This window comes from Amblyomma mixtum, chromosome 6 (assembly GCF_055824585.1).
Source record: "Amblyomma mixtum isolate Tamu chromosome 6, ASM5582458v1, whole genome shotgun sequence".
Classification (NCBI taxonomy): domain Eukaryota; kingdom Metazoa; phylum Arthropoda; class Arachnida; order Ixodida; family Ixodidae; genus Amblyomma; species Amblyomma mixtum.
In genome coordinates, this window is record NC_143017.1 from 153,226,890 (window position 1) to 153,288,528 (window position 61,639).

Below are 61,639 nucleotides of genomic sequence, written 5' to 3' on the forward strand. Positions count from 1 at the left end.
TTGTACCCATGGCTGTGCCATTAATTTGTAAGTAGTGTTGATTGTTGAATTCAAAGTTGTTGTATTCGAGTACGATTTTCGCAAGTATTTCTAGAACACGTGTGGCAGGAGACTCCTCTTTTCTATCTTGTCTGTACGCTTCGGTCAGAGATCTGATGCCATCGGAATGAGGGATATTAGTGTAGAGTGAGATTACATCTAATGTTACCAGAAAGGCACCTTCCGGAAGTTTAAGGCCCTCTATTTCGCGAAGGAAATGGTTTGTGTCTCGTATGTAGGATGGGTGTGTTGTTGGAATATGCCTGATTAGTGTGTCAATGCAACTGGAAATTGGTTCTGTAATCGTGCCAATGCCAGATACTATAGGGCGGCCAGGATTATCCTTTTTGTGGATTTTCGGTAGTAAGTAAAATCGACCTGGCGACGGGTGTGGTGCGAGGAGGGCTTTAGATAACCTTAGGGTTATGTCCCCTTTTTGCGCAAGCTGATCCAGAGTCTCTGCTATATATTGTTGGTATTACAATATACCAACAATATATAGCAGAGACTCTGGAAAAAGGTTCAGGAACACTCCTACTTATTGCGTGATGACACTCTGGATCTCTACCAGCCAACGCTGACAGAGAACTTCAGACGTTTCGCTACGCAGCGGTAGCACCGATCGGTGGAAGAGAGAGATTGATTAAAGCCAGCCCCGAAGCAGTAATCGCGCGTATTTACTGGTGCAGGCGGCAGTTCTTTACTGCATCCCTAGAATACTTTCAAGGGAACACGAGGACAACTGCGTAAAATTATATTTCCTAATAAAAACTGATTCTCTGCCACTGCGTGCTTACGTTGGCTTCGTCCGGTAGCACAAGAAACATTTATGTTCGAGGAAACTAGTGTTAAAAATCTTCCCGCGAATTGACTCGAACTACGGAGAGGAAGGGTTGCCACTGTTTCGAAGTGAATGGCGGTGTTGCGTAGCCTTTGAGATGCGCTCGAAAAATGGGTGTCGCGCAACAGTTTTACTTGCGAAATTGGTCGCTGTTGACAAAACGTGTATTCCGTTTTAGTGCAAAAGCACTGTACTTCAACAGCAATCCTTAAAAGGCGACATTTGTCTGAAGCCTCTCGGATACCCGCAGAAATAAAATAAATGTTGCCGCGACTGGGATCCAAACCCACGCTGGGGCGAACAGATCAGCTTCGCTGGCCACTGTACGTGAGCACTATGCTATCGCCGCAGCCAATCACGTCTCGTGTCAAACTGCCACACTTCGATTACAGCACCTCTTTCTTTTCGTCTACCGAGCCGGAGTACCCGGGTTCGAACCCGACCGCGGCGGCAGCGTTTCGATGGAGGCGAAACAGAAGAGGCGCCCGTCTGCTGTGCGATGTCAGTGCACGTTAATGATCCTCAGGTGGTCGAAATTATTCCGGAGACCTCCACTACACCACCTCTTTCTCTCTTTCTTCTTTCACTCTCACCTTCCTCCCTTTCCTTACGGCGTGGTTCAGGTGTCCGCCGAGATATGTGAGACAGATACTGCGCCATTTCCTTTCTCAAAAACCAATTTACCTCTTTCTTCCTTTCTTCTTTCACTTCCTCCTTTATCCTTTTCCTTTCGGCGTGGTTCGCCTGTCCACCGATGTACGTAGACAGTTACTGAGCCATATCCTTTCCTCAAAACCAAAACTGCCACACATTCGACATTGCACGTCGTCGTCGTCTTCAACTTCCACGCGTGCGCAGAAAGCATTATAAGCGTCCCGCAAAATTCGCACGTGGACGTGAAGCCTATGAGACAGTCACGAACGGAAAGGAAGCGCGCATAACTGGCTACCTGGGTCAGTGAACACCTCATTCGCGCTTTGAGCTAGGTGGCGGTAGATGGGAGCTGCATGCGTTGGTAGTAACGCGGCAGTGCAGCAAAACTGTCCCGCTCCACCTTGGGCGGCGATTTTACCCGCCGCGGTGGCTCAGTGGTTAGGGCGCTCTGCTACTGATCCAGAGTGCGCGGATTCGAACCCGACCGCGGCGGCCGCGTCTCGATGGAGGCAGAACGCAAAAGGCGCCCGTGCGCTGTGCGATGTCAGATGGATGGATGAATGGAAAAATTTATTATGCAGGAGAGTTTGGACCGTGCAAGGTTTCAGGGCCACCGCACAGTTCTCACATCACGCGCATGTGTCCAGGCCACCTAGGGCCATGGCACTGGAACCCCGGTTCACACAGCGAAGTTGCGTGCCCGGGTCCTGCGACGCAAGGAGGGCCTCCCATTCCTCCCATGTACCGATGGCGGGCTGTGTCCCGGCGGGGGAGGATCGGCAGGGCAGCCGAAGAGGATGTGGTACAGGGTGGCGTGCGATGCTCCGCAGAGAGTGCACAGACTTCCTCAACAAACATTGGGAAGCTGAAACTGTCCCCGAGGAGTGGAAACATGCTGAAGTGGTGATGATACCCAAGCCAGGCAAGAAACTGCAGATAGAAAACCTCAGGCCGATCTCGCTTACGTCATGCCTGGGAAAACTATACGAGCGAGTGGTAACGCAGAGACTTCAAAACTACATGGAAGACAACGAACTGATCCCTCACAGCATGTTCGGCTTTAGAGCAAAATTATCAGCTCAAGACGTACTCCTCCAATTATATGAAGGTGTACTTCGGAACGTTCCTCGGGACGGAGAAAACGTGATAATGGCCCTAGACATCAAAGGGGCTTTTGACAATGTGAGCCACGCAGCAATCCTTACGGGCCTGGACAACCTGAACTGCGGGCGCAGGATTCACAGCTTCGTCAAATCATTTCTATCCAACAGAACTGCAACCATCGGTATAGGAGAACTTCGGTCCGAGAAGTTTCGAACGCCTAACAAGGGAACACCTCAAGGGTCGGTCATTTCACCCACGCTATTCAACGTGGCCATGATCGGACTGGCGAAGCAACTAAAAAAAATTGACGACATCCACCATGCCATTTATGCCGACGACATCACAATATGGACTAACACTGGCTCACTCGGCGAGAAAGAGGATAGGCTACAAGAAGCGGCCACCTGCGTTGAAAAGTATGTCAAAGCAAGAGGGCTAGCATGCTCGACCGAAAAATCTGAGCTCTTACGGGTTTGGAGAGGAAAACGGAACCGAACAGTCCCTACCAGTAAAGAACTTCGACTACAAGTTTACCTCGAAGGAGAACCAATACCAGAGAAGACACTCATACGGGTACTAGGGATGTGGATACAGTCAAATCAACGCTGTACAACACCCTTGCGCTATTAAAGGCATCTACACTTCAAGTGGCCCGCATGATTACGCGCATCTCACACAGACGTCATGGCATGCGCGAAGAAGACACACTCAAGCTGGTCAGGAGCCTAGTGGTCAGCCGGGCGACATACAGTCTCCCGTACTACAATCATATCAAAAGTGAAATACAACAGGCGGACGCGATTTTACGCAAAGCGTATAAAACCGCGCTTCGGCTACCCCATAACACCTCAACTGAAAAGCTCTTAGCCTTGGGACTGCACAACACGTTCGAGGAATTACGGGAAGCGCAGCATGTTGCCCAAATGCGCAGACTACAGCAGACCTCCACAGGCAGAGTTCTTTTAAAGAAACTGGGCTACACCGAACAAATTCGAGAAATATTGAGAACTAAAACGATCCCCGATGAGTACCGCAGCACGCTCAGGGTGGCACCAATACCAAGAAACATGGACCCGAACCTCCACAAAGACCGAAGAGAGGCAAGGGCCGACCGCTTACAGAAAACACACGCATCCCAGGATACAACAGTGTATGTCGACGCTGCCACATATGCCATGACTAGGGGACAAGGCACCAACAACGCAGTGGCAACTGTAGTCAACTCGGAATTACACGAGATTACCAGCGCCTCCCTGCAAGACTGCACGATAGCTGAGGCTGAAGAAGCGGCCGTCGCTCTAGCGGCAGCGGAGGGCTATCGGACTGGGCGGTCACTGACAATTCTTACTGATTCACAAGCAGCCTGCCGCAACTATCTTTGCGGCAGAGTAGGTCACAGAGCGCTCCGCATACTCCGCTCTGTAGACTGCAAGACGCAACAAACACATGCAAAACCACACAAGCCGATCAAACATAAGATCATCTGGGTACCGGGGCACACGGGGGTGGCAGGAAACCAAGAGGCAGACAGGATAGCTCAAGGATATACTAACTACCGAGCATCCAACGTCAACGACCTTGAGGAATCCCTGCCAGTACCTCAGGAATACTCGGCCATACTCAACAACTACAAAGGCAGCAGGATGCGGTACCCACCACCGCACAAATCTTTAAACAAAGAAGAGGCTGTCACATGGAGACAACTGCAAACGGGGTCATATCCAAATCTAAACACACTAAGTAAAATTCACCCCACACTTTACGCACACAATTGTCCGTGGTGCCATGAAAAACCTACACTGTATCACATCACATGGGCATGTCAGAAAGTCTACATCGTCCCAGTTATACAAAACCCCAGTGTGGAGCAATGGGAGGGTCTGCTCTCCAGCGACTGCCGCGATGACCAGATCGGTTTGATACGGCGAGCTCAGCTGACGGCAGCATCCAGCGGAGCCCTGGAATAGGGGCAACCGACCGTTGCGGATGGACTCATCTGACCACATAAAAAAAAAGCACTTGTGCTAGAGCCAAATAAAGTTATCCTATCTATCTACTCTGGGGAACCGGGCGGGAGTAGGATAGAAGCTGAGGGGTAGGAAGAGATCGGGTCTGGAGTCGCCTCCAGAGGATTTGTTGGGAGTGGGATATGTGGGGGGGGGGGGGAGGATAGAGTCGACGGGCAAGGCGTGCTTGTTGAGTGAGTTCTGAGAACGTGTGTGCCCGCTCCCTCTAGAAATCCCGGCTGGGGTCGCCATTTGCCCGGCAAATAAGTCCTCGGGCTATGTTATCGGCGGCCTCATTTCCGGGATTGCCAGAGTGAGCCGGCACCCACACGAGCTCAATACGCCTATCGGAATTTAGGGTGCACATTCTCAATATTTGCCACGCGGGGGGATGGACGCGTCCGCGGGCGAAGTTAAGAATGGCTGTTTTGGAATCGCTAACTATATAAGCCGCATTGGTTTGGGCAATGGCTATTGCTATAGCTGCTTCCTATGCTTCTTGGGGGGTACACGGGGGGTCTATGAAATGGGAAAGTGGGCGAGCTGCTGGATGGTAAGCCACAGCTACTGAACGGTCTGGACCACACGCGGCGTCCACCCAGCGCACAGCCTCTGAAGTGCCATATTCTTTATGGAGAGCTTTGGCTCGCGCGACTTGGCGGGATTGGTGGTATTCAGGGTGGAAATTCTTAGGAAGAGGTTTGAGGATAAGCGCCGTGTGTATGGCGCGAGGGAGACAAATGAAGTCGGTAGAGTGTGCTGTATGCGAATTCCCAGAGAATACAGTATATATCGTCCGGTTTCCGTGCCAACCAGACGGAGGTACTGTGTGTAGCGATATGCATCTATAAGTTCTTGTATAGTGTTGTGCATTCCTAATTTTAAGAGCCTGTCCGTGCTAGTGCTCTTTAATTGGTTGAGGGCTGCTTTGGTAGCCATGCGGATTAGGAGAGGTTCAGGTAAGGAGTGGCGTAAAGAATGCGACTAAGCACAAAGGCATGCAGCGCCTTGAGATTCTCTGCTTCGTCTAGACCAGCTCGTGAATGTGAAACCCTGAAGCTAAAAAGCAAACTCGGCTTACACTCAAAAAACTTACCCATCAAAATCGACAAAATCATCAAGCACTGTTAGGCCAACTTCAATCAACTTATACCACTGTGCGATGTCAGTGCACGTTAAAGATCCCCAGGTGGTCGAAAAAATTCCGGAGACCTCCACTACAGCACCTCTACCATCCTTTCTTCTTTCACTCCCTCCTTTATTCCTTCCCTTACGGCGCGACTGAGGTGTCCGCCGAGATGTGAGACAGATATTGCGCCATTTCCTTTTCCCAAAAACCAATTCTCAATTTTCAATTTCAAAACCTGTTGGGGTTGACAACATTGTTGCACAAACGTGGTTTTTGCCTAATCCCTTGTGCGTTCGTTGGGTAAATTAGCAATGACAATTTTGGCCTTGGCCCCGGCTGGCGTTGGCAACGTTGCAGATTCCGATGATTTTGATGAAATTAAAGGCGCATAACAGGCCCCCATGCTGAGTGTACACCACAATCGCGCTTTGAGGTACGTGGCTGTAGTGACCACATTGAAAAAAAAGTGTGCTTTCGCACTGAACCACCGGCCAACATTTTTTTTTAACGGGACAGCGTTAAGGTTCCTATGCTGCTGAAAACCTGGTGTAGGCGTCATTGGCCGTGGGCGAAAAGTCCGCGAAAAATTGTGAGCGAAGCAACGCAGGTGAAAAGTGGGCCACATAGGTCACGTGACCTTGTAACGTCATCACAACCTAACTCCTCCCGGATTATGAGCAAACTATCGCGTGAGGTTGCTCAGGAAGAGTAAAGTGGGTCTCACAAACCTCACCGCTGGCAGCACCTGCCACTGCAGGACATAGGCGCATCTACTCACCGGTACACCACTGCGCCAGGAGTGGTATGAGGGCTCCTGGGGAGTCTATGGATGTAAAGTAGAGAATGACTAATTTCGTGTGTATTGGCACTGCCCGTAACGCCAATGCGTCATACTGTTAAGGCGGAGCTTAAGTGTTCCCCTCAATTTCTGTTTTATACTATTGAAGTGGGCTTATACGCCTGCCTTTTTTGTCGAACGTTAACGGCCTACTTGACCGAAGTTTTGCAAACCGTAAAAAGGTTGTTTTTTCATAGTACACCATCGTATTATGCTGCCCACAAAACATTACGTTCCTGTTCCAAGAGTTACGAGGCCAACGGCACACAGAAATCAGAGTTTTCAATACCGAAACTGGAAAAACGGGCGCCATTGCCGCCCCCCGGAAGTGACGCACGTTTGAGACAGGAGCCCGCACAGGTTCGGAGCGTCTGCTCGTTGCGACTCGTGCAAAGCGCTGGTACCGGTAGCGCGTGCAGCACTTTGCGCAATAAATACTGGTTATATATGAAAACACACATCTTAAATCGCATGAAACGCCTCAGAAAAAGTTTTAAACTTGTTTTATTTGCTGTAGAAGACTAGAAAACTCCTCGCTCAACCTCAGCGAAGATGATCGCGCCGCAAGGCTAGTGAGCGTTGTATGCCTGGCAGTATTCGATTAGAGCTTGTGCAAAGTTTGGACATCTCGAAGGAAGGAAGCATATTCAAATAAAGGCCAAATAAAAAAAAATTACATTATCCAGTCGGCTTGTTTGAGCGGGCAAGCGCGTGCCAACAGCACATGTGCGCTGTGTTGTGCGTGCAATATTGGTTGTTGTCTTGATAAAAAAAAAAAATGTCCTGTCTTCTACTTTGCCTTCTTATTTTTCTCCCCTGTCGAAAGGCATTCTTACCTGTGCATATGAATTTGAAACCGGTGCTGTGAACACGAGATAAGTCAACAAAAGAGCTGGATGTCAAAAAAGGGACCTCTACAGAATTAAGCGCTGTGTTAAGCGAAAGAATATGCCAGAAGCAAGATTTTTGTTGCAAAATAAATAAATTTTTCTCTTCGAGGACCGTGGCATCAATGCGGTGCCGATGGTGGGCTGGTTCATTTTTGCGCACCTCGGTCGGGCAAACCACTGCGCGTTGCAAAGTACATGCCGGTTCAAATGAACAAAAACTTATGCGCTGCGTTCATTACTGTATTTATCTAGAACCACTTAAAACTTGTGGACTGCAGGGATAGAAAAGTTTTTCTAATCTTTCAAACCACACAGCTGGACAGAACGACGTGGTTGCAGGACCCCAGTCAACCGTGTACGCCTACCCCGCAGATTGCCAGAACGCAGTGTATCTGTATCGACTGATAATAATGCAGAATATGTAATCAAAATTACGTACGTGTTGTCTGCCTTTGAAAATATATTGCAGGTATCATTCAAATTACATGCGTTCAGGTCTCCGAGGTCTTGGAGAAGCGCCTAGGATGGTAATACTGAAGCTTCCTGTAATCGACCTCAAGTATGAACGGCGTGAGGCAGTAAGAAATTCGACGTTTTCAGTAACACACGTGTGACCTTCAAGGATTCTCAGCCCGGCCTGCGAGTCTTCGCGGCAGCAGTTACACTCGGTGCACGACGGCATTATTGCTCATTGGGCAGAGCTGTACCTTCAATAAGCGCGTGCATGTTGATTCCATTTCAGACGAAGCAGACCTCTCCGTAGACTTCTGCCTGGTGCAAACAACGTGACGTCAAAAGGGCGTTGCTCGATGAGCAAAGCCGTCTACTTTAGCTTCTGAACCGCCTAAGCTAGCTTGTGACGAGCGGTCCCCCGTCCTCTTTATTCTCCCGGTCAGAGACGCCTCGAAGCCTTTCTTCCTCCAATTATAACCCTCTCGGTTCGTGGCATGCTTTGCCGATCGGGCCAGAAACACGTACAGGCGCGGACAAAAGTAAACGGACCACGCAACTGTCTTCGAATATTTTTCACGCGTCACCTAATTGAAATTTCCAGCAGTGGTACGCGCATGCTGGTAGAGGAGGTTTGTGGGCTGTCTTGTAGACAAACACCGCTTCTTCATTACCAATGGAGAAAACGTGATTGCACTTCGAACGCAATAGCGTGCTCCGTTTACTTATGGCCGCGCCTGTACGTGCCCTGCTGCATGATGTAGACCGGGAAAGGCCTATTGGCAAAGCCCAACCCACGAAAGGGGTTAGCGCGAGGGACAAGCGTCAGTTGCCCACCATTATATGTGTTGAAAAAGAAAGAAGAATTCACGTTAAAGCCTGAGCGCCAGAGAGTTGACACCAGCTTTCGAGATCGGGTGTGAAGGGCAGTGGCCGAGAGGTATACATGGTGCTTTCCGCATTCCTCGTATTCCTTTCCGCGTCCACGCACTTCCTCGACATGATGCCAGCAGTTCATTTTACTCGGACACCACTGAGGTTCGCGATGAAAACAGCCAGAAACGCGCCAGAAGAAGGGCTTACAAGGGGTTCGCACTCACTTCAGAAAGCCTGAAACTGGCGAGCAGGCGATGCCGGTGTCTTAAAGATGCGTCATTTCCTGTCCGACTTGTTAGCTGTCCAACACATCGTTAGGGGACTGCGTCGTCTGCTACAGAGGTTTTTGAACGCTTATAACTAAAATACTAGACGCTTCACAGCCCTAATATTAAAAATAAACATTGTTCATAACATGCACACTATATCGAGCTCAATATTAGCCGAAGTAAACTTTCGGTCAAGTAGGCCTTTAATGGGGCCCTTAAGACTTTCTCGCGTAAACTTCGAATTCTGGCGCTTGTTGAAAAATAGTTATTGCTGCCATGAAGGTTGCTTTGCTCGGGCGAAGAAATACCGAGTGACCTGAACACGAGTTTAGGACCAAGAAATAAAAAAACTTTATGAGCGTTTCTGGTGTAACCACAGGCAGAGAATTAAAGTAGTGACAGTTCATTGTACAAGTCGAAAAGCTCCCGTTTGAATGGTGGGAACATGCTTAAATCTATAAGTCGAGGACTTCAATGAATGGGTAACTGCCCAATCAGGCAGTTGGCTTGCAGCATCTTTGTACACTGCTAACATGAGGAAGAGGGCGGGTGGAGGGGTCGTTAGGTATCGCGGTGTCCTTCACGTGAAGATCGAAGCTTTCGACATGCCGCCGAAGAGAAATTACTTCCCGCCACACAGCAGCTAGGCCGAATTAACCCTTTCGTCTTCGTGTTTTGGTTTCTGTTAAAGACAAAAAGGTGTCACTCTGTGTTTGGCGGGGAGGTGTCATTGTGACTCAAGACACTGCGCTACCATCTCAGCCACTGCTGGCGCTGGAGTGAAGGGGAGCTTTGGGCCTTGAATGATAGTAAAGGTTATCGCAGACCATGCTTTAGTCAGTGGCTGGCACATCGCTGCTTCCTCCTGGATGGTTGTTTGTGTTTGATGCGATCCAAAAGCTCTATAGTAGACAGGTACAAGAGTGCTAACGATTCTTAGGTTAAACATTTCAGTACATTTACTAATAGTGCTGCTCTCCCATCCCTAGAACTTTGCCGTAGTTATCTATTGCCTGCTTGTTTTACACCTTCACACTGAAGTCGACCGTCAGTGCACTTCGTGTTTATTTTATTCATGGCTGATTCGAAACCTTAATGCAAGCTATTGCTGATTTCGTCGTAGCGACTGGCTTTCGATGGATATGCCTGCACTACCTTAGAATTGTGCCTGTTACGTCCATCGTGCACTTCGAGAAGGGGAATTTATTGCTCAGTGCAAGGAGTAATAAATATAAAAGAAATCTGACTTCTCGTATTGCCGTATGTTAGGAGAAGTGACAGTTTACCTCACGATACTTACCACTCACATCCGTTGCACTGCTAATTTATTTGATAATTTGTGGAGTTGACATCTTTCTTCGGACACCCTTTTATGTCCATTGTGATGCTTTTGTACAAAGAAAAACTGCCGGATACGATTCCGTATATCCTGCCTTATGATTACGAAGTTAAAACAGTGTTGAACTTCGCTCTTTTTTGCTCTGAGAGCTTACGTTGCGCTCCACTTCCTTGGTCTCCGACAGCTTTCCAGTCATGAGAAATGCGGGCCAACTCCTGTAAACACGAGGGAAACCACGAACTTTACACTGGCGCATAAGGCTTGTTTGAGGAGCTGCATGGCCATGTTACTTCGCTTAGCATTTGGCATAGGTAGGCATTGTTCTCACACAATCGTCCTGAATGATTGCGTAACATTTTAGAGCTTGGAACTCCCATCGACGGTTTGTTGCATCATGTCCGGCCTGATCTGTGAGGAGACAGCGTTCTTAAAAGCTTGAGATGCCCAACGAAATCTCTTCGCGTTTCGAGGTCATCGAGTTCCTCCATGGATTGATTTTTAATGTCATATCGACTTACCACGTGCCGACTGCTTAAAACAGCATGTCCTTTTTTGCCCGAGGCTTCCGTTATCTTAATATCAGCCACGTCACTCCTGCACAATGGGACGCAATTTGCCGGTTCTGTTAGTTTACTCGCGGCGATGCAGCTCATTCGTAGCGCTGCATCGCCAACAATTACGTCACAGAGCTTAGGTCACAGCGAGAGATGCTGGAATGGCTTGCGAATGCTCCTTGGAAAGCTCCGCCTTACGAAATAAAAGAGATGAAAAAGTTGTTTTGTTTGTTTCGTGATCTGTGCCGCTGGTGTTGCGGTACTTTGTGTTCCTGAGACTGTCCGGGAGGGGCTACACGAACGCTAGTGAATGGGAGAGCTTTATGAGGTTTGGTAGGAGAGGGCTTGGTTTCTTGAAACCGATTGATTTGGCTGGCATTGAAATCAGGAAGGTGTTGTCCGAGCATTGATGCCCTGATTTTCTTCTCCCCCGAGCAAGAACCTACCATTAGTACCGAGATAGCAATCCGGCGTCAACCGCAGTAGAACGACGCCGGTAATTTCGTTCTTTGTTTGCTCAACTATGAATCATAACTGACGCCTGACAAAGATATATATTTAATTTTTATTGCGTGCAAACAAAGTAGTCACAGAATATATATATTTATAATAAAGCACTTAGAGTCCACACTGAGTGCAGTACCCGTCACTTAATTTGTGACTGAGGGTACAAGGCGCTCTAAACAAACCAAACCAAACCAAACCAAACCAAACCAAAACAAAACAAAAACACCACCTTAAGTACGCGATGCCCATAGAAGCCAAGTGAAAAAGTGGGTGAAAAGTAGTGTGGCTCTCATTTTTGTTAATTGAAACAGGTGACATGGCTTTATCGATTCGCACCGTGGAATGGAAACAGGCTTTGATATGAAGTAGAGTGTGCCACCTCTCATTATTCTGTTGACTGAATAATATGAGACCTGCAAAACTTCGGGGCAGATACAATGCTCAGTGATGTTACGCAGTGAAAATAACCAAATTTATTTTTAGCGTTGCATTTTTCGCCGCATTCAGGTAAGGTAGCGAACACGGCTATCGCGCATCAAGCGTTTGTCCCCGCGTTTGTTCCCTATGCTTGCTAGAATATTGAAGATGACTTAGTTGTACGTTAAAATGCGCACTTTTGTCGATCAAAAACATCACCTTTGTTTCGCAAACGCCTTTTTAATTATATACAAAAAACAGCTCTTCAATCTTTAATTTTGCATCTAGTGCATTCAGCAAAGTGGTTTGGTTTATGGAGATTTAACGTCCCAAAGCGACTAAGGAAAGTGTATGGCAACATATATCTGTCAGGATGAACCACAATCACTTCACACAAAAGGCACAAAACTCTTCGCAACCTATGGCTTGCTCAGCAAGGCGGCTATTTTTCTGGTGGCGTGGAAACCAGTCCTCTTTCTGAGTGCCAAAGAGCTCGCCTTCTAAATCACAAACGGGATGTTGTTGATGAATCTGGTGATCATTTCGTACGCCGCTTCTGGCTGGTCTGCGGGCAGTATATGACCCCCGTTACGAGCGAGAATCATCGTGAAGTTTTTGGCTTGTTTAGCGTAGCCCTGCACCTCGTCACCGTCGGGCGAACGCCAAATTTGCTTCTTGGCATTGGCGAACTCCTGCGCCCCCGTCCATTGCAGAGTTGACATTAAGGCCTCGGCCATTGGGTACGGGAAGGCGATGTCTAGTTGACCAGTGTAGTGGAGTGCCTTTGGAAATAGAACAAAATATGGGATCCGGATTAGGAGCAGCTTTTCATACTTCAGCGCTTATATATGTTCTATATTGTTGATGCTTTAAAAACTCTGTACGCGAGAGTTCGTGTGCCTGGCTAGGTATCGTCCTGTTCAGGAGTTCGTGGGCTGCCATGTTCGTTGTTAGGCCATAGCTGTAGTAGTGACCTTGGCACTCAGTGTTTAGAGTGATGATGAGAAAAGCTCGCCTCACTCTGAAGCAGTTTTGGTTGGTTGGTTTATGGGGCTTAACGTCCCAAAGCGACTAAGGCTATGAGAGACGCCGTAGTGGAGGGCTCCGGAAATTTCGACCACCTGGGGTTCTTTAACGTGCACTGACATCGCACAGTACACGGGCCTATATAATTTCTCCTCCAAAGAAATTCAGCCGCTGCGGCCGGGATCGAACCCGCGTCTTTCGGGTCAGCAGCCGAGCACCATAATCACTGAGCCACCGCGGCGGCCGTTTTGGTATTGAGGATGCTACACGAGCCTCACTGTATATGCTAGCATAATGCAGTAGCGTGGGAAATATTTAAAGGAACACTGCGCTTGCACTCTCGTATGCAAATCTGCACGTAAACTGGCATGCTTCTTAGCCATATGAAACTGATATCTAGAATTATCATGTACTGCCCACAGGGACACTGTAAAGGTGTGGTTTAATTTATTATTGAAACATGCTACTTAAGTCTCTTCTGCAGGATTCGCAAAGAAATCCAGCTGTTGCTTGACTAGCGTGCTATTCATCAGAGGGGAGTGACTTAAAATTCACTGAGAAAGAAAAAGACTCTCCCATCGATTTCAAATCTGTCCTTACGATGCCGAGAACGGCCGCCATCTTCTAGAAAATATGCTGTCCTTATATTCCTGCGTGACTTTCTGCTGCTATTGGCTATGTTTCACTTGATTTGGTATCCACTCTACTGCCCTAACAGCCAGCCCGTTATCATTCTTTCTGCCTGTAGATGTAGATAATTTGCAGAAACGTCAATGTGGTCAGTTTCACATGGCGGCCCGTAGGCCTAGGCATTTCGGCACCCTTAAGTGCGTTGCTAGTCCGACCACTGCTTTCGTGAGTTTTTACGCAGCCGCGACATATAAGAGCGTAGGAAAAGATTACCTTGTAGTTGTCCAAAAGCAGTGCGAACTGGTCCCTGACCGACTTCATGATGTCCTTCCCAAAATGAAGCGACACGGCCGGATTACTTTTGTTGAACTCAGCTCCTCCCACGTGGATGGCTCGGCGTACCACAGGGGTTTCGACGAAGGTCTCGTAACGCGAGTGCGACTCGGGTTGTTTGGTGAGCAAGTAATTGTATGCATATTCATAGCCGGTGACGTTTCCAAAGTACGTAGGATTTCCTGAGAGGGTGCCGTAAATCGCCTCTACCATGAGCAAGGCGGCCTCCACGTAGCGGTCCTCACGGACCATTTGCGCGGCCTGGTCGCAGTATTCCTGCATGCGAGTTGCTTGGTGCCGGTCCATGAGCCCAATCTGGTACAGGTAGGGCCCATAGCGGAGCAAGGAAATCGGGTCGATCATGCCATTACCAATGGCGATACCTCTGAGATTGATTGGCACTCGCAGCTTGCCTTTTGACTCGTGCAAGGCGGCTCCAATGGCAGGAACGTATTTGCCTGCGGAGAGCATTGCACGTCAAAGCATATAGCATCCTTGCGACTTAAGGAGAGCGCCAATGTCATGCAAGTGTTTCTGCTGCGTGCAAACGGTTCTCAGCGAGCTAGGCATAGATAAATTACCGTTCGTGCAGAAAATAAAACAGATTGGCTGCCTTGTGGTCTACCAGGCATGCTTATATGGCATTTTAACTGCATCTGACACTTCCTATGAATCAATTAACTCGCACACGGCTGAGGAAAGAATACAAATTAAGTGCTTAACCCGAACAAACGAGCGAAAACTTTCCCCGCAGCGGCATTTCTCTTTCTTGAATGTGCGACTACGATGTTTATCCATTGGGATGCGTTTAGTAGGCGAGCGGCCCCTTTGGCGGTCCGACACGACCAAACGAGCAATTAGGCCTGATTCGATACTCCCGTGCCTGGATTTTGCCGTAACTGATGTTTCTTCTCACCCTCATGAGCACATCGAATTTCGGCCTGCTGACTGCGGCTGATGCCATAGTCACGCATCTGCCATGACGAAGAGCTGCACGCCCCGCGCGACCTCCGCTCTGAGCCGCAAAGACGACGTAGCGGCCACGGGCGAGTGAAGTGCGACCAGCATAGTCGCGGGATCTTGCTGCAACCCTACCGCCAAAACCGACGATTTACCGTGGAACGAAACGCGAAAATCGTTTAGCATAGCGCTACCGCTTATCGCTGCTGCGCGCGACCTCGGGTGCCTAAGTAGAGCTCGTATTACGTTGTAGCTGTGGATTTTCCACAGGCGACGCTGAGTCCTTTTTCGGAGTGGGCTTTTTATAACAGCTTTTCCATGTAAATGAACGGCGCACATGCCCAAGTGGGAGATTGTGATGGACACAGAGAACTTACTGCGGGCCCCTGCGCTTTTGCCTCGTCAGAGAATTATTTGCGATGTTGGTACTTGACAAACCAGCCTGCACGCGGCTGCCTATGGAGCCACTGAGCTAGTGTGATCCCTGGGAGGAAGGCTCAAAAGTACGAATGTATATTGGCCAACGTTGACTTGGTGAAGACGTGTAAAGGAGCCCGCTAAGGAAGTTTTTTAATGCGTACTGATGATTGCTCGTTCTAGTGTCGTGACCCGGGGCTCACGCGGTAGTCGACGAAGGAGGACGCGGGGATGTTTCGTTCGAGCGCTGGTTTCCGAAATTCGCCGCAGCGGCAGCCCGAAGGGACTGTGCCGGGTCTCATGTCACCAGCTATATGTTGCTTCTCAGCGAGGCTACCTTGTTGGTCTGTTTTCTTCGAGGCATAGCAAAGCGAGAGCTCATATCGGCAATGGACTTGTCGCAGATTGCCAAAGCCAAACTTCTTTCACGTCGTCTTGTTTGGAGCGAGAGCTCTACTCCTCGGGGTACAACTTCCGGTTTCCAGGTGGATGACAAAATGACCTTCAAGGCCCCTCAGTCCAAACCTAACTGAACTGCATGGTGGTATGGCCCAAGCTATGGTAGTATGACCACGTGATCATATGTCTGTGACCATTGGGCACCTGACCTCGACCACTGACTTTGACCCTTGACCTTGACATTTGAGCTGAGACAGTGGAGACCATGCTTAACAGAGCTTGCGCTCGTATAACTAGGATGAAGGCACGTTGAATCCCGACCATTTTTTGGGCCGCCGCTGCAGCCGCAGAGACCAATAAGCAAGCGTGAACTTTAGAACACATTCACAATTCCACTGTGAATTTCCTGTTCTCCAGAGAAACTTGAAGATTTCCTCGGGCCTAGACTAATCATATACGAGGAATATGGCTTAGCTTAATTTAAGACGCGGGGCAGAAAACTGGAGTTGCCGGTGATTTCCAGTAACACCATCATCGTCATAATCCTGTCTATGCCCACTGCAAGGCACAGGCCTCTCCCATGTTTCTTCAGTTAACCCTGTCTTTTGTCAGCTGCGGCTACCATATCCCATCAAACTTCTTAATCTCATCCGCTCACACGCCTTGCCTAAATGCCCATGTATTAGAAAAGGAACTTCCGTTTTGTTGCAGCCCTGAAATACGCGTCTTTGAATCACTTTCGTCTGAGAAGAAACGTTATGTCTCCTCTTGAATCTATAAAAAACGGTTCTTTTAGAATTAGCTCTCACCAGCGTAAGACTCCCCGGCCAGGTAGAAATCGTTCGAGGAGTAACTGTCGAAGAGTGTGAAGAATTGCTGCAGAAACTCCAGCATGTCCCTGCTCACGTCGGACATGTTGCGGGCGTAGCCGTCCTCACTACGCGTGAAGCTGAAGCCGGTGCCCACTGGGTTGTCCACGTAGAGAACCGATATAGTGCGTGTCCACGTGACTGGGCGCAGCTCAGCCGCATTGTGCTCGTCCACGTAGTAAGGGCCGTGCTCCACGAACAGGCCAAGAAGTGAGGACGTACCCGGTCCTCCCTGGAGCCACAGCATTACCGGCGCCCATTTGGGGTTTTCCTGTGAAATAGTAATCAGACTGAAAGTTGGGGAGTACACTTCTTGCAGGTTACGTCAGTGCCTGAAAGTTGCAGAAGCCGGAGCTGTGGAGTGAGTGGCGTGCACTAGCAAACTATAGATGAACGTTGTGTGCACCCATGGTACGATGTGTTGCACGCAGGACCAGTTGATAAAAATCATTTTTTTTTTGTGTGGGAAAATAAAGAATCAACATCTACTAACTTCATAGATTTGTTTCGAAGCTGACTGCAATGCATTAGTTTTGAATTAACTGCTCGGGGGTCCGGGTGGGGTTTTGAGAAAGGGTACTGTTTTGTTTTTCTGCAATAATGGGCGTCGCTATCACCGTCACAAGTTGTAACCGAAAACTTTCGCATGCGCCTTCTGGCCAATAGGGGTGTTATGCAGTGGTACCTTCGCCACAACGACAATGTAGACCTGGGAGTGGACGCTTACGGGAATGCGGCCATCCTCTTTTAAGTTTGGCTTGGAAATGAGACTTGTCGTGAGGAGCGCGATGCGGATAATATACTGTATTTTTTTTTAGTCCGATGAAATGAAAGAAATCCGGCAGTTTAGTTTGGCTCATTCCTTTAGTAATACTGGGACACACTGGCGCATTGTCCCCGTGCCGGCTTTTCGAAGTCGACGGGTAGTAGCAGCGTTGATGAATGGCGATTGAGAAAACAAATTTGCCAAGGATACCTTCTCAACAGGATAGCTAAGCGGGCGAGTTGGTGATACATTATGCAAAAAACAGCGCGAACAAACGGGGGCGAAAGGAAGAATACGCAGGAAAAAGCGCTGACTCTCAACTAAAGCTTCATCACAGGAAACACGCTTATAAAAGGAAACAGATAACAAAAAACACCAAAACCAGAACGCACGTGCTACTATGTGATATCCAGATATGCAACCCCACAGTCACGCAGGAGCAGGGATGGTTTGCCGACACACAATCTTGCTTTATTTGCCACATTATACGCCTCGATGATTTCCCTGGTCAACTGGTCGGGGTGTTTGTACAAAATGTCAGCACAATGCAAGGACGGAAAACAGGATTGACACTCTCGGCAATGATCAACTAGATTAGTGGAGCGATTAGAATCTAATGAATTGGGATGTTCCAAAGGGGTAATTTATAAAATTCCCCTGTCCTGTGGTCAGATATACATTGGGCAAACGGGACGTTCTATTAACACATGACTCGGAGAACATCTCAATTCATTAGAATCTAATCGCTCCACTAATCTAGTTTATCATTGCTGAGAGTGTCAATCCTTTTTTCCGTCCTTGCATTGTATTTTGTACAAACACCCAGACCAGTTGACCAGGGAAATCATCGAGGCGTATAATATGGCAAAGAAAGCAAGATTGTGTGTCTGCAAACCATCTTTGCTCCTGCGTGACTTTGAGGTTGCATATCTGGATATCACTTAGTAGCACGTGCGTTCTGGTTTTGGTGTTTTTTGTTATATGTTTCGTTTTATAAGCGTGTTCCCTGTGATTAAACTTTAGTTGAGAGTCAGTGCTTGTTCCTGTGTATTCTTCCTTTCGTCCCCTGTTTGTTCGGGCTGTTTTTTGCATAATACCTTCTCAAGGTAGACGGGAATAAGAGAGAATACAAGGGGCTGGTAAAGGGGCGTAAATGTGACTTCATACTAAACATAAGTTCTTACATACAGAAGAACTGTCAGAGGTGGTGCGTTAAAAGCGTCATTTACCTTAGATTTATTTATGTATTCCCCGTACCCGCAATCGCCGAAGCAAGAAGTGAGCGGGTCGCGACACCAGTCATAAATATGCAACATCAAAGCGGAAAACCGTACAGTACAAAAGATGACACGACAGGAATAAGTAGGGTGAAGTTCTAGAAAAAATAAAACGGAGCAAGAAAAAATGCCATCTTTAAAGGTGACGTTTCACGTACGCTGCGCGGAAAGCCCGAACAACAGCAGGTGTGTCATATCCCACAGATGTTAACCGTCGCCATACTTCGTGGCCGTGTTGGCTTGTCGCTGCTAGAATTTTAGCGTTTTCACGCAGTTGGATTTCAAGACCTTCTAAATGACTGCAGTATTGTTTTCCAGGAATCGTCTCGTAGAACATGTGGCTGAGCAACCGGTCTGTTAAGTCACACTAAGTGTGTCACCACGCTCACAGGTAGCTGGATGGATCTAATGAGCCATAGGTTAAAAGCATGACGCAAGTAAGAGCTTGAGCCACTTTTGAAACCGGAATGGCATCATCACGCAAGTGCATGCTGCCTAGTATGAACGCGACGGGACCAGCTAAAACTGACGCTGCTGACGCCGAAAGCGCCCCCTAGCCTGGTGCATGTTTTTTTCGGTGCTGCAAAAATGCTCACTTGAGCGTTGTTTCTCTCATTAAACTGTACCCAACAACAGTTGCCTTTCAACAGCACTCTCCTGCCTAAATGGTGCAGGAAAACCCGTTACATATGACGAAGGTGAACAATTCAAGCGGATGTGTGCTACGACTCTTTACCGCAAGAAAAAGAGAATAAGAAGTACTTAGGACGTATGAAGGCCAGAAAACCGCAGAGCGTTTTGTTTCTTGTGCAAATTAGAAATAAAGTAGATGCATTTTTTTACTTTGAAGGTCGCAGACCTTAAAGACAGAAAAAAAAAAAACTAGCGCTCATCCTGTTACGTATATTTTTTGCTGTCAAGTTCTTCAGCTTTTCATAGCACATTTTTACCATCTGGCATGGTGTACACCACACCGTACCGCGGGGTTCACACCGGGAGCAGCCGTGCTCTACAGCAGGGTGAAGCCATGCTGCGAGGCCGCAGCGTGGCTCACTGCATGCAGTGTGAACTTGCTCAATGGTATCCAAGAGGTGCTTTGATAGAAGGAAGGGGCTTTGAATAGTTTTAGTTTTATAATTTAATGGACTGCAGACTGTACGATCTTGTCTTTTACGAAACCCCTTAACCTCTCAAGAGCTCCACACCGCGAAGCCTTCCTTGGTGCTGAGCACCTACTTAATGTTGAACTACACTCAACATTTATCCTCTTACCTATTTTAGTGGGTAAGAGGATAGCGGCTGGCCAAGCTAATCCATTGTATAGAAGTGCAGACCATGTGCGTATGTCATGAGCTCGGCTCTCCAGTAGAGTTATGTTCTGTTTTCTGCTGCATCGCATTATCTTCTAACATAACTTTTTTCGATTTCTTTCTCCCCTTAACGAAAATTACAAAAAAGCTAACATATATCCTTCACGTATCCCTTGGTTTCAACCGTTTTTGGCTCCTCTTGCACGTTATTTAACAAAATGTGACACTTCGAAATTATATTTGCGTATTATCCGCCATCCTGATAAAGAAAATGTGATTCTGCGATAAAATGAATCCTTCTTTGTCTAAGTGGGTGCTACACCAGACTAGCAGGACCGCAGCGCTGCTGCCTGGGGCATAAAAGGTTTCGATGGAGGAAGCACGGGTAATCAATTTTCAGCGAATGTTTTTACCATTGCAGGGAAGAACCAGAAGAACAGGTTGCTTCCCAGTTGCTCGTTGACAGTGATGAAGCCCGAGTAGCTGAGCACATAAGGGACATCGCCGAGGCTGCCAACCGTGCTTTTCTGCAAGGCCTCCTCATGCTTGCCGGCGTGGATAAGTGGTGTCAGGAACAGGGGTTCGCCCACGTTGACTTGCGCTCTTGACGTTTCGCCTGGGTTGGTCAGAAAGGTGTGGAGCGGTCACCTCCAGCGCTCATTTTAATGCGACGGCTTTAGAAACCTTATCGGAAAAAGAAAAAATAATGTGCGGTCGGAAGCTAAATTGACTTATTAGCTGCAGGAAAGTGACAACACTACTGATGAAGGCATCAATGGTCTCTAATGCTGTCTCAGTGCCAACACACAATGTAATCTAGCGCCCCTGTGACTTTTATGCGAAGCATATTGCTAGAGCTACCACTCACGCCGTCGCCGTGGGACCCCCACGTGACACCGTGACGTCACACCACGTGACACCGTGGCGTCACACCACGTGACATCGGATGAGAGAGCCGGCCTCCACCTCGCGCCGTCGCCGTGGGACCTCTAGCCGTCACGCCACGTGACACCGTGACGTCACACCACGTGACATCGGATGAGAGAGCCGGCCTCCACCTCGCGCCGTCGCCGTGGGACCCCTAGCCGTCACACCCGCGCATTCCCGCGCATTTCGAACGCGCGTTCACACTCGGTGTAGGTGAAACGCTCGCTCCACCGGGCAGGCAGACGCGGCTTCCGTGGCAATCCAGGCGCTCACCCAACGCGCGTCTCGGGGTTAGTCGGCGTTCAGCTGTAGCCATGCCGTTGTCTTCCCCCACGACGAAGGCTTCTAGTGGTTGTATTAAAACGACCAAGTATTCAACCAAGGAAAGCCATGTATTACCAAGCCTAGCCACTAATATGCTTTGCATTCCCCAGGCTTAGCCAAGCTGATCCTCAGCAATTTTTTATGCTATCTTCGGAAGAAATACGGCTTCTACAATACGATACAACTCAAGAACGGAGCGGCAAATGTCCCACAAAGGAGGCCCTCTAGCCAAAGCCTTCCATCCAGACTCATGACGCCGTGATTAATCTTCTTGTACGTGCTGGCGTGACATCACGGGGGGTTACATTTGATAGGGGATTGACCACGGCTGAACTGGATAACCACGGCGTCAAAAAATACGGTTTACGCCATTGGCTGGAGGGCCTCCTTTGAGGGTCATTGGTCGCTTCACTCTTGCGTTATATATGACTCTCTTACTGACGTGTAAATCCATTTTTGGATTTAAATCCATTTTTGGACGTGGAAAGATGTGGTGTGTGTCAGTAACCTGTTCAGTTTACTGACCTTATCTACTTATGGCTGCCGGGACAGTTCTGTCGGCTCAAGTCAAATAGGTTTAGGTTTATGGGGTTTAACGTCTCAAAGCGACTCAGGCTATGAGAGACGCCGTAGTGGAGGGCTCCGGAAATTTCGACCACCAGGGGCTCTTTAACGTGCACTGACATCGCACAGTACACGGGCCTCTGGAATTTCTCCTCCACAGAAATTCAACCGCCGCGGCCGGGATCGAACCCGCGTCTTTCGGGTCAGTAGCCGAGCACTATTACCACTGAGCCACCGCGGCGGCTGGCTCAAGTCAAATGTTAAGGAGCGTGAAGGGCTAAGAAATAGACAGGCCAGATATTGCGAGCATGTTCCTATTCTTGCATGCTTTTCGATTATAATCTCAAGTACAACAACAAGACTAGCAGCTATATAATACTTAGCTTTTGTTGGATATATTTCGGCTAAAAACCCGTGGAATTTGTCTGGTTTCCAGGGCAAAATATTTTACTATTAAGCATTGAGGCCAACAGGCAGGCAAGTAGCCCACGGTGAGAAACTGTTATAGTAAGAGAACATTAAGTATGAATGTTTATTTAAGAGTTTGTATTAATGGGTGTAGCAACGAGGCAGCTATTGGTACTTTTATGTTCGCATTCTTCACAAGAACGTGTAGCGCTGGCATCACTGTTCCATCTGTATGAAGGGCACGCCGAATAATCGCTCATCAATTGTTACATTGCCGAGGCCAGTGTCTCCATCTCCATCCACACACTTATTGCTTGATTGTGCAGCCCACTCAAAGAGATCGCCTAGTTTGTCGATTTAGCATTCGATAGGCTAACAGTACGGGATAAAATGCTGTTGGTTCAGGCTTGGTTTGGTAAACGCGCCCATATTAACGCATGTAACACAGAGAAGGACTGTTCTCAGTATTGATGATTTTTTAAGGAGTAGCACCATGTTATCATAAATATCAGAAAATAAGAACGATGTTCACTCGGCAGGAGAGAAACACACAGTGAGCCTATATCTTACTCCGCAGCACCTTTTCAAGTCATCATCCAATAAAACGTAACGGCAAGGCGAAAGGTTAAAGCACTAATATTAACCTCCTGCTACTCGTGTTTCTCGCCAGCCGAAGCACACTATCGCATAAATTGCGCAATACCTCGAATGAAACATACTGTAAAGCAAAAGGGTTTCAGCAATCTCTAGAACTTCCTCCCTCCAGATAAGCCAGACTGAAATGAAAAAGCGATGCGCCTCTATTAGGAGTAAAAAACAATCCGAGAGTAACGATATTAAACAAAAAAAAAACACTTCGGCCGTTGAACTACCAAACATGAGCGAGACGCGTTACCTCGCGGACTGTTGCTGTAAGTTTAAATAGGGACACATGCCACATTATGTGAGTCATGGTGAAGGTTTGTGCGATGTACTCTGACAAGTACACTAATTCAGACATTACTGCCAGATTAGAGCTTGTACACATCGATAGATAAAAGCGGAATCTTGGGAAGAGCTGTGAACAGCAGAAAAGGACCTTTAGGAGCAAGTTCGTGGTGCAAGCTTCAGGCTTGCTATTCGTGAACTGGAATCAGTTGCGTGAGGCAGCATAAGTCGCGCAATAAAAAAAGCTATCCTAGTTCCCCATGCGTCACACCAGGCATTGACACCGGAATGGGACTGGAACGTGAAGTATTTCTGGTGATGTTTCGCGGCATGTCGTAAAGTTAAGCAGCTTTTAGTGAAAATGTATTTCACTTGAGCCAAAACATCGGTTGTTAGTACTTTTACCTCACTTTTACAGCTTTTACCTCACAAGTCGCTCTTTCGTAACATGTCTACGAAAACATGTGAGTGAGGCTAGCGACGGAATAAACCATTGCCTAACCTAGGAGTATAGCTACAGCACTCAAAGAAAGCGAAGCTTTCCTGTAATATTCGTAGTATATGCCTCTATTTAAATACACTTCTCTGGGCGTTTGCTGAGGTAGATCACTTTGTTCCTTCAGCTAAAAAGGAGGTCCCATTATTTACAGTTAACCGAATCAGTGACTGATTACTTTCTTCAACTCGGTTCTTCGACACAGTTTGTCCATAAGGAGAATGCGCAGGCTGTTCTACTGCTGGTGACTCAAGAGTGAACGTGACGACTGATTTGGTGGAGAATTTAGGCGCAGTAGTCACCATGTAGAGAGAGTACCCACCACCTTACTCCGGACGTGCACCCTCCCCGTTGTTAGTGGCCGATCCTGCACTCGTTTGGAAGAAGGCGGCTCTGTAGGCGTACGGGGCTAGTTCGGATACCTCGTTCCTACGCCTGCGGTACTCCCGAACACATGATGGTTTCGTCTGGCGACGGTGTTCAGTTTGACCGAAAAGTCTTTCGCCTCACGTCCGGCTGGATTTTGCCGCTTCCGACGCTACTTCTCACGCTAAGGAGTACGCAGCATCTCGGCTGCTGACTGCGGCTGTTCTGACGTCCCGTGTTTTGCATGGCGTGGAAGCTGCCACGGTCACGTGATGGGTGCTCGTGCTGCGTTGCAGCAGGTCGATTGTTGGTGGGTCTACGAAGCCATAGCGGTTGAACTCCTTGCAACAGCTTTTCGTTGGAAAATGTTTGTTCAAACAAAAGTTTGCGCTGTAGACGAGCCACTAACGGCCTAGCCTCGCGGGACCTCCGCTTTGAGGCGCAAATGTAAAGCGGCCAAGCATGCGGCCTTCGCGGCTGAGCTTCCTCTAAAAGTTTTTTGTTGTGAAATGTTCGTAAAAACAAAAGTTCATGCTGTTGTTATCGCATTACACTATTTCAGCGATGAGCAAGGAGGGTCCACCATGTTCAAAACCTGTCTATAACGGCTGCACATAGCCATAAAGGCAAGGCAAAATTGAAGTTCTCTCTGACACACGAAGTTAACAGTTCGGCATTGCTAAGAGTAGACTTTGTGGCCTAGTTCCGGGCCTAACAGAGGGCTTCAGGAATAAGTGCTGTCACTGCTATCAAGGGTACGTTGGATAGGGTTGTTACCTTCACCTGCGGCGTTCCTGGCACCATCATTCGATGTGTCAAGGTTCCTGCGAAAACGCGAAATTGAAAAGGCAGTTTCAGAGCTAAATGTCTGTTGAAGTAGTAGCTTTGTTTTGAAAAAGGGCGTCATTCCGCTGTGTGTTGTGCTAGTGCTGGTTTCATTCAGAACAGGTTTTCTCTTCATGCTCTGAATAATTAGGGAGCCTAACAGTAATAGTTGAAAAGTTAACTATTCAATATTAGTTAACCAGTTAGCACGTCTTAGCTGCACTCTGATGTACTACACAGCTGACAAATGCTATGTCGTAAAAAGCGCTCTTCTAACTCCAAAATCCTATCTTTAAAACTTGAGTAAAGTCATAGGTGAAACACCCTGTATATGTAATACAAAATAGTACAATCCAAAAAACATTTTTTGCAAGCGTTGCCTATTTTTGGTGCAGCCGCCGTTTCTAGCGCATGCACCACGGAGGAAAATTCCATTACAAGCCGGTTACAGTGAGAGTGATCTCTTTGGGGTAAGAACGCAGTATCTTATCGATGCAGACCAACATCAGTTCGCCCTCGCTGTCCCTTCCAAATCCTAACTTGGGAAATTAAAGAGAGAAACCAATTTGTAGATTCTTATTTTTCGAGCATCATCCGAACTACAATAAGGCGATGTCAACTGATATCGTCACTGTGCGCGCTGAACGCTTTTACAAGCACAATCAGCACATCAAGTTGAATAACGAAGCCTTGTAATACAGCGAAGCTCATGTCGTCGCTGTTAATACTGCCAGTCTCACAAGTTTGCGTGCGACCTGACCAGCCCAGTTTTTCGTCAGAGCCTTGTATTTGTGCTCTCGGCAGCTCCTACGTAAAGTACAGGGTTGAATCAAAGAACTAGTTTCCTAAAATAAATGACAAAGACATCAAGTAGAATTATTGAAATTAGTGCTTGGATGTCAGAAGCGTTCATCTAACGGAGTACGGGCGCAGCCTGCTACTTTTGACACTAAGCGCGCTGTAAAAACTAGGGGAACACGAATAAAACAGCAACAAAATTGAACCTCGCTATAACGAAGTTTATGGGACCCAGCAATTACTTCGTTATAGTCGTGGGTTTTCATTATAGCCCGTATTGATCGAGTTTCCAAGGGTAATCGTCATTCCTTCGTCATATTTATTGTTTTGTCATAAACCGTTTCGTAACAACGAGGTTCGAATGTTCAACAATATGTGCACAGAGGCATGCACACGGTTTCGTACATGGTGTGCAATTCTGGGAAGAAATTCATTCTACTCAAAAATATTGAAGAATATTAGTCGCGACAAGAATAAAACACTAATCGGTATACGCGAGGTTAGTGGAATGATTATGGCGATTTACGATACGTTATGCTTTGCATGTTGTTCTGGCATAGCTGCACTAAGGATTACTAAATCTAGGATTTTCATTTAATGCAGTCGAGAAGACAATCTTAGCGATTTGCGGTCAACTCCCAGTAGACCGCATTCCTTCTTCTGTGTCACCTCTACCGAAACGCGGGCGGAGAAGTTAGGCATACAATCCCTGACCTTAGACTCAGCAGTAATTCACACGCACGGTGTCAGTGGCGGCAGGTCTAAGATGCGGTGTGAGGGCTGATCAAGTGCGATTAAATATTTTGGAGAAAATCTTTCTGGAAACTTTGTATTGTATTCGGAGGTGAATTCAAACAAATACTGATAGACATTGTGCCACGGCTGTAGACTTCGAGATAGAAAAAGGCGAAATGGCTGCTCGAGCTGGACGCTGCTTGCCCTGGCAGCCGTGGCTTCAGAGGCAACAACAACAACAACAACAACAACAACAACAACAACAACAACAACAACAACAACAACAACAACAACAACAACAACAACAACAACAACAACAACAACAACAACAACAACAACAACAACAACAACAACAACAACAACAACAACAACAACAACAACAACAACAGCCGCTTCATATTTTCGCAGTTCGGATGATGTTGATGTAGACTTACCTGCTCTTGGCTTTTTCGCAGATACCAGATGAAAAACCTCCGCTGAACAGGAGAAGCAGGAGCAGTGCTTTCATCCTGGCAATAAATCACATAAAAATGCTCTGACAAAAGTGATCCGCTGACTCAATCATTCCGTGTTACTCCTTGAATGCGCTCCAGTATTCAGTCTGGAGATTGACGGGAAAATCTTGCCGAAAGTATTGCGTTAGAAAAATAGAAACTAATCGTTGTGACTCAATGCATGGACATTTTAAAGGTTGATCAAACGCAGATATCATCTATCTGTTCGTGCATTTGAGCAGCGACCGAGTGCGGGTTCACTGGACGCGTAACCAGAAGCGAAATTTTCTGCGGATGCACCGCCTTTCTCGAAAACAAGGAGCCCTAGGGGTTTGAATTCTGGGCTACGCTGTGCGGCGTGCTACGTAATTGCCAGAGTTACAGATCTCTTAAAGATAAGAGGAACTATCGTTCCCGCTCCTACAAAAGTTACAATTCCCACGGATGCTACAATAGCTATTCTAGAAGACTTAGAAGCAAACTCCCGACTCTGTAAACCATTCACAAAGGCTGTATTCCGCCTCTTTAGTTGTGTTTAGGAACGACGAAGGAGCGTGGTGAAGGAGCGCCTAATGCTAGGGTCGTTCAATCTGTAAATTCTTATGAGCCCGTTTGCTGCAGATGATGGGAACCTACCAAAGAAAAAGGCCGGCCTTATGTGATGACAATAAAGATTGAATGGAAATGTTAGTGAATAGTTATGTTATCCTGGTCGTTTCTCTTCCTCCTCCCACTAAGGTTACTTAGACTACCACTCTATACCTTATTACACCCCTTTTAGTACTCATTTTCGTTTAGTGCGCGCGCCGTTACGCCGAGCACACCCTGCCGGTATCGTGGAAGAAGCCCGTCGAAGGTTGCCGATCGAAGCGGCCAGGAGAGAAGGAAGAAAAATGAGATAACCGATGGAGAGGCAGCAATGGGAGAAAGAAGAGAAGAAGAAGGGGGAATAAGTGAGGGGACGCTGTTGCCGACACACAGACTGAAAGAGACAAAAAATTGGCCAGAGAAGAAGGAAGGAGAGAGAAACAAGAGAACAAGGCCAGCTAAAAGAGAGAGAAGGAAAGAACGAAAGAAAGAATAGAAGAATGGGGAAAGAAAATAAATGGACGCTGTTGCGAAGAGACAAATAGCAAGACCTCAATCTCAAGCGTGCGCATCTATGCCAGCCGCTGCTCGCTATCGGAGCCGCGAAGGCTATCGGCCACGTGAGGCGGCCTAATCGGTTCTGTGGTTTTTTCTCCCTTCGAGCGGCTACAGCTCGGAAGCAGTGGGCTCGACGAGAGGAAGCTCAGTCAAGATTTCTTCCGCTGGCGGCCGGAGAAACGATATAAACCGAAAAACCAGTGCACGCGGACCGCGTAGTACCTGCCGTACCGCATTGCCTATAGGCCGTCGCGATGGCTCAGTGGTTATGGTGCTCGGCTGCTGACCCGAAAGACGCGGGTTCGATCCCGGCCGCGGCGGCTGGAACTTCTTTGAAGGAGAAATTCTAGAGGCCCGTGTACTGTGCGATATCAGTGCACGTTAAAGAACCCCAGGTGGTCGAAATTTCCGGAGCCCTCCACTACAGCGTCTCTCATAGCCTGAGTCGCTTTGGCACGTTCAACCCCATAAACTAAACTAAAACTATAGGTTATGCAATAGGACGACCACCGCGCTCGCGAGGCTCACCGTCGACAAGACTCAGCTGTGCTCGCCACCAATTGAGAAGCCGATCGGTGCGTAGCCAGACCGACGAAAGGCGAGCGACAAAGACCTCGCAGGACCGAGAGTGGCGCCGTAGACAATGCGTAGAGGGCAAACTTTCAACTTCCAGAACTGCTGTCTCGGACGAAGTTCGTGCTATAGTCTGGCCGGTCCGGAAAGCAAGCATAGGAAGCGCCAACGCGAAGCAGCCGCCGCTGCTGCCGCGTAGCCACCTGCTTGCGCCGATTTTTGAACTGGGCCGCTGCCTAGTTTAACGAATTTTTCCTTTTGTTTTCGCGCTAAAAACAGAAAGATGGCTGGTAAACTTGTTAGGAGCTTTTGTGCTCAGAGTAAGGTAAAACAAAGCCAAAACAAAAAAAAAGAAACCTTTCACACGGTCCGAACCTATCTCGGCCTCACACCGAGGCGAATGCTCTCTGATCACAAGACATAAGCGCTCCACATGAGCAATGTAGGACAAGGATAAGCAATGCAGTGCACTGCGCCCCGTTGGCGCCGGTACTGCCAGCCGGTGATTTACCCGCTGACGCATTGCAGAGCAAGCCCAGTAAAACGCAAACACCTGCTGCCGCAACCAGTACAGTGCAGCCATATCAAGGCACAGCTACAACACACAGTGCACAGCACACGGCACACACTACGCAGCACGCACCGCAGAGCACAGTACATCACAGCACAGCAGTGGTGCCATAGTGGCAAAGTTCGAGCAGCATCATATATTGAACTTAATGTGTCTGTTTATCATTCTTTTCTTCTAAGCCGGCTTTTTATAGCAGTAAATGGAGGCCGTTTTGTGTTCTGCTGCATGGATACAAGTTGTTCTGCTCTCCGAACGCAACGCCAAAGCTGTAAACAGCGCTAAGTTTAGGGCCAACAAGTATATGCGAGGTTAGGAGTATCAAGTGGCTCCTAAAATATAAACAGGTCGGCACATAGATTGTTTCAGTACAGCTATGACGCACACGCCGTCCATTTCCTGCGTCCCTCAAAGGCCTCCGCTTTAATACATGTCAGAGATTTTGTTTTCAACGGAAATGGCAAAAATAACTCAGGAGGAAACGAATATCGCATGGTCATCCGAGTATTTTTTAGCTTCTGAGTTAAATTTGCTGCCATTTTCGGGCCGACGTTTGACACGCACGCACGCACGCACGTACCAACACGCACGCAAACACACACACGCACGCGCGCACACACACACACGCACGCATACGAGCACACACACACACACACACACACACACACACACACACACACACACACACACACACACACACACACACACACACACACACACACACACACACACACACACACACACACACACACACACACACACACACACACACACACACACACACACACACACACACACTCATACACACACGCACACACAACCGTACGAAAGCACGCGCAAACACAGCCGAAAAAACAAGAAACGTCAGAATCGTGTCCAAAATAGTCCAAAATATTTAGTCGTTTTTCGTTACGACAGCTTTTTCTGCAGTAATGTACTATTTTCTGCAGTGCTGTAGTGTTCTTTTGTAGTTCTGTCGCTACGACAGGGGCAAGTTTTAAAGGATCAAGAGAAATTCCGAAATTCCAAGAAGCTTGAATTCTTAAGAAGCATCTTTATGTTTTATTCCTGCGCGCGTATTAAGCACACTGAAGTCCGGAAACGTTATCAGCAACATTGGCTGCGCTAGCTTGCATGCTTCAGAGCAGCGCCCAGTAAATATACGCCTCCAGGGCTTGGGTTTCAAATGTGGAGCTCATACCATGGAAATTTTGCTTCTGAAGATATTGTTCGGGCTTCTAATGAAGTTGCCGGAGCATTTTATTTGACGTTTTCGGAGCATGGAATTATGGTTAATTAAAACCGCTTGGCAGTGGGCTTGGCGCTGAACCCCATGCGAGCCGCGGGATACACGGCCCGCGCTTGCAAGGCTGACGTATTCGGTTGGTGTATCACAAGCCATGTGATACGAGGATCCCTCAATGCAAATTTGCGGTACACTAACACAATGTCCGCGGCATACATGTGGCAAGTAAACCCATTGGCATGCTTCAGGTGAAACCATGGCCGGGGTTAGCTATAAAGAGGAAACGGCTATGATAAGAAATTGCTGGGCCTCATAGACTTCGTTATAACAAGGTTCAGCTGTAACTCGAATGCTGCCCTCCAGTAAGGTTTGGATAATCTAAACTCCACAACTAAATTGGCGTTGGCGCATTCTAGATGTTATTAAACTGCTCAAAACGTCCTTGTGCTCCGCAGAGAATGTGCGCGAAAAATAATAACAAGAAAGCAGTTCGAAGTTATCCTCGTATCCAATATCCGGCGGCGTGAGGTGCGTTAGCGGTCGTTGTCACTGAACAGCTGAATTTGAGCTTAGCATCCGCTAAATCAGAAAGGCTGCGTGGCAGCGCGCTGCGTGCAGAGGACACCGGCACTCCGCTGGCACCGCCGCACTCGCGCCCGGCCATTCCCCGCCAATCGGTGACGTATAATCACGTGATAGCAGCTGAGGACCGCCCTGACACAGGGCGGTGTGAGATGTCTTCCACCCGTGCCTGTTAGGGGATCGGAGTTTCGGAACGAATGTCGCGTTGTGCTAAAACTTTCCAACATAGTTTTCCATCGAAAAAGCCCTCTACGCTCTGGTCGCTCCAAAATCTTGCAGCTGTGACCGCAAGAGTTTTGTTTGAGAGTAAAGAATCACAACTCACTCGATTGCGCGGCCGAGGGCTGTAGAAGCTGCCTGCACTCAGCTCCGCGGTGGCGTTATCAGTGAAAGCAAGGAGCGCACGTCACGATACAGGTTCAGACTATGCGATTGTTAGCTGTCATAAATTGTTATATAGCCACTAACGACCGAATGCACTTCTGGCGAATGGAAAGTCTCCAACCGGCGTTCGTTGAAGCAGGTGGCCAAAATGCGGCTGTGACAAGTGCGCCGACTGAGCGGGGTGCTTTGCTCCGTGGATTCGAAAAGCAAAAAAGAAACAATAAAAGGCGCAGCCATACACGTCCTTCTAGCGCATTAACACAGGACATGTCCTCGAGTCTTGTTTGCAAAGTGAAAGCCTGCGATGAGCAGTCTGTGCACACCAGAGTGGTACGTGTCACGTAAAATAAAGTTGTATCTATCTCTTTCCGATGTGCACATCTAGCGACACTCATCATGAGAAGTTGAAGGAGTAACGCCTTCTAGGAAACAGTCACGCGCTTTCCGCTCTGATGCCACCAGGGTACCTCGCGTTACCCGCGGAACACATAATAGTGAGCTGTCGTGGTGGCTCAGTGGTTATGGTGCTCGGCTGCTGATCTGAAAAAAGTGGGTTTGATCCCGACCGCGGCACTCGCATTTCAATGGAGGTGAGACTCTAAAGGTCCGTTTACTGTGAGATGTCAGTGCACGTTGAAGAATTGAAGTTCAGAATGGCGCAAAAGACACACTCACAGGAAAAATAGGGGATGACACAAAGAGCGCCGTTGGTTGCGCCATTCTGAACTTCAATCATGAACCAACTAGCCCCAAAGCAAGTTCTTCTGCAACGTTGAAGAAGTCAAGGTGGTCGAAATTATCGGAGCCCTTTCTTGCTCCGGTTCATCAGTAAGCAGGAATTTACCTCTGGCTATCAAAAAGAATTAAAAACACATCTAGCCTTACTGGAGCTTAAATACAGCCCGCCCCAAATTCAAGCGATGCATCAGGTGATCGTTATAGCTTCGTACAGAGAAGTAGCATCTTTGGGAAAAATTACGGACCTCCTACGTGTTACCCAATGGGCTCTTCAAAGATAGCTGAAGGAACTCCTTTGGACATGCTTCGGTAAATGTTGTAGAATGTGCTTCCGAACAGCCTTGGTGCTATCATGGGAGGACTCTCGCGGAGTACTATGGCAACGGTTGCCGATGCATTGGGTTTGGGGCACGCTTAGCGTTGTGATGGTGTCGGCGGATACAAAGAATGCAGGGAAGGTGTGGTAGCTGCCTCGAGAAGAGCTCCACCCACCTCTCTTTCCTAGATGGTGACCGCTCGGGGCGCTGGAGTTTTGCTACTGACTTTCCCACACGAAATCTTTAGGGCAGCTCATACAGCTTTCGTCGCAGTAAGTGAACATGCGACCATGCCGCTGGAAGTAGGAGCTGGGCTGAAGTGCTTGGGCGCGTCAGTGGAGGAGGATAATGAGCCCCTTTTTAAACCTCCTTACAGCTGATGTCAGGAAGCTCGAGCTCTTTTTTGTATTCCAAAACTTATTCGTTTTCTGAACATCAGTCGTTCAGGGTGTCAAACTACCAAATATTGATCTCATTTTCTTCAAAACAGCCTATAGCCAGAATGATATGTCACCAACCATTTGTCGTATTTTCCCCGTTTTTCTCCCATAATCCTTAGCAGCCATTTAGTAATTTACCGCCCAAATGCTCACGCTCACGTTCTCTCAATTATCTCTGAAGATCAACATAACATGTAAAATTCTAGCAAAGGTAGCATTTACATATGGAGGGACAGAAATTAGTTTGGGGATAAAAAGTAAATAAAAATAAATTGTCCTGCCCGATATTGGGGGACAGGGCGAAATTCTGTAAAAGCGTGTTCGATGGTTTCGCCTAACTATTTCGACATACATCAGGTCAATCATGCGCCTGGGAATGCTTGCTCTTATATAACTGAGTTCTTAGCGTGCTATGTATTCAGTAAGCACAGCACTGCCTTCAGAGTCACCGTAAAGAAGTGCGCGAAATAAATAAAAAAAAAGTGTTCTCTCCTCGACTTCCTGCTTCCTCATTTCGATGCAGATCTGTCGACACCTTCATTTCCTCAGCATAGTTTTCACAATTCAGCTAATCTATGTCACTTGGCGTTTAACTTCCCGGTGTGGGTTGATTTGCTACATCTGGTGTTAAGGAAACAAACTTTAGCCGCTTTCAATTTAACTCGATCCCACTACTGCTGCTTGAAGAGAGACTCGAATGCGAATCAGATATAAGCGTGAAGACCGCACGAAATGAAGTACGACTAGAAGGTGGGAGGGTAAACAGCCACATCTCTAGTGAAGCAGCGCAACGGCACAAGGCCAAGAGAAGAAGAGGACAAACACAGCGCTGAACTGACAACAAATGTTTATTCCGGATGCTAACAGCATATATATACTCTTTTGCACCTTAGAAAAAACAAAGAAACAGAAAGCAGCAGAAAGTATCAATCCCAGTCACTATGCGCATGCAGCTGTATCGCGTGTACATCGATCATTTGAAATCAGGAAGTTGTGCTCTTTCACCGAGATGGCAACGGAAGGAGTGCTGATACAATTCGCACCAGCTTCATAATCTCAGATGCTTCAATAATCTCTCGTGTAAGCTTATCCTTGTGTTTGGTAACAACTTGGCTGCTTTTGAATTCTGGGTAACATGAACAGTCACGACAGTGAATACCTATGTGGCGGGCCGCGTTCTTGACATTGTTTGCGTGCTCTGTAAGTCTTTCGTTTAGACATTTAGTTTCTCCAATCAGGTTGATAGGCTAACAGACGCAAAATACCCTCTTCATATTCTGGCATCAGTAGCAGAAGGGATATTGAAAAAGCTGAAGGAGGGCAAAGCTGTCCCCCATTCCAAACAAAAAAATCTGGCAGTAATACCTTATGTTCATGTTGTGTCCCACAATTTGAAGATAATAGGCAAAAAGGCTGGAGTCGATGTTGTTTTTTCGGCTCCTGTCAGACTAAGTGGCTTGTGTGCGAGAGTTAATCGCCCGGATAAAAGATCGGAATCTGGTCATAATTGCAAGAAAAACCACAGGATGAAGTATGTGCCATGCCAAGACAACGTGGTGTACTCAGTACCGTTGAAGTGTGGTGGGCCATACATTGGCCAAACTGGCCGGTGTCTAAATGAAAGACTTAAAGAGCACGCAAACAATGTCAAGAACGCGGCCCGCCACATAGGTATTCACTGTCGTGACTGTTCATGTTACCCAGAATTCAAAAACAGCCAAGTTGTTACCAAACACAAAGATAAGCTTGCACGAGAGATTATTGAGACATCTGAGATTATGAAGCTGGGCGCGAATTGTATCAGCACTCCTTCCGTTGCCATCTCGGTGAAAGAGCACAACTTCCTGATTTCAAATGATCGATGTACACGCGATACAGCTGCATGCGCATAGTGACTGGGATTGATACTTTCTCCTGCTCTCTGTTTCTTTGTTTTTTCTAAGGTGCAAAAGAGTATATATATGCTGTTAGCATCCGGAATAAACATTTGTTGTCAGTTCAGCGCTGTGTTTGTCCTCTTCTTCCCTTGGCCTTGTGCCGTTGCGCTGCTTCACTAGATATGTCAGACCAACTCGCCCACCAGTTCATGTTGTAAACAGCCACATTATAAAATTATTAAGCAGCAAATCTTGCCATTTCCCTATAGCTAGCAAAAAACTCTTTAAGATACTTTGTTATCTAAGAAGGGCACATGCAGTAATAACTATAACGTTTTGTTTTAGCATATTTCATTGCAACTTGCTTTTCGAGCCATCTTTCCACTACGACTTATATACGCTCTGATCAGTTTGGAGGCCGTTATCCTGTTGTGTTATCCGATCCCGGCCGCGGCGGCTAGAATTTCTTTGGAGGAGAAATTCTAGAGGCCCGTGTACTGTGCGATGTCAGTGCACGTTAAAGAACCCCAGGTGGTCGAAATTTCCGGAGCCCTTCACTACGGCGTCTCTCATAGCCTTAGTCGCTTTGGGACGTTAATCCCCCCAAAACCCAAAACCCAATCCTGTTGTGGCTTTGAGTTTAAGGTTTACAGGAGTTTAAACCTGCCTCTTTCGGGTCAGCAGCCGAGCGCAATAACCACTGAGCCACCGCGGAGGCTGTTGCGGCTTTGGGGATGCTACACTTACCATAACCAGTTGTAGCGCTGAAGTAAAGTATAAATTCAATTAGCGTGCGGGGAAAGATGTTTACTGCGAAGATTTAGCCATACCTTATGGCTGCTTCACTGTCATTCCCAATTGAAAGCTTGTTTCTTTCTGCGCTCCATCCTGGTTAAAGCTAGTTTACTGTCAAGTCTGCTCTACGCTGGTTGGCCGGTTAAATGCATCCCAGATATTCAGCAATTATTAAACTGCGCTAAGAAGACAGGATGAAAGAAGACCCAAAGACCCACACACATGTGCTTTGTGTGTGCTTATGTTTGTCTCTTCTCGTCCTGTCTTCTTCACGGAGTTTTACATCTGCTTAATCTATGAACCGACTAACCCAACATGATGTCTTTCGCCACATATTGCTAGACGTGGTCGGCTCCATTCGCGAATGGTGTCGGCTGGGCCCTGCCTACACTTATTCTGGACGAGCTGACAGAGCAGAAGGTGGCGTCCGTTGAAAGGTGAAAGTCTATGGAAGGTACGCCTTGGGGTGAGAACTTAATAGCTCACTGAAAATTATATTTCATAATCAGCGCCAAAAATTACACCGCTCCATGCCATTACTTTTTTTTAAACGATAATTTCGTCAAAATTATTCAGCTGTCATTCTACCAAGGGCCACTGATAGATCTTCATATGCCGCCATGGTTTGGACGCATTGCCTTCTATGGAAGTTATGCTACCATTCCACACATACCTTGGTTAACACTTCGCCTGCGCTACGGGAGGCAGCCTCTTCGGTCGGGTCGAATAGCCGCGCCACTGCGGTGATTCTCGGCGTATTTACAGGAAGTAGCGGCGTGTTCGTTTTCGGTTCCAATCGTTTCCCTTTGCCGACAGAGTGCCAGCTATAATTTTATATAGTTTTTATAGAAAGGGTGAAGACTCTGCAACGTATGACTGTCAGGACCGGCAGGGGACGGGTCCACCTGAGTTATGAGTCTGCGACCTGCAGGGTGAGGAGTAGACGGGAAGAGAGGTATGATGAGTTACGGTTTGGATGGAAGAAGCAGGTAACCATTGCCCGATATCGCAGCAGCGAGTTTAAACTTGCACTGTGTACAAAGCGGAGGAAGACGACAACTGCCTGGATAGATTTCCAAACTTCTGGTCAACTGCCCCCTAGGCCGACTTCCGACAATGGCTCCTTGCGTGGTTAAGTTCTTTAGTTTTCTTTTACTAGATAGCGCAGTAGTGTCCGTCTAGCCGCACGCATTGTGGTATCGTCGGGACCTCGAGCGTGGTTGAACATTTCAAGCGTCAGTTTTTATGACCTATATTATTTATTGCTGTGTTTTCTTGTCCATGTTTTTTCGATAGAAAGAAGGCACCTAGGTGGAATTCTTGACACACACACGCACACGCACACGCACGCACACGCACACGCACACGCACACGCACGCACGCACGCGCACGCACGCACGCACGCGCACGCACGCGCACGCACGCGCGCGCACGCACACACACACACACACACACACACACACACACACACACACACACACACACACACACACACACACACACACACACACACACACACACACACACACACACACACCAAAAGAAAACAACAAACAACAAAAAACAAGCGCCTCATTCCGCTAGCCGACGTTTCGAGAAGTGAACTTGTTTTTCTCTTAACAATACATTCATCACTGACAGGGATTGAGTAGGGCCAGCACTACAGGGAGGATACACCGGGGACAAGGTCAAGGCCGTGGCATCTCCATAATTCTTGGAGAAAAATTTTGAATATCGTAAAATCGTAAGGTATTGAACATTGTTGAAATATTGAAGGTGTTTGTCCATTATTCCAATGTGTAGCAAAATTTTTCCTTTATAGTTTTTTCATCGCTCGCATGAAGCTGTTAAGATTGCCATTGAAAACCAATTGGGAACGCTTTTGACGATCGCAAAAATGTTAACAGCAAAAAAATGTAAGCCTGCTGAGGGAGATCATTCGATACAATGATTGCTAATGTGAAATCTTACAATATGTAAAAAAAAAATTGTTTTCATAAACTCTTTCTCGTTGAAAAATGCTTTTGTCCAGAATTTTTGGGCATGGGGGATAAGGCGGTAAAGTCGCGAACGCGAACTTGAAAAGGCTGTTGTCCCCGAATGGGAGACTGCAACAGGTGGCGCGTGGTTTAAATTGCTTTGAAGTCGGGTTGACTTGAAAAATGTAAAATAAAAAAAAACAGCAAAAGCGCATGGCCAAATACTGGAAGGTAGAAAGAGAAAAAGAAGGCAAAGAGGAGAAGTAAAGAGCGGCACAGAAAAGCGTATTTCATATCAGAGAATACCAGGAAAAGAAAATGACAAAAAGAGCGCCTGTGCTTGTATGTGTGTGCGCTCGTGTGTGGCGGGGGGAGAGGGAAAAACGGAGGAGAAAGGTCACTCAAAAGCGATAGCAGAAGGTACAAACCCGAAGATAGAAGCACATAGAAATAAACATATAGCGAGAAAGTGGAGGTATAAGTTCGGGGAAGCCAGGTGTAGTGGATTTTTTTCCTCGTCGTGTTTTTTTTTTTAGCCATGTGCAAGGCATCATCAAAGGACTACGTCAGCGATGAAATATGCCTGAGAAGTTTTCTTTGTAGACATTTCTTGCTGTTGGTAGTAATGTATAAAATTTCAGGATTAAGAACGCAACTCGGTATTTGCTATCTCTTGCAATATCGCCTTTTTTTATTTGACAGTGTGAATCCCATCGGGGATTGTAACATGAAGGGCTGTGAATGGTACTTTCATGCATAAAAGCTGTGCCTACAAACTCAATAACAGTATTATATAAGTTGAACAACTAACGGTTACAGAATCAGTTAGAGAAATCAGTTGCAGGGTCTGTATTGGGGTATTAAGTAACAGTAAAGGCACAATACAGGTGGAAAAAATGCCAAAGAAAAGCAAATCGACTACAATAAATGCACAAATTTCAGTAAAGGCACATACAATACAGCAAAAATAACATAGTGGAACAAGGAAGAATGACAAGGATAAAATTCAGGGGGCACTTTGACTGTCTAAAGTGGGTAGAGGCGGAAGCGTTTTCCGCACCACATTCGCTGTTTCTGTGGCACCGGTGGCGTCTCATATAATTGAGTACTAATTACTAAGTGATGACAATTCACTAATTAATGGTTAATTACTGATGAATACCTGAATACTAATTAACTGCTAATTAATTACGCTTAAGCTTCGCCTTTAGGAGTGGAACGCGACAGCGCGTTGTAGCGCTGCCAGGGAGTCCACGGAACACCACCCGTTCAGCGCGATGCCTTGCCCTTTGAACGCAACGCTTTTTGAGGAAAGAAAATGGCGCAGTAATTCTCTGTCATCTCGGTGGACACCTGAACCGCACCGTAGAGGAAGGGAGGAAGTGGGAGTGAAAGAAGATAGATAAAGAGGAGCCGTAATGAAGAAAATGAAAATTGTATTTGAGGAAAGGAAATTACGCAGTAACTGTCTCACAAAATTCAGGGGGGCACTTTTTTGACCTAAAGTGTGGTCACTGATACCCCTAAGAGTGGAACGCGACAGCGTCTTGCAACGCTGCTAAGGAGTCCATAGAACGCCATCGCCCATTCGGTTCTACGCCTCGCTCGTCAGTAAATTGGTTTTTGAGGAAAGGAAATGTATCTGTCTCTCATTTGTCGGTGGACACCTAAGCCTCGCGGGAAGGGAATGGAGGAGGATGAGAGTGAGTGAAGACACCGTATTCACTAGACGCACCTTTGTTCATTCCAAACCATCGAGCTGGCATGGCGGAGTGGGTAGCATGCTCGTCTCTCACGCCGAAGAGCGGGGTTCGATTCCTGAGCTGGACCAATTTCTTAATCGGTTTTATTTATTTATATGGCTTGACTAGTACAGCTAATTAGGCTAATTGGGTAATTAAGCAATTAACTGAGCTCAGTCCCACTTAACTGGAGCATCACTATACGATCCCTTCAATTGGTTGCATGGTTACTCGGCAAAGTACAATTGGCCCTGTTTGAAATTCGCGCACTGTGACGTCACGACCGTTTCCACCAATTGAAAAGCGAGACTTTTTCTGTCGACAACTGCTGCTTACAACGATGAGACATTAAAGGCTTCCGCCTTAATAATTACTTCGATGCATGTAGTTGCTCTACAATGAGAGCACTAAACGCAGATAAAGATGAGCTGTTAGGGACACCTGTGTTTAGTTTGTTCTATTCGCGTGTCGCCGTTGGAAAGAATGAATATTTGATAATGTCAGTATGGGACGGAAATTCGTTTATAGTGCGTGTGAGATTGTAGCGTATTATTCTTTTCGAGGACGTCGATCTGTGTTTCAGATGATACCGTTTTAAGGCGTCTGTTAATGAAAAATAGCTTAGTGCGGTTGATATGATGTTAACATGAGAACTCCATCTGAAGTCAGAAGTTAGCGTCACACCAAGGTACTTGTGCTCATGGACAGATGCAAGAGGAATGTTGTTAAGGGTGGACTGAAAGACTGATGTACATTTTTTCCTGGTTATAGGTAAAAGTGCATACTTATTTAAATTGATATTCATCTGCCAGTCATCACGCCATTGAGAAACTACTATTACGGCGTTATTTAAAGCTCTATGGTCATCAAAGCGGTTAATTTATCGATAAAGAACGAAGTCATCTGCAAAAAGTTTGATATTTTGTGACGCTTAAGCTGGTGGGTTGTTTATAAAAATTCTGAATAATACTGAAGCTTGGACACTTCCTTGGGGTTCTCCTGATGTAAGTTAGTTGTAGCGGATTTCGCTTTGTTAATTTCAACAGACTTCGTGCGATTGCTAAGACAGTCTCTAATCCGTTCTAGGCTAGGGTCAGTTTCCGAAGTTATTTCAAGCTTTGCAAGAAGCTTAATGCGTAATACGAGGTAAGGTGCTTTTGAGAAGTGCAAAAATATGAGCCCTACTTGTTTCTGGTTGTCAATGTTTTTATGTATATCATGTGTCATTTGAATTAGTTGAGGAATAGTAGAAAGAAAAGTCCTTACGAAAGCCGTGCTGAGAACGGGTGAAAATTTCATTCACTTCTAAATAAACATTTATATGTTTTAAAATGTTGTTACTAAAAACTTATAAACTGTGCTGGTTAGTTATATTGGTTTGCCATCTTGAGCAGTGGAAGGCAAATTAATTTAACACTGCAGTGAAAGGAACTGAGGTGGGAGTCCAAAGATTTTAGTATCTAAAATTCGTGTTTCCATGTCGTGAAAATGTCGTCTAAATAATACAGGCATGTCAGCGGTCTTTCTGTGACATAATGTAGAGTTCTAGATTCAAGTTGTCTCACAAATACGGGCATGCTTGCATAAGCTGGTGCGTACGGAATCCATATAATTGTTTAAAAGACTTGCATTTAATCACAAGAATCGAGTTCAGGATAGTAGCTGATCGTGAGGTATAACTGAAGTATTGAAACGCAGGCTTCATCTTAGTGCGAGTGGTGTGGATTTTAAGTTGGAGCGTTACAGAGCGCGTCCACGCCTTCATTTATGAAAATTTTGTGCCTGTTCACAATGTTGTGTTAAGATAGCTATAAAAAAAAGAACGCATGATCTGAAACGAGATATTGGAATGTCCTTCCTCCTGAACCATATTCAGCTCAAATGCCACCATATGCTAATTATCAACGAGTGTCTCAAGCAAATTACATGGACCCTTTGGCAAATAAAGTGTTGAGAGGCGACCGTGATGACTTCCGGCGTATGTGACGTCACACCACTCCGGTATCCATATCGATACCCAAATTGTACATATTTCGGGGATTTCAAGTGTTAATTACGCTTAATTACACATTTCTTGATCTAATTTGACGAAAATCCGACCTTTTCCGGACCATTCTGTGACAATTTTCACTATGCCCTGACGACTTCCGGTGGATGTGACGTCACACCCTCCTCGTGGCTATATCGACGTCCGCGCAATTTGGACGCAATTTCGACATTTTAGCCTATAATTAATTAACTTATTACCCTACGGTAATAAAACTTGGCTTATGGGTTCATTGTTTCCGCGTCTATCTGAAACAACCATTGGTTTTATTTTATCTTTTTTAGTTCCCGAGTTAAACGCGTGTGACACACTTTGTTAACGGAATACAGTATAAGCCATTAAAGGCCTTCGCCTTAAAAACATTTCTCTAGGCACCAAAGGACCATACAGACGACACACGAAGCCGGGCGATATCTAGTAGACGCTGGGCTCGATAAGAAAGCCCCATAGACTATCATGCTATCGTCCGAGATGTAAGACCTGTAGACATTTAGAAAGCGACTCAACGGCTATAAACATAGCAAGCGACTTCATTTTTGTCTTGCAGACTAGCTTTAACTGGGCGTCGTCAAATGTTATCTAGATGTTACAGTGCTCCTCCTCTCAGAAACAATATACTATATAAGTGACAAGACAATCATTGAACACAAAAATGAATGGGCACGGTGTTGACACAGGAAAGAATCCGAAAGACAGTTTCGGAAAACTTTAATCAACGTGGTCATAACTTCGACGAACTTAAGCTATTAATTGTACAATCAGGCTTCAAATCTGCAAGAGCGGAAGTGGAGAGAGGCACTCCTAAACAACAAATTTAAAACATTACAACTAAGAGGGATAGAACGTTTACAAATAAAACTGAGAATCAATCAGGAATATTCTGTCACTGATGTACTCATTTAATGAACTATTGCACCTGGCCAGAGTCAGGGTATAGAGAACACCGCAAGAGAAAAACGTACTACAACTGTCTTCCCCGACTTTAATATCGCCTCTTTCTATTCCTGTCATTTCTCAGTTTTTATTTGTATCTGCCTTTACCTTCAGCTGTGCAGCTTCTGCTATCATATTTCAGTGACCCTTCGCCACTGCACCCGGTCCTCGCCATACATTTTTTTTATTTTCCTTTTTCTGGAATTATGGAAAACACGTTTTTCTGGGCCATTCTCTTCCTCTGCTCTTTAGCCTTCTGTTTTTTTGTTTGTTTTTTTACCATGCCACCTGTCGCAGTCCCATATATCGGGACCACAACTTTTATGGTTTACGCCCTGTACAAACCATCTTTCAGGGCAAAAACTAAAGAAAAAATTCCTGCGCATGAGCCAGTGCAAGTGCCTTACAAAATTGTTATAAGATGGCGCTACAGTGTACTGCTTCTACAGCCTCAGCAGGGACAGCTATTTACTTCAGCCACTGGCGGGTCAGCAGGCATCCTACATTTCTTTCAAAATTGTTCACTATACCGTAGCTGACGCTATCTTCAGTGCGTCTTTTCATGCAGAAAAATTTCTTCGTACCGCCAGCCGATGAGCACTGTTTAGGTTTTACTTGATGACACCACATTCAGCGTCAGTAAAATTGAAAACATCTCCAAAACACACTCGACAGAAAAGACGATGCCATGACGGCGTCGCACTTGGAATTAAAAAAATCCTCTTTCTTTAATAGGGCCACAAATGAAGTTTTTGTGCGCTTATAACAACCGCTTAAAGCCTACGCCATTATTCTAACTGCTCATGAAATGACTTACGAAACTGATGGGTATTATTTTCAGAACACTGTGGGACAAGTCCGGTATGAATGACTCAAATAATACGCCAAGAAAGCAACGCAGCAAGGCAGCGAAACGAGACGCGGTCAGTGTGTCCAATGTTGAGCTTTCCGACTCATCTTCTTTCGCTTTGGTTCCTGCGTTTAGTATGCAACAACGCTCGAGGTCAAAGCGAGGAGTTGGACATAAAATGCTTCTTTGTGTTCTGCGTTGACGAAGACCTCACGCATTCGGGCTCCAACACCGCCTCTACTTTTCAATAAAAGTCCATTCTTTTCAAGCTAAGCAGATACAAGCCGCCACAAATGCACGCGAAAAGCTGACTACGTACCATTTTACTGTCACATGTGTAGTAGAATTAGCTTGACTGAATTGTACACACGAAAACGTTCCAAATAAGCTTGGCGCTTTCCGTCACCTAAAGGGTCAGTCGAAACGTCAGATAGCGCACATGCAGCTCCGGCTCGATTTGGCTTCACCGTTCCTGCCTTTTCGCGAAACCTAAAACAATCTTTAAATGCAGTTCAAACTCGGCAACATTACCGTCAAGTGCACTACGCTCGATACATTTATGACATATTCGGCTCATTGGACGTCGCTTCATCATCGGTGAAAGGCAAGTCGAAGATGAACCTCGTCATCATGTCCAGGCACACTTCAGGCTGGTCTAACGGCGCAAAATGTCCAGCGTTGCGTATCATGACCTCTCTGAACATCTCCACACGCCGCGTGTAGCCATATACGATGCAATCAGTCTCTGAGTCGTTGGACCACGGCCCAAATGGTGGCCGCCAAATTTTGCGTGGCGCCTTAGAGAGGGCTTCGGCTCCGGACCAAGAAATAGTAGAGAGGAATTTCGCAGTGGCGGAGTACGGTACTACGATGTCCAGTTGTCCGCTGTACACGAGGACCTTGTAGTTTTCCATCAGCACTGGCATGTAGGGCTTGGCCGATTTCAGGATGTCATCTATCATATGCGTCACAACCGCTTTCCGGTCGTTGAAACAGTTTCCGCCCACATGGAGGGCTCGGCGAACCGGTGCCTCCTGTACGAACTCCTCGTACAGAGTGTTGGTTTCCGGAGGGTCTTCTATCAGGAGCACGTTGTAGTAACCTTTATAGCCGGTAACGTTGTTGTAGTACGTCGCTGTAGGGTTATAAAAGTTGTTGGGCAGTTTGAAGATGAGCTCGTTGACGACGAAGAATGCCTCAGTGTAGCGGTCATTGGCAATGAGGCTGAGTATAACGTCTCTCTGTTGGTTGAAGTGGGCGGCCTGCTTCTCGTCGACAAGTCCCAGCTGGAAAAAGCGGTCTCCGAAGTCAATCATGTTGGGTGGGTCAGTTATTCCGTTGCCGAACGCGATGCCTTTGAGGTTGATCTTGACTCGCAGCGAATCATACGCTTCGTGTATAGCGAAAGCTGTGGCCGGCACGAACTTTCCTGCGGAAGGCACCGTAATAAGCACAGTGTTAGAAAAGAAAAGCTAAGCTTTCAGTAGTAATGTACGGTTTTCTGCAGGTAAAAAGGAAGAAAAAGAAAGAAGTCAGCTTGTTTAGTATCTGATTATCACGACAACTTATTAGCCATCCTTGTAGTTTTGCAGTTTAAATCTCATTTGATGACCGACTGAAATATGCCATAAAGCTGTATACAGATGAAATGCCACCAAGAGTTCGTTATTTCTTTAGCAAAAATTAAAAAAAAAATACTAAAAGGGTGTATACACACTGCTGTGACGCCCCCGCATTTTTGACCTCTTCATTGGCCACAACTTTTTAAAGTTATTTTCTACTTAAGATGAGCTTTTGTGCATGAACCTGTACTCAGGTGCCAATCTCAGTAGAGCTGGACGTCTACCCGCTGCGCCGATTTTTACTCACCCAGCGCGATCTCTGCCCGATGATAAATTATGCTATAATTGTGTGTTTATGATGCTCGGAAACGTGTTTCACTTGCAGTGGTCTCGGCTTACTGTGGAAAATATACGGAAAAGCATTTACTTGCCCCAAATAATGAACAGTGTTTTTATACATCACAGGGGGAACACTCTAGAATGGTGTTTCACTTCGAATGCAGTTTGATTGTGGTTTCATTGCACTTGTTTTAGTTCAGTCCACTTGCACTCTTATCATAGCGCTCTCGCGCCTTCGGAGTGTTTGCTGTGGACCCAAGCCCAGACAGGCAACGCTGTTGCCGCCGTGCAAAAACCTTTATTGAATGGTTCGAAAACGCCGATATGTTTCGTTCCTCGTAGCATGCACGCTGAGTCATTTTTTTTTCTGCTGTCACCAGACCTCACCCGCAGAATTGTTGTGGCTCCGGGATTGATTGGCACAGAAAACTATTTTTTAATACCAATACTGCTTTTGCGTCACGAGCATGAAGAAAGGCCGACAATACGCACGATGTGGAACGATGTATACACGACAGTATTGGAGTTTAAGAAGCTTAGTACGCGTAACAAGTATCCAAGAATGTTCTCTCTCACGTTAATTTTTAAGAGAGTTGTCATTTTCTCCAGGGACTGCGCACCATTTAACTCTTGTATTCTTGGCGAAACTTTTTCCACATAATGAAATACTTAATTCAGGTTATTAGGAAACTCTGGGGTTAAGAAATTCATCTGAAATCACGCCGAACGAGCGACCAAACTAATCTCATAAAATGTTCAGAATACTTGCGCACCCCTTAAATTGCGTAATTAGCCAATCATTGTAAGCAGTAGTTGTCTGGCCTTGCAAACAGCTCTCGCACTACATACAAGTTGTGCTCTGTTTTCTCAAAAAGATAAAAAAAAATTTCCCAACAGCCCTGTACGCCTTTCGTAAAAAGGCGCTGTGGGAGCTATGTCAGCAAACTCACCACCGAATGATTCCCCTGTGACGTAAAAGTCCCTCTCGACGTAGTCAGGGAAGAGTGTGAAGAATTGTTGCAGGAACTCGACCATGTCCCGGCCCAAGTCGTTCATGTTACGAGCGTAACCCAACTCGGAACGTGTGAAGCTGAAACCGGTGCCCACCGGCTCGTCAACGTAGATCATCGAGAAACGCTGGACCCAATTCACGGGACGTCGTACAGCCACGGGAGGCTCGGTGTTGGTGAGGGCGTAAGGACCGTTTTCGGCGAAGGCACCCAGTAGAGAGGAGGCACCCGGGCCTCCCTGCAGCCACACCAGCACAGGCGCTTCGCTCTCCCGCTCCTGCGAATGCAGCAAGACGGATAGACGAGTAGCTACAATAAAAGTGCAGCTCTCGTTCATGTTCCGTACGCTAGGCGACCGCCTTACCTTGTATTGTTTGAACTCAATATGTGCATTTTGTTCAAATGTTGTTTCGCACTTCCCTCATGCGGTTGACCAGATGCTTTGTTTTCTATTCGACCGGCCACCGGATGATTTCGCTGTTTGTATTTCTTTTAAATCTGAGTTTCCACTTTCATATTGTGGTTGCCCAATGTTTTGTTTTTGTACTGGACCAGATGCTAGCCATGTACGTTATCGGCCCAAGTATTGTGTACAAGTTTTTCTTCTTCCTTTAAATTTGAAGGTGAAAGAATTTTAGGATTCAAACTTCCAGTAGAATGCCAGCGGCAAGCGCAGCTCTTTTTCCTTATCCGAACATAAGAATGCACTGCTGCCAGAGACAAAGACTGAAAGGCAAACTGTCCTCGCTCGCTCTTCTGTTCAGCAGCGCAGAAGCATCTTCTAACCTATTGGCGTCAGTAAATGCTTTCATTCCCTGCGCAAGGAAAAGAAAGAAACAAACTTCTGATTATAACTGTACATCAAGAATTACTGTACATCTGTACATGTACAGATGTCTGTACAAGAACTGTACATCAAAGATTATAACTGTAAACTTCAACACCTGCGTCCGCAAGGTCGCAGCGGACAGCATGACAGTGGTTTCTATGAATACACCGGTTGCACGGACTTAGGCACACTTAGGTTGAAGCCAGCTGATAAAAATTCACTGCGTGATTTTTTTTTAACATATGCAGATTTCTTATTTAAAACAAAAAAAAAAAAACTCCGAGAGCTGCGTTGGCGTGGTCTGCGCATGAGGTGGAATATACAGCAAGGAGGACATTAGGTACGTGATAGAGGTGAATAATTAGACGATTAAATAGCTAAAATTATCTAATCCACTTTGTTATTCTAGATTTTGGGAGGCAAGGTTATATTGCGAAATTCAAGGCCGTCAACATGGAAGGTTAACCGTGTTTTGAAATTATCTTATTCGGCTATGTGGTTTAAAATAGCGAACGTCAGAATTTCGGATTTGAAAGCTCGTTGAGTTGGTTTCCTCGCATTGCATATGTGTAAAAATGGCATTGCAGCGTTTGGTATTATCAGCAAGCAAGGCAACTTCTTCTACATCATCAAATGTATAAAAGACGTCGATATTTAGTGCAAAAAATATACCAGCGATGCCACTTTATCAATATGCAATGCGGGAAAGACAACTCAGCGAGCTTTGAAATGCGTAATTTTCAGATTCTATATTTCAAACCAAATTGCTGATTGAGAACATTTCAAAACAGGGCCTACCTACGATGTTGACGGCCTTGAATTTCGCAATTTGACTGTGCCTCCAGAAATCTAAAAGAAAAAGTTAAATAGTTAATTTTAGATAAATGATTGCCTAATTATCGTGCTCTGTCGCGTACATAATGTGCGGCTTGCTGCATAATCCACCTACACAAACCACACTGACGTATCTCTAGCTGTTTTTAAAATAAACATCGGTAAACGCGAAAAAATAAACATTCTTCATATGGGCTTTTTGTTACTATCATCCGCTACTCTGCTCTTTCATGTTCGAACTGCATTGCATAAAGCTTAGCGTACACTATTAAACTATTTATTTAATTAAGCTCTGTGTCGCTATTTACTCTTCTTCACCCTTACAATCTGTTCAGACCAAAAAACTAGCGGCAGTCAGGGCCCTCACTGAAGCATTTTTTTATTTAGATATGATTTTATGCAACATTGTCATACATCGACAGTGCCGGCAACACTTACGTTGGCATTGTAATGATGCAAGGCAAAAAGACCCGTAAAAGAAAACATCAGCATAGCGCCGAGATGAAAAAAGCGGCTGCGCTTCTGCGAAGAGATACTTTAGTGTATACATGCCACACGCATGACATGCAAAACGCTCACAGTCACGACTTTTACTAATGCGCAGGCAATGCACTTTTACAAATACGAGAATAATTCTCCTGCCCAAAAACAAATCGTGGCCGCAGAGCTTACTCACAGACAGACAGACCACATTTCATGCAATATAGAAAATTTTGGTATGCAGATGCATAGAAATGAGTAAAGTGTTATTCATGAATAAGCAACCTAATGTCTTTCTAAGATATTTGACGCCTTTATGATGTCCACTAAGGTCCACTCTGCGCGTCTGTGGAAAGCAATTCTTGGTCAAGCTTCCAGGATTTTAGCTAGGGACACCTGACGTCTATTTGTTGCGCTCAAAGCATCACTGAGCCTTTGCTTCTGTTGGCAGCAGTACAAAAGTGAGGGCTCAATATCTTATTGGGACTGTCAGCAGGAACTGGTCGCAGTGTCATCTCGGCCTGTTCTGAATAAAAAGATTCGCGTGAAAGCGGTGCCCAGGTATATTCTTTCTATATAATTTTTCTAGAAGAGTGAGTGACATGGACAGAAATTAGGAACAGAATATTTGGTTCTATGTGAAACAATGTAGGCTTAATTTTTCTCTCGTAATGTCTGACTAGGCGTCTAAGCCGATAACGTAGACATTTTAAGTAATAAGTTAGCGCGTCATCCTGTGCTGCGCGCGGTGAGGCATCGATTGCCATTTTAAAGCGATAGTTCTAACGCTCAAATTCTGCCGAAAAGCCAGCGGTGGCGTCCGTTGTTGTTGCTGTGCGTGAAAAATACGGATCAGACCAATAGCTGGCTACGTCACCAGTGAAGCAGCGGAATTGAAAAATGAATAAAAAATAGAAAACTGGTGATCTGAAGGTGGCAACATGACTCGAATGTCATAAGGAGGTGTAAGTATTTAAAGTAAAGGAATGGCGCTGAAAAGAAATTTTGAGTAATTATTCGAGAATCTAACCCCTGACCCTTGTGGTACCAGTCAGACACGCTAACCATAGGTCACATAGGCACGTTTTTTTTTAAAACAATCGTATTTATTGCAATGAAATTATCACGGTGTCAGTACTACTTATGCCGTGGAAATTATGTTCTATGTACAGTCTTTGCCAAAAGTAGCCAATCTGCATGGTTTGTTTCTCATTCGTGTAGTAGAGCCCCCACGGCTTTCCTAAAGATCAAAGAGTTCTTTGACCAAATGTTTTAGGGGAATCCCCCAAGGTGGAGTAGATTTGTAATAAGGGAGTAATTACTCATTGACGTCCACCCGAGCGCAGCCATACGGCCACAAAGGAAAGCTATACAGCTTTCACAGAAACTTCGTAGTTTAAGAAAAATTCGTCCTGGTCCGGGGATCGATCCCCGGACCAGGACGAATTTTTCTTAAACTACGAAGTTTCTGTGAAAGCTGTATAGCTTTCCTTTGTGGCCGTATGGCTGCGCTAGGGTGGACGTCAATGTGTAATTACTCCCTTATTAAAAAGTTATTGGAAGGTGAGGAGAGGGGTTCTCTTTACCACACAGAGATTTAGAGCTTCAGGGCTGGCATAATAGCTCTAATATACGACTGAGAAGCAAACCTTGCGGCCCCGTTACTTTTGGCAAAGACTGTACATAAAATGCTTTACAATGATTGTAGTAAACGTCAGGAAAGATATCTCTGCAGAGCACTAGGCTGGAGGTAATGCTGAGATTGCCACCAAGAGGGCGTGCCGCTTCTGTTTAAAGTCGATCTGTTCATTCGTATACCTTAGGGATAGCGGGCCTTTATACATATGTATGTCATGTGGTCTTTCACATATTATGGAAACAGTGTTCGTGTCTGCGTGGGCAAGAGGAGCCGCTGTCGCGTCATATCCTCAAAGGCGGAGCTTAAGTATCCCACAAATTTTATTTATTACACCGCAATGACTTGGAAAGCATAAAAAATTACGATTTCATGATATAGAGAGCTTTTAATTTTGTGTAAGATATTGAAACCTATATATATATATATATATATATATATATATATATATATATATATATATATATATATATATATATATATATATATATTCGTTCCTCTGTGCGATCGGATACCCACTGGTGTTCCAGTGAGCTCACAGTTTCTCTTGTGCTGATGCTTTGCTTCTCTACTGTGAAACGCTCTGAAAAGTGGGGCTTTGAATCCACATAGAGCGGACAAAAACACGTTGCTAGATTACCCACGGACCATTAAAAAGAAATCGCTACGATGAACTTCAATACAAATAAGCGATTGCTTTCGGTCCTGACTCGCCCTTATAACTCTTTGTGATGATGGTTGTGACTAGCTAAGACGTGCCAACAAAAATAGCGCAAGGAACAGAACAAGGACAAGCAAGGACACACACGAGCGCTAACCTCCAACAGTTTATTGTGAACCGCAGGGCGGTAAATATATACGACGGGGTGATACATTGCGCAGGCGCAGGACAAAAATTTTCAATAGTTTCTTAGATAATGTAGTTCTTTTCTAGATAATCCAACAGCCGGTTTTGCGATGCACAAGTCACCTAGGCTATCTATGGCTTCTGCTTCAATGATTTCACGGTTAAGTTTGCTAGGGTTCTTGGTGATTACATTGCATGATTCGTAGATAGGTACACAATCTTCACAGTTTCTGCAGTGGACATCAAGAAAACCAACTCTTTTTTCTTTTACATTGTAACGATGCTCTCGAAGACGTTCGTTCAGGCACCTTCCACTCTGACCTATATATTTCTTTCGGCATGTCAATTGTATGCTGTACACAATTGATTCAATACATTCAACGAACTTTGTTGTATGCTTCGTGGTACATCCACTCGTTTTCGCAGGGTGTAGCTCTTCTCAACTTGCAGAGTTTTTGCAGCTTATCAGGAGCTGAAAAAATGACTGACATTGGCCCGTTGTCCAATCTTTTTCATGCGATGAGACAAACCGTGAATGTATGGAATAACATCAACTTTTTGCTTATTTGCTGAAAGAGGAACATCTAGAGGGGAACAGATCTGCTTCAGGAGGATTTCAGCAATACTTGCAAGGACATGCATAGGAAACCCAGCGTTAGTTAGCCTCTGTACTTGTTCAGCGAAACTTGCTGCCATCAGCTGTGGACAGGACTTTTTTATGGCGTTAGAGAGGCATAACTTTGCAATTCCCCTCTTGACAAGTTTGGAGTGCGCAGAATCATATGGGAGCAGTGGTTTGTTGGCACGTGGCTGATATTTCCAGAAATTGTGATCGTCTTGGAAAAAAAGGTTGACATCAAGGAACCGGATACTGTCCCCTGATGGCAACTCGTGAGTAATGACTCAAGGCGAGAAGCCTGTGCGTACGAAATTTAGTGTGTTAGTGGCAAGTGATTTGAAGGAACCAAAATCACAGTCAAGGAAGATTAAATAGTCGTCAACGTATCTAAAAACTTTTGTTACTTTTAAGTCAGCGAGATGGCTGCAAATCGCTCTGTCAAGTTCGGCCAAGTATAGATCTCTAAGCACGGGGGCAATGCAAGACCCTATGCATATCCCCTTTTTCTGCAGATAAGGCGACCCGTCCCAATGAATAAAAGTTGACTTGAGATACAGACTTAAAAGTTCCAAAAACCAGTGCTCGACGTACCCGATGCATTCTGGAAGGGAATGACGCCAAACTTGTCAATGCAGGTTTGAACACAAGAAAGCAATTCAGCTTGCGGCAATGAATAAAACAAATCCTTGATATCTATAGAGAAATCTCTTAAACCCTGGAGCGGTGGGGACTTTACGTAGGTTATGACAGCATTAGAGTCCTTGACTAGGAAGGGATCGCCGATTTGCAACAGGCTGAGGTTTTCTTGAAGGAAAAGAGCAATGGACTTTTGCCACGTGTCACTCTCGGAGACAGTCGCCCTGAAAGGAACGTCCACCTTGTGCGTTTTAGAACTGCGCACTCCAAACTTGTCAAGAGGGGAATTGCAAAGTTATGTCTATCTAACGTTATAAAAAAGTCCTGTCCACAGCTAATGGCAGCAAGTTTCGCTGAACAAGTACAGAGGATAACTAACGCTGGGTTTCCTATGCATGTCCTTGCAAGTATTGCTGAAATCTTCCTGAAGCAGATCTGCTCCCCTCTAGATGTTCCTCTTTTAGCAAATAAGCAAAAAGTTGCTATTATTCCATACATTCACGGTTTGTCTATTCGCTTGAAAAAGATTGGACAACGGGCCAATGTCAAAGTCATTTTTTCAGCTCCAGATGAGCTGCAAAAACTCTGCAAGTTGACAAGACCTGGCCCTGCGAAAAAGAGTGGGTGTACCACGAAGCATGTAACAAAGTTCGTTGAATGTATGGAATAGATTGTGTACAGCATACAATTGACATGCGGAAAGGAATATATAGGTCAGAGTGGAAGGTACCTGAACGAACGTCTTCGAGAGCATCGTTACAATGTAAAAGAAAAAAGAGGGGGTTTTCTTGATGTCCACTGCAGAAACTGTGAAGATCGTGTACCTATCTATCAATCATGCAATGTAATCACCAAGAACCCTGGCAAACTTACCCGTGAAATTATTGAAGCTGAAGCCATAGATAGCCTAGGTGACTTGTGCATCGCAAAACCGTCTGTTGGATTATCTCGAAAAGAACTACATTATCTAAGAAACTATTAAAAATGTTTGTCCTGCGCCTGCGCAATGTATCGCTACGTCGTATATATTTACCGCCCTGCGGTTCACAATAAACTGTTGGAAGTTAGCGCTCTTGTGTGTCCTTGCTTGTCCTTGTTCTGTTCCCGCGCTATTTTTGTTGACATGTGTTACCAACAAGCCCAAGCTGCCACCTTAATAGACAAGCTAAGAATCAGCCAAACCAAAGAAGCTGAATTTTTGTATACGAAGCGCGAAGCTGGCATTATGGTGGTTAAGTCTGGAATTGTTGAGGACGTCACATGAAATAACCTGGATGTTCTTTGCACTTTCGAATGAGGTATGTAAAAGGTGGATGTAGAGGTTTTTTTTGTGGTATGAGCCATCCGTATACATGTAACTGTGATCGCTGTACAAGTTTGCATCAAATAGTGTGAACTGTTTTGCTGCCGCTGCTCCTTCGACATATGTGAGGCATTTATATTAAACCTGTGGATAACAGCCATGGACAATACGCGAGGCCAGCTATCCAGTTCATAGGCAGGAAGGCAATTTCTACGTTTTTGAATTTTCGCATGAACGTTCGCCATATTTAGTTCAGCTAGCGCCTGATTGAGGGGGTCGTCGGTATACTGTGCTTCCAAGTGAAGTGCTTCCAGAAGTGCTTCCAGCAGCGAGGTTTGCGAGACTCAGTGATCACCAAAGGGCTTCTAGTCGCGCTAGGCCGATTAAAGCAAATAATCAAGCAGGGTCAAAAGCTAAAAGTCGATGGAAAGCAGCTTGCGAAATTCGCAAGATGCTATGAAGAAGCTATGAAAAATGAAGCTATGAAGCATAGCTGTGAAGTTATGAAGATGCTATGAAAAAGCAGGGTGATTCAAGCGGGGCGAAAAGCTAAAAGTCGATGGTAAAGAGCTTGCGAAATGCGCAAGATGCTGCGAAGAACAGTGACGCCAAATAAGCTATTCATTAACAAGGTACCCATGTGGGCTAGTTGGTGTACATCAGACATAACTTCACCAGCGAAAGAACGAGACACCAGGAGAAGAAGAACACAGGACAACAAGCTATTCATTTTAGCGGCGTCTTTCATTACTGTAGCTGGATCTTGTTATTAATATTGTTATTGTAGTTTATATTGCTTGTTATTAATAATGAAACCCGCAATGCATCTTACCGGACTCTCTCGACGAAAAACAATGCACTATTCACATGCTCATTTGATGATGATGATGTCCTTATATTTATTCGTGACTTTCTTCGTCTTCACCTCAGTAAGCATGGCTGCTAGATAATGACTACGACTTCATCCTCATCTGCCCCATTTCTGTTCTCGAGCAGGGCTTGAGAAAAAATTCGCATAATTCTATGGCATAGTGTTTTCTCGAAAAGTAGGCGCATAACACTTAATGGAGTTCAATAATCTAATAATACACGCACTCCTCTCACCAGTGCTCACCATTGCCTTATACGCAAACACGACAGATGGCGCGGCTGTCGCACCCGCGTTTTTTTTTTTCTTTCTCTCAGCCGATGGTTTTGGAGATCAATACGCTGTAACTTAAGTCAGTGGACCCAAGATATGGGTTGTCGTAACACATGATCCGAAAGTGTTTCCTCTAGAAAACTTTCAGCAAACAGAGGCAATGAATATGAAAGAAACGAAAAGAAAACCCAACATTTCGCAGTTTTCGAACGTACGTTCGCAAACGTCTTCATCGCGATCGTGATCATTGACACAAGCTGCATGCATCTATTTGCGCTCCTGTAAACCGCAACCTCCAGCTTTTCGACCGCGCAACACAGCATCGCTGCGATGAAAATCAGCCCGTGAAGTTCGATCGCAAGTTTTCAAGCCGCCAAAGAAGCTTCGTATTCACCCGAGGTGAAGTAGCCAGCATCGTTGAGGTGCCACGTTGCGCGTAGTTGGAGCTCAGCTGCCAACCCACTGGCTCTGCCTTATTATGCCTTCCCGAAGCATCATTGCCTTGCCGTTCATCCTGTCTTTGTATTCGGCCAACGGCCCCGACGTGCGTCGGTTCGTGAGGATGACCTTCATGATTGTGATTTTCGTGCTAATGCTTCGCTTCTTGGACATCCACAACGAAACTAGCATGTGCCCGGCACGATAATGACGCTCAAGCACGGCCGTCGTACCACAGACCAGCAAGCGTCGTGTCGTCGCCAGCGCCGGCAAAGATTGCCTTCAGTCTCCGATTGTCGATAACACGTGGCTTCTCTACCTCTGTGTGTTTGTGGTTATTAGGAACCGTTGCAGGCGGGACTTGCAAGGGAAAATAACTCTGCCGAACGTATCCACTGCGATTTATAAGGAGCCTGTCCACTGCCATGATGCCAAACATTTCTGCTAACTCGTCTCTAAATTTCTGAAACATTTCGGTTGCTCTTGGATAATTCCTTTGCTTACTCACACTGTTTCATTAGGCAGGCGCGCGTGTGCTCACCAGTGCTGGAAAAAACCAGAAGAAGAGGTTGCTGTCGAGCGTTTTGTTGACGGTGATATATCCCGAGTAGCTCTTAACCTGCTGCAGTGTACTTCCGCCAATGTGACCCGTCCTGCTGAGGTTTCGCGCTTCGTCCAGCCGCCCAGCTTCGATGAGGGGTGTCAGGTAGAGCGCATCACTTGGTTCTTCTCCACCGCAGCAGCTGCCTCCATCGGCGGCCAGAACAATTCGCCACACTTGCAGAAGCAACGGTAGCAGACTGGGCAGAGCGGATACAAAGAGCGCCTTCATCGTCGATCTTTTGTTTTGTCTGCAAAAGAAAACGTCATTCCCATCACGATAGAACCCTATGTGCCAGAATTTTCTGCGTATCTCACAGAAAAATAGAGCTGTAGTGCGCGCAGCTCTAATCAATCGTGCTGAAGCCACTGGCCGTGGGGAAACCCTATGACCAGAATTGTCTGGATGCTGCAGAGATAAGGCAAAATCTAGGGCACAGAACTACATGTGGTTTTAGTGCCTCAGGATATGGAGCACGTGTCAATGTAGTTTCTCAGGTGTGCATGAAAATACATCCTTTGGAAGGCGGTAGCTCGATGCTCACGACCGTATACGACGAGTCATCGAAACAAGTGTGTCATGTGTGAGAGCTAGATTTTCACAGCAGCTGCACTTCAGGAACGCTTTTCGCGCAGCCGCCCTCATTACTCTATCGCTTGACATAATTCAGCGGGAGCAATTTCTGTACCTGAAAGTACCAAGCCTCTTATGCTACTAATTTACTAAAAGCTGTGCCTATGCGTCCAGGTGGGAACGTATTCGTGTCAGAGGTGCTGTGTTTTTGCGTTTTACCGGAATCAGTGCTGATATGTTCAGTGGTCAATTCATTTTCTTTTATTTTATATATTTATCACTTGTACATATTTCGATACTCTCTTTATGACGTCTTGTATATTATTGTACATTACGTTTCTTGTATATTACTTTGTACCCCATAGCACAGTCAGGCCTCAATGAAACGCGAACAATGCCTGAGAACAAAAAATATTTTACCTGTGTGCTGTCAGCTGCAGCATACAACAAACATGATTCGTGTTTCTGGGCAACGGATCTACATAAGTACATATTCATAAACCGACCATAAAGGAATACCTTGCCGCAAAATAGAGAAGTCCGGCATATGCTCGTTCGTGTTTCGTTGCGGCCCGACTGGACGTCGGTGTGGTACGTGGCAATTAAACGTTCCTTTGAGATGAGTGTTCCAGTTAAGGAGTGATGCATACCGGTTCTGGAACCTCCCTATGCGCCCCAAAGCAAACATCATCGGCGGATACCGCAGGTGGCTCCTAACTCATCAGCTTAGCGGCCAAAGTGTTCTACGTTTCCTGCAGCTACGTGTGATCTATACCTTCCGATATAATTTGTGACGTCAGAAACCACACTGCCAGTATTGCCGACCATATTTGAGGTAATCGAAGGGAGTCAGAAAAGAGCAGGAAAAAAAAAATTCTTGCCACACTGCAAGGAGCGCGAGGAAAAAATTAACCCGTGGTTTTCTTCGTTAAACTAAATGCCACGTGGGTGCACTGGCAAAATATGCATGGACCCTTAACATAGGTTACTGATGACGGTTTTACAGAACATGCAAGCTGCAGCTGGCGCGACGCGGTTTCTGCCTTTCCACTTCGCTGCAGCTGCCGCGAAACCCGTTGGCCTCGTTCCCGTTAGGAGCCGCAGCGGTGGCTCAGCTGTTATGGCGCTCGACTGCTGACCCATATGACTGGGGTTCGATCCCGGTCGCGGCGGTCGAATTTTGACGGAGGCGAAATTCGAGAGGACCGTGTATTGTGCGATGTCATTGCACGTTAAAGAACCTCAGGTGGTCGAAATTTCCGTGCCCCTTCACTTACCTGCAGCGGTGGTTCAGTGGTTATGGCACTCGTCTACCGAGCCGGAGTACCAGGGTTTGAACCCGAACGCGGCGGGCGCGCTTCGATGGAGGCGAAACGCGAAAGGAGGCCGTGTGCTGTGCGATGTCAGCGCACGTTAAGGATCCCCAGGTGGTCGAAGTTATTCCGGAGGCCTCCACTACGGCCCCTCTTTCTTTTTTTATTATTTCATTCTCTCCTTTGTTCCTTCCTTTACCGCGCGGTTCAGGTGTCCACCGAGATGTCAGGCAGGTATTGCGCCATTTCCTTTTCTGAAAAACCAATTTCAGTTTCATTTCCTTCACTACGGCGTCCCTCATAGCCGTAGTCACTTTGGGACGTCAAACCCCTATTAACCAACCCTTTCCGTTACGCTGCATCTGACGCGCTACCCTCCATTACACTTGGTCGCAGCTGGCGTGCACGGATTTCGTCCTTTCCACGTGTCTGGAGCTACGACGAAACCAGTTTTCCTTCTTCCCCAGGGCGCCGCCAGGCTTCACCAGTACATTGGTTTTTGAGGAAAGGAAATGGCGCAGTGTCTGTCTCACACATCTCGGTGGACACCTGAACCGCGCCGTAAGGGAAAGGAGGAGGGTGGGAGTTAAGAAGATTGAGAGAAAGAGGTGCCGTAGTGGAGGTCCTCGGGTAATTTCGACCACCTGGGGATCTTTACGGTGCACTGACATCGCACAGCACACGGGCGCCTTTTACGTTCCGGCTTTTGAAGCGAAAAGCTTCACTACCCGCACCACAGCCGCGCTTCGCGTGAGCCGTCGGAGCCAAGATTTACCACAGCTGCGCATGCGCGAAACCGAGTGAAGTCACACGCGGCACAAGTAAAAAAATAAGTAAAAGACAAACACTGCCCCAGGAAACTCTCATATCTCGGTGGACACCCGAACCGCGCCGTAAGGGAAGGAAAATGAAAAGAAAATTGGGTTAAAGGAAAGTAAACGACGCCTGTCTCTCTAATATTTCGGTGGATACCCGAACCGCGCCGTAAGGTCTTTAAGGAAAAGAAATGAAATGAAAATTGGTTTTAAGGAAAGGAAATGCATGTCTCTCATATGTTGGTGTACACCCGAAAGAAATGGACACCACAGTCCGTGTCTCTAAAGCAACCTTCTAAGGCAGCACAGTATTCACTGCACGCGCGTCTCCTCCTCCGCCTCCGTACAGGCAGTGTGTGGACGGCCGAACGCCTCCACCGTTATCGTGGTGCTCCCAGTGCATTGCGCGCTAACTGCGACAGCCATGACGTCAAACCAAGCACAACTGCAGCTTTTCGCTTGTCTATCCAGGCTTATCCAGAGCTAAGCCACTGCCTGATTTTTTCGCTAGTGATTCACCTAGTGCTAGCGCACGAATAGGAAAGGGGGAAAGAAAAGGCGGCACGTCCTGGGCACTTCTGTCCTCGATAGTACTTATAGTGGTTTCAGTTCTTCATTCACTCAAGAGATGACACGCACTAGCTTCTATCACCAGAATCTGCAGGCTCTGCAGTCTGCGCGATGGACGATAAGAAGAGAGTACAGCGAAATAATATGATAGGATGTCATATTATAGCTGCCCAGGCGCCCTGTTCCGCGGTGGTTTATTTCGTTTATTTTTGCTGGGACGTCGATTGTTACGAAAGCAGGAGGAGGCGGGAAAACAAACGACCAATCACCGCCAAGGCTGGCTTGGTGCGGCCCCACCGCTAGCCAACCTACTTGCTACTTCCGCATAAAGCCTGGCAGTGGCACACGGACCATGCACCGACCCTGCGCCACTGAACCGCCACCGAATTTTGCTCTCAGTGGACGAGAACCCACGAAGAAGAAAACGACAAGACAACACACAAAACTTTGTGGGTTGCTCTCCGAGTATCCGACGAGACCGCGGAATTCGCGCCACCACCCAAGGAATACTCGGCCATACTGGAAAACCATAGAGGCAGAAGAAGGCGATATACCGCGCCGCACAAATCTCTCAACAGAGAGGAAGATGTCACTTGGAGACAATTACAGACAGGGTCTTACCTAAACCTACATATACTAAACAAAATTCACCCTGTGTTATTCGCGGACAAATGTCCCTGATGCGACGAAAAACCCACTCTATATCACATCACATGGGGCTGCCAAAACGTAGACGTGGTCCCCAAAATACAAAACCCGAGTGCGGAGCAGTGAGAGAGACTGCTGTCCACCGACCGCTGTAAAGACCTACAAGGCCGGGTACAACGAGCTCAACGGGCGGCAATGTCCAGTGGAGCCCGGGACTGAGGACAACCAACCATTGATTAGAGGTGGACACGAAGACTCCTGGGGATACAACCGAGGAGAGAACGTCTCTGAAGATGTTCCAACAAGACTGCAGAAAAAGCGCTAGAGTAAAATAAAGTTTTCCCTTCCTTCCTTCCTTCCTTCCTTCCTTCCTTCCTTCCTTCCTTCCTTCCTTCCTTCCTTCCTTCCTTCCTTCCTTCCTTCCTTCCTTCCTTCCTTCCTTCCTTCCTTCCTTCCTTCCTTCCTTCCTTCCTTCCTTCCTTCCTTCCTTCTCCTTCCTTCCTTCCTTCCTTCCTTCCTTTCTTCCTTCCTTCCTTCCTTCCTTCCTTCCTTCCTTCCTTCCTTCCTTCCTTCCTTCCTTCCTTCCTTCCTTCCTTCCTTCTCTAAGCGGAGGAAGCCCCTGTGAAGCTCGCCAGGGCATGCCAAACATGTCATGTCCTGTCAACCGCAGGTGGCGGTGCTGATGCGTGAGTGAGGTTTGAGCGTGGGGTGTGTTTATGAAAGTGGCATCATGGGCGTGCTTGTGCCTCGACTAGCGTGACGTCATCCCCAACGGTTTATGCCACTGGGAGGAGCGGCAACCAAAGGCAGAGGGCCAAATTAAACAAAAATGATATGAAACCGTACAAAACGGGGTGCGAGCTCTCTAGTCTTACTTTACATTTGCCGGCTAAAGAAAACTGCTTCAAATTTCCTTCATGAAACGAACTAGCATCTCATACCTTGGTGTGATCGAAATACAATATTGGTATTGCACCTTGTCCCCTCAAGCTCAGTATACAAGAGTCACCTTCTCTTCGGGTGGCATGAGAACTCAGGCTACGACATTAATTGCCGGCGCTTACTGCGACGTAGTACATCACTTAGAAAATGCGTCGCATACTTAATGCCGCAAAACTCGCTACTTTAACGTTTCCAAAACCGCTCACATGCTACGCTGAAAAGTGGTTATGTGGTCAGGTGTTGTCGCTGTGCTGCTTTAGCAATCGGGCATCTAGGAAAGTTCCCTCATTCCACTAAAACCTTTCTGTAGTGCCATACTTTCCGGCAGAGTTTTTTTTTTATATAGAGAAAGCGCGCAGTCATGAATACAAGGACAAAATCTGACAACAGTTACGTACCTGACCGATCCGGAATCTGTATCAGTCAGAGCAGTGTTTGCCTGCTAGAGATCACTTTGCTAATGCGCACTTACAGTATTTATTCTTACTGTTAATGTGCCAGAGGATATAGATAATGTACCACCTGCATCTGTGCACTCTTGTCTGCTCGTCTCCTAAAATGAGTCATTAATTTTTTTTTCGTGCTAGTCTTCCGCACAAAGCACCGCGAGATATGGCCGTGGACGTCAGTAGTGTTTTTTTTTCCAGTAACTTCTTCCTGTTTCTTTTTTTCAGTTTCACATTGTTTGGCCAAGGCCACAAGTGCACGTCACACAATGGTGACGCGGGAGCCATGCTTTTGATTTGCTCTCTTTTGTGAGCTATAGAGGACGCCCTCCGGATACTCACCTGTGCGCCAAACAACGCTATAGCCGTTCTTTCCCTCAACAGTTGTGTCGTTTCACGCCGGTCGCACTTTATTTTTTTTTTAGCAAGCAATACACGTGTGATTTGCCGCTGCGTGGCTCAGTGGTAATGGCGCTTGGCTGGTGTCCCAAAAGATGCGGGTTAAATTCCGGCCGCGGCGGTCGAGTTTCGATGGAGGCGAAACTCTAGAGGCCCGTGTGCTGTGCGATTTCAGTGCACGTTAAAGAAGCCCAGGCGGTCGAAATTTCCGGAGCCCTTCACTACGGCGTCTCTCATAGCCTCAGTCGCTTTGGGACGTTAAACCCCAATAAACCAAACCCAACTAATCACAACCTGATTCGCTTTGTGATGTGAAACCCCCATAAACACGTGTGATTTGTAGGTTGCACGTCAGAAATCGTATTGTAGTGTGATTTCTGACGTGCCTGTGGCACGTCGAAAATAATGGTAAGCAAATTACACAAAATGTCAGCTAGGCTTGATAGCTTCGCACGGCATCAATGGAACAAGATGGCGCGAAAGAACACTTTAGTCTTGGGTTCGGATTAATGTTCATGATGGAAAAGCATCCCCCAGGCAATTACTGTTCACGGCTGTTACATTTCGATCACTTGGAGTTCCTAGAGCCACCATGGGCAATTAAACACTTGATACTAATTAGTACTCGAAATTATAGAAAGGTGCACTGTCTGAATAAAAAAATTGCACCCTATGCA

General features: G+C 46.3%; 2 protein-coding genes across 2 annotated transcripts; both read right to left on the reverse strand.

Moving 5' to 3' along the window:
- Positions 1-11,731: 11,731 nt before the first annotated feature.
- LOC149340819 (venom serine carboxypeptidase-like) lies at positions 11,732-26,778 on the reverse strand. Its single transcript, XM_089549711.1, has 6 exons — positions 26,705-26,778; positions 24,690-24,736; positions 20,314-20,516; positions 16,488-16,818; positions 13,843-14,360; positions 11,732-12,695 (listed from the first exon to the last, which is right to left on the reverse strand). The coding sequence occupies exons 1-6, from the start codon at positions 26,776-26,778 to the stop codon at positions 12,414-12,416; spliced, it is 1,455 nt and encodes a 484-aa protein (XP_089405837.1). The 3' UTR covers positions 11,732-12,413.
- A 16,515-nt stretch (positions 26,779-43,293) lies between these two features.
- Positions 43,294-60,591, reverse strand: LOC149340820 (venom serine carboxypeptidase-like). Its single transcript, XM_089551347.1, has 4 exons — positions 60,516-60,591; positions 55,197-55,506; positions 45,833-46,169; positions 43,294-44,410 (listed from the first exon to the last, which is right to left on the reverse strand). The coding sequence occupies exons 2-4, from the start codon at positions 55,485-55,487 to the stop codon at positions 43,539-43,541; spliced, it is 1,500 nt and encodes a 499-aa protein (XP_089407473.1). The 5' UTR covers positions 55,488-55,506; positions 60,516-60,591; the 3' UTR covers positions 43,294-43,538.
- Positions 60,592-61,639: the final 1,048 nt, after the last annotated feature.

Excerpts from the sequence above, each read along its gene's own strand:
- LOC149340819 (XM_089549711.1), bottom strand. The coding sequence starts at position 26,778 with ATGAAAGCACTGCTCCTGCTTCTCCTGTTCAGCGGAGGTTTTTCATCT. Across the intron at positions 20,517-24,689 it reads CAGGAACGCCGCAGGTGAAG|GCGAAACGTCAAGAGCGCAA; the intron begins GTAACAACCCTA and ends TGACCAACCCAG. Across the intron at positions 12,696-13,842 it reads TGCTTTTGGACAACTACAAG|GCACTCCACTACACTGGTCA; the intron begins GTAATCTTTTCC and ends CTATTTCCAAAG.
- LOC149340820 (XM_089551347.1), bottom strand. The coding sequence starts at position 55,487 with ATGAAGGCGCTCTTTGTATCCGCTCTGCCCAGTCTGCTACCGTTGCTT. Across the intron at positions 46,170-55,196 it reads TCTGGTTTTTTCCAGCACTG|GAGCGGGAGAGCGAAGCGCC; the intron begins GTGAGCACACGC and ends CTGCATTCGCAG. Across the intron at positions 44,411-45,832 it reads CACAGGGGAATCATTCGGTG|GAAAGTTCGTGCCGGCCACA; the intron begins GTGAGTTTGCTG and ends TGCCTTCCGCAG.